The sequence below is a fragment of the Trichomycterus rosablanca genome, chromosome 6 (assembly GCF_030014385.1).
Source record: "Trichomycterus rosablanca isolate fTriRos1 chromosome 6, fTriRos1.hap1, whole genome shotgun sequence".
In the NCBI taxonomy this organism is placed as follows: domain Eukaryota; kingdom Metazoa; phylum Chordata; class Actinopteri; order Siluriformes; family Trichomycteridae; genus Trichomycterus; species Trichomycterus rosablanca.
Genome location: NC_085993.1, coordinates 19,179,199 through 19,251,287, shown reverse-complemented (window position 1 = coordinate 19,251,287; position 72,089 = coordinate 19,179,199). Strand labels below are relative to the sequence as shown.

The 72,089-nt window shown below is 39.8% G+C and overlaps 1 protein-coding gene across 1 annotated transcript; it reads left to right on the top strand.

The window, feature by feature from the left end:
- Nucleotides 1-13,993: 13,993 nt before the first annotated feature.
- mst1ra (macrophage stimulating 1 receptor a) lies at nt 13,994-58,397 on the top strand. Its single transcript, XM_062996702.1, has 21 exons — nt 13,994-15,196; nt 17,285-17,287; nt 23,313-23,477; nt 23,585-23,710; nt 25,273-25,443; nt 35,652-35,812; nt 38,347-38,482; nt 39,338-39,474; nt 39,555-39,731; nt 41,511-41,604; nt 41,698-41,907; nt 44,750-44,896; nt 47,555-47,708; nt 49,229-49,315; nt 50,569-50,775; nt 50,963-51,043; nt 54,443-54,624; nt 54,933-55,042; nt 55,713-55,878; nt 55,989-56,125; nt 58,027-58,397. The coding sequence occupies exons 1-21, from the start codon at nt 13,994-13,996 to the stop codon at nt 58,271-58,273; spliced, it is 4,101 nt and encodes a 1,366-aa protein (XP_062852772.1). The 3' UTR covers nt 58,274-58,397.
- The last annotated feature ends 13,692 nt before the right edge of the window (nt 58,398-72,089 follow it).

The following is a 72,089-nucleotide window of genomic DNA, read 5'->3' as shown; positions in this document are numbered from 1 at the left end:
TTCATGACAGAAATGGGTCATTATTAATTACACAAGATTCATCAGTTCACAAGTTTAATATCAAACACAGTCATGGACAATTTTGTATCTCCAATTCTCCTCACTTGCATGTCTTTGGACTAAGGGAGGAAAACGGAGCACCCGGAGGAAACCTATGCGGACACGGGGAGAACATGCAAACTCCGCACAGAAAGGACCCGGACTGCCCCACTTGGGAATCGAACCCAGGACCTTCTTGCTGTGAGGCGACAGTGCTACCCACTAAACCTCTGTGCAGCCCTTAAACGATATACAGTGTATCACAAAAGTGAGTACACCCCTCACATTTCTGCAGATATTTAAGTATATCTTTTCATGGGACAACACTGACAAAATGACACTTTGACACAATGAAAAGTAGTCTGTGTGCAGCTTATATAACAGTGTAAATTTATTCTTCCCTCAAAATAACTCAATATACAGCCATTAATGTCTAAACCACCGGCAACAAAAGTGAGTACACCCCTAAGAGACTACACCCCTAAATGTCCAAATTGAGCACTGCTTGTCATTTTCCCTCCAAAATGTCATGTGATTTGTTAGTGTTACTAGGTCTCAGGTGTGCATAGGGAGCAGGTGTGTTCAATTTAGTAGTACAGCTCTCACACTCTCTCATACTGGTCACTGAAAGTTCCAACATGGCACCTCATGGCAAAGAACTCTCTGAGGATCTTAAAAGACGAATTGTTGCGCTACATGAAGATGGCCAAGGCTACAAGAAGATTGCCAACACCCTGAAACTAAGCTGCAGCACAGTGGCCAAGATCATCCAGCGTTTTAAAAGAGCAGGGTCCACTCAGAACAGACCTCGCGTTGGTCGTCCAAAGAAGCTGAGTGCACGTGCTCAGCGTCACATCCAACTGCTGTCTTTGAAAGATAGGCGCAAGAGTGCTGTCAGCATTGCTGCAGAGATTGAAAAGGTGGGGGGTCAGCCTGTCAGTGCTCAGACCATACGCCGCACACTACATCAAATTGGTCTGCATGGCTGTCACCCCAGAAGGAAGCCTCTTCTGAAGTCTCTACACAAGAAAGCCCGCAAACAGTTTGCTGAAGACATGTCAACAAAGGACATGGATTACTGGAACCATGTCCTATGGTCTGATGAGACCAAGATTAATTTGTTTGGTTCAGATGATCTCAAGCATGTGTGGCGGCAGTCGGGTGAGGAGTACAAAGATAAGTGTGTCATGCCTACAGTCAAGCATGGTGGTGGGAATGCCATGGTCTGGGGCTGCATGAGTGCAGCAGGTGTTGGGGAGTTACATTTCATTGAGGGACACATGAACTCCAATATGTACTGTGAAATACTGAAGCAGAGCATGATCCCCTCCCTCCGGAAACTGGGTCGCAGGGCAGTGTTCCAGCATGATAATGACCCCAAACACACCTCTAAGACGACCACTGCTTTATTGAAGAGGCTGAGGGTAAAGGTGATGGACTGGCCAAGCATGTCTCCAGACCTAAACCCAATAGAACATCTTTGGGGCATCCTCAAGCGGAAGGTGGAGGAGCGCAAAGTCTCGAATATCCGCCAGCTCCGGGATGTCGTCATGGAGGAGTGGAAAAGCATTCCAGTGGCAACCTGTGAAGCTCTGGTAAACTCCATGCCCAGGAGAGTTAAGGCAGTTCTGGGAAATAATGGTGGCAACACAAAATATTGACAATTCAGGAACTTTCACTAAGGGGTGTACTCACTTTTGTTGCCGGTGGTTTAGACATTAATGGCTGTATATTGAGTTATTTTGAGGGAAGAATAAATTTACACTGTTATATAAGCTGCACACAGACTACTTTTCATTGTGCCAAAGTGTCATTTTGTCAGTGTTGTCCCATGAAAAGATATACTTAAATATCTGCAGAAATGTGAGGGGTGTACTCACTTTTGTGATACACTGTATATACAGCCTTGCCATTGGGAGGTGCACTTGTCAGTGTGGTCTCAAGCCTGAATAAAAAAATAAGGAGGGTCATGTCAGGAAGGGTAGGTGGCAAAAAAATGTGCCAAATGAGGTATGCGCACCAGAATGATCCGCTGTGGTGGGACCTTAATATGGAAGCAGCCAAAGAAACTTACTGAGTTTTATGTCTGTGTTCTTTTTTGAGAGTTTGGGTTGTCATCACTCACTGGTGGGTCGTGTAGTTGGCATATGTGGTAACCCAGATCTCTTGCATTCTCTTTCTGATCTAGTCCTCTCTGCCTTACTGTGTGGTCCTGCGTTTCTCTGGGGGCTTTATCGATTGTCACTTACTTTTACATCTCTACTCTGACAATGCTTTCACCTATCTTTTTATGTTCTCTCTGTTTTGGACTGCAGCTCATGATTTGCTTTCTTTTGTTTTTAGTTATTTTCTTCTGGCTACTTTTTATTTGTTATTATTTTTCTCTTTTTTTCATGGCTTACTAAATATTGTTCTACCTTGGTGAGGTACCTTCAGTTGGGTTCATTCTTAATAACATCACTGGTGCCTTCATGGCAAAGACCTTCTTCCATTTAATAATTTATTTGTATAATTATACATACATTTCCTAATGATTTGCTGTAGCCTTTTCTACAGGTGGCTGAGCCAGGTGATATGGTGGTGAAGCTGGCAAAGTTAAACATAGGTGCCCAAAATCGAATGGTCCCGGGAAACTGGGTTCAGGTATTTCTGTTTGATCACTGTCTTTGAGGAGTGATTTTGTAATGGCCTGTCCGGGGTGTATCGCTGCCGTATGCCCAGTGTTTTCAGGTGGTGCCAGACCCACTACAAACCTGACTAGGATTAAGCTATAAGTAAACATGTCTCAGCCTTTTGCAGTGTGTGTGTGTGTTAGAGTGAATATTTTAAGCATGAGATAAAGGGGGTGGTGTGTAAGTGCTAATGCAATGAAATCATTAAATCTTCCATAAGGTGCTGTGAATTGCACCAAGGACACAAATTATATCCATATGTGAATTATTTACAAAAGTTTTTTTTTAAAGAAGTCAGCAGAAATGCAGCTGATTTTTTCCTAAGCTTCCATGATTTACAGCCATTTTTACCAACTCGCTACAACTGAGGAATTGATGTTTTCAATGTCCATCTGTTGTTCTTTGTAAACCCCCCTCTATTAATTAAAAGACCCTGAGAAGACCCCCCCCACTATAAGTAAATGACGTAGGTAAAGGATGGTTGAAGTGTATCATGTGCAGCATTGTGCTTGAGATTTTAAAATACTCTTTACACATTCTGTACTTATCGGGAACACACCCTGTTTGTACATGTCGTAGATGTACAGTTAGAGACTTAAACTTAATGATTTTGTGAGTGTTAATCTTCAAATCATTTTCTTTCAGCACACACAGTCTGATCACATGACAGTGTTGGCTTTGTATTTTAGGTTGAAGTGAAGCACCTAATTTGTGTCAACTAATTTGCTCATATCAGGTGGAAAGATGCAGTCGGTAGCTGCACATGTCAGAGGAGTCATGGGCGTTGTGCATGTGGCAGGGATGGATAGGTAAGTATTTTAAATGTTTTCTATTTTAGTACTAAGATATGCACAGTCACTGAGCTGTCATTAAGTCCACACACCTCAAGTACAATTAATTTAAGCCCTTAATTAATATCCATTATTATGCACTAAGCTTTATTGTCCAAGTTGGAGGCAAACCATTATGTATTGTGCCTTGCCTTTTGCTATACAGAATTTGTTAGCCTAAACCATGTACATCAAGGAAATTTGACAGTACAGTGCTGTCCTGATATTGTTTAGGTGGTAAACAATTTCCATCACATTGACGTGACATTGATGAAATAATGGTATGTTAGTGGTTTTCTTTTTTTTTACTATCAGGCAAAGCACGGTTTCTTTGTGTTAATCACGGTTAACAAATACTGCCCACTTTTTTTTAACAAACCTGCATTATTGGTAAAGCTTGACAGAAACCGTCAGACTACAGAAGTGCTTCCATGGACAGTGTGTGGTAATTTTCTTGCAATCCGTTTTCGATGGTCATCTTATGACCACAGGATAGCTGCTGTAGTACAGGGTGTTTCACAAAGTGTTTTCACTTGTTTATTCATGTTCTGTGAATTAAAAGCACAAGAAAAGCAAGCAAACACCTCATTTCATTTGTAAAGTCTGATGAATGGTCACTCTGGGTTGTGGCTGATTTACTGCAACAATCCAGAGGGATGGCAATTACAAAGAAAACAATACATTTCACTGTGTATCATTTAAAGCATAAAGATAATAGTCAAATCTGAATATTTTTAACATTAGAAAGGGCAGTATAATGCAAATGCTTTGAGAAAGCTGTAGAATCTATCTTAAACCCATTGTAGAAAAATCCCTGACAAACCTAGATGAATTAAATAATTGTGACTGAACCTTTTCTTATACCATTCCCTGTATTTCTAATTTTTGCCACTACGGATGTCTGAATAATGGACAATTTGGAAAGGCAAGAGGGCCATTGCTGTAATCTACTGTATTCTGTTTGTGCATTTATAAGTTTTGGTGCATTTTTAGTTCTTGAACAGACATGAACCAGGGATTGTATAAGGCAGACATGTCCAAAGTCCGGCCTGAGGGCCAATCACGGCCAAAGTTTGGATTTTATATGGCCCGTGTCTTCTGTCTTAAATTGCATTACTTGTGGCCTGCCAGCACAGTCAAACAGAAAAAAGAAATTATACAAATTCAAGATGCAACTCCCCTTTTTACCAGATGGTGGCAGCAACACTAAGTAGGCATTCACATGAGATGCGGCAAAACCGGCATATGACGTGATAAAAGCGACACAGGCTGTACAAACAACGATTAACAGGAACAAAATTTAATGTGACGTATTGTACTAAAACAACAATCTAAGAATTTGAGTGATGGAGAGCACTTATGCCCAGTAATAATTTGGAGAAACTCAGAGTTCCTGTGTCGTTCTTTTAGTACATAAAGCCACGTTAAGCTTTATTTTTGTGAATGTGCCCCGTTTTTTATTTTACAGAGTTTCTGAAAGTGTTAAAGTTCAGTTAGAAATTCAAATAGGTTGTTCCGTATGTTCCAATTTGTTCGTCTGAATGCTTACATGTGTTTGTTGTTTGCTGTGTGAAAATGAAATTATTAAATAACAGTGTATTATATGCATATTTTATTGTTTAAAATAATGTCATCAGGGACTGTTGGCCCTCGGGCACTTTCACATTACCGTGTCCACTCACTGTCCACTCTATTAGACACTCCTACCTAGTTGGTCCACCTTGTAGATGTAAAGTCAGAGACGATCGCTCATCTATTGCTGCTGTTTGAGTTGGTCATCTTCTAGACCTTCATCAGTGGTCACAGGACACTGCCCACGGGGCGCTGTTGGCTGGATATTTTTGGTTGGTGGACTATTCTCAGTCCAGCAGTGACAGTGAGGTGTTTAAAAACTCCAGCAGTGCTGCTGTGTCTCTCCTTTCACATTATCAAATCTGGCCCTCCTAAAAAAAGTTTGGACACCACTGGTATATAGCTATGTACACCGATCAGCCATATAATTAAAACCACCTCCTTGTTTCTACACTCACTGTCCATTTTATCAGCTCCACTTACCATATAGAAGCACTTTGTAGTTCTACAGTGGGTGGTGGATCATTCTCAGCACTGCAGTGACACTGACATGGTGGTGGTGTGTTAGTGTGTGTTGTGCTGGTATGAGTGGATCCGACACATACTGTGTCCATTCACTGTCCACTATTAGACACTCCTACCTAGTTGGTCCACCTTGTAGATGTAAAGTCAGAGACGATCGCTCATCTATTCTGCTGTTTGAGTTGGTCATCATCTAGACTTTCATCAGTGGTCACAGGACGCTGCCCACGGGGCGCTGTTGGCTGGATATTTTTGGTTGGTGGACTATTCTCAGTCCAGCAGTGACAGAGAGGTGTTTAAAAACTCCAGCAGCACTGCTGTGTCCTATCCACTTATACCAGCACAACACACACTAACACACCACCACCATGTCAGTGTCACTGCAGTGTTGAGAATGATCCACCACCCAAATAATATGTGCTCTGTGGTGGTCCTGGGAGAGTCCTGACCATTGAAGAACAGCATGAAAGGGGGCTAACAAAGCATGAAGAGAAACAGATGGACTACAGTCAATAATTGTAGAACTACAAAGTGCTCCTATATGGTAAGTGGAGCTGATAAAATGGGCAGTGAGTGTAGAAACAAGGAGGTGGTTTTAATGTTAAGTCTGATCGGTGTATATTGTTTACTGCTTTAATATGACTACTAAACTACTGAAAACTGTGTTTTGCGTCTAATGAAAACTTTGTTTAGATTTACAAAATCCAATACCAATACAAAGTTGGTCAGCCAAAACATTTGAAGTAATTCTTTGTATTTTAGTTAAATAGGGGTTCAATAGAATGAAAAAAAAAAGAAAACTTGTGAAATATGCTAACTGATTATTAGATTATTTTGTATGATTCTAAGCGTGGCATGGATTAATGTTTGGCAGGTAGGTTTTTATGTTTGTCTAAATAATGATCTTATCCCTGCAAATTCTAAACAAATCTATCCTAATCTTATGGGCATTATATAGATTTGGCATTTGGTAACATTTACTATGATAAACACCTTCACTTGTAATCACTATTTTGATGATTACAAGTGAACAGTGATTTGCCAGCATGCTGTAATTACGCATTTTCCCTTGCTTTCTCTTTTTCCCCATGTAATTGTAAACCACATTCCATTCATGCTTTCTGGAAAAAATGCAGCACCGAAAGCTGCAGCCTTAGGAAGTCTCCTGCTATAAGAGCCTAATAAAACACTTTTTAAACCAGAATGAAAGTCCTGTAGGGAGGGACATGTTTTACAGGGACATGTCCTGCTCCAGGAGCAAAGCTGATCGAGGCTGAGGTGAAGATTGAGCAATCTGTAGTACTTCCTCATGAAGCTCGGCTCGCTTAAGGCGTGGTGGTGCAGCAGTCAATGAGTGTCTCCGAAAAAAAACAAGGAACACGTTACAAAAGTGTCGAGGGAAGTTTACAGCTCAGGTAACTTGTGAGTTTGTAAGCTTTATTTGGAGTTTATTTGACAGTTAAGCTGGTTGGTTGCTTATGACTGAATGTGGTGGAATTTGGCACCAGGGTGGAGTGCGTCCTTCTGAACAGCACCAGATTTACAGCATAGGTGTTCTTCAGGTGAGCTCGAGTTCTGTTCACATAACTGTCTTTCTTTACTCTTTCATTAGTTTTGGCTTTATAAATTAGATAACAATAGCTACACAAAACAAGCCAGCTATTTTTTATTAAAACATGTATTTATTTATTATTTATTATTTTTGTTTCTATCGTGTTTGTAATAAAAAACTGTACAGGTAGGCCAAACCCACTAGTATCCGGTTCAGTCTGGTTTACCAATGCTGTTTCTAATATCGCCAATATGTCCAACGAAGCTTTAGTAATTAAAATCGATTCCTAAAACGACATGCTTTATTTATGAACGTGTGTCATGGTTTTGAACAGTGATTACAGAAAACCACTCGAGTGTAATATAAAAGCCCACACAGCCATTAGCTGAAAATCAGTATCGGTCAGACACATTTATAATGTAATAATGTGTTTACACTTATAGCTGGATCAGTCTCTGAATATGTTGGCTCACGGAGGTCCTCCAGCTTTATTTATGGCTTTTATAAAGTATAAACTTGTCAAACAAACTCACATATCCTTCACTGAAGTATCCTAATTATCTGGATAATTTCTGACTGTTTTATGTTTACTTATTATGTTTTAAATGTTTTAAAACTGCTTGTGGCATAGTTTTATATCAAAGGTAACATGTAGCCTAATTTAACATTTTAAATATTAAAAATTTAACTAATTATTTTACCACACAGTTGAGAAGAAAGTCAAAAATATAACTTTTTTTGTACAAATTGTTGTACACAATTTTATTTGTTGAATTTGCAATATACTAAATACTACATTAATTTTGCTTATGCCATCTTTTAAATTTTTTTATGATTAATTCAGCAAATTGACTGAATTGATTGAATGTTAACTTATTTTTTACCAAAAAAAAAAATCCTGGAATTTGACCGGGGTGTCCAAAGTTTTGTATATGACTGTTTATTCAGACCACCAGTCTAAAGTTTTTAAGTATTCTTTGCATTTTGAGATACAGGTAAAACTAATAACACTATCCAGAATTATGCAGTGATTCCAAAAATATGAATCAAAGCAAACTTTTTATCTTTTGTATAATGATGTACAACCCCCATTTCTTAATTTTCAACAATGCAATAAAAACAGGACTCTATGATTTAATTATCTCAAAGCTTTATTTAACTGACCATTTCAAAGAAATAATGTTGTTACTGAGCAACTTAATTGTATTTTGTTAATTAAACAAACTTAAAATCAAATAAAAATATGAAAGTAATCTTATAATCTACTTTCTTTGATATAGCCATGCTTTGTCATGATAACAGTTTTGCAAACTTTAGGTATTTCCTAAATGAGCTTTATAAGTTAGTTACCTGCAATGCTGTTCCAAGAGTCTTAAAGGTGTTACAGAATTTGCTGATCAAATGTTTTTTTATTTTACTTAGTAAGGTGAAATTGTATTTGTTTCAGGTGTGCCCAAACTGAACCAACTATTAAATATTTAAAACAGCCAAGCAGTTGTTTCTTAATAATATGGCAGTCATTTTATAATAAAATTGGTGTTTAACAAAGCACCAGTTTTTAAAAGACCTCATGAAAGTCTTAGGATGATTCAATTATTTAGTTGTAAATTAGTTATACAGTAAGTAAAATGTAATTGGCAGTGATTTGGGGATTCATATGTATTTATATTTTTTAGATGTATTTTATTGTTAATAATAAGAATTGTCATTTAGATAAACTACACTACAAAAAGATATGTTTTATATACAACAATTACAATACAGTGATTTGTAATCTTTTGACAATGCATGAAAATCTAGGATATTTAAATAGGACCAATAGGTGTGGGTCATTACCAGTAATAATTTGCTATGTTAATATACAACCCCAAATAAAAAAACTTGGTTTCTTACATTTACTTTGACTTTTATTTCATTGCAGGCAGTACAAACCCAAGATATGTAGTGTGTGAATAATGTGTTTTATGCCCTATACCAGACGATTGACAAATATTAGGGATGAATAAACAATAAATAAATATAATTTAAATCAGATAATACGGACTTGAAATGGTATAACGTCTAAAGACAAAAATGTGCCTGCCTGTCAAGATTTGCCATTTCTGTTTATACTGTGAGATAAATGGGTAAATTATTACAGCTGTGCTGTAAACTAATACGTCAGTACACAAATCAGCTTAACAGAACTGCTCATACAACTGTGATTTAGTTATAAACTGCAGAAAGTGTAGATGAGGAAGGTTAGGATTTCGGTTGTTATTATTTATTTATAATCATCAGACCAAATGTGTATTTTTTTTAAACCTAAAGACAAGAAAATATCAAACAAGCATTGTGTCTAACAATCTTATATGATACTGGTACACAAAATTATATTTTTATGTAAATAATACAATAAAATGATGTACAACCCCCATTTCTGGATTTTCAACAATGCAATAAAAACCAAAATCTATGATTTAATTATCTCATAACTTTATTTAACTGACAATTTCAAAGAAATTATGTTTTCACTGAGTAACTTCATTGTATTTTGTTAATTAAACAAAACTTAGAATTTAACACTTGTGCCAGAGGTATGCTTACCACTGTGTTACATCGCATTTCCTATAAATTTCACATGGATATTATTTGTTGCAGTTTTGCAAGTGGAATTTTTACCCATTTCTGCTTGATACAAGATTTAGCTGCTCAACAGTCTGTGGTTGCTGTTGTTTCATTTTCCTCTTCATGATGTCCTATACATTTTCAATAGGACACAGATCAGTCAAGCATATGCACTCTGTGTGTAAGTCATGCAGTTGTAGTGTGTGCAGAATTAGGCCCTTGATGGCAGCATATGTCTGATAGCATATGCCCAAAATACAGCTCTGTGTTAATGGTGTCTTCACACATACAGTGCTATAAATAGTCTACACACCATTGTTAAAATGTCAGCTTTTTGTGATGTAAAAAATTAAACCACGTGCATAATTTCAGAACTTTTTCCATCCAATGTGACCTATAGTGGCAATCAAAAGGATTTTACCCACATTGCAAATAAGGTTTATTAGCAAAATGTACAAACTTTCAGCTGTTTGCATTGAACCAGTCAAGCAAGAGCAATTTAAATAGCTCAACACTACTAATATAACAAGGAGTTCTCCAGATTCAATCTTCTAATGACTACTGTGGTCTTAGAATTATGCAACCCCTTAATAACAAGCATCTTTAGTATTTAGTAAAGCACACACATCCACACACACATACACACATACAGTGTTTGTTTGTGTGTGCATTGTAGAAATGTGTCTTTTGTACTACTGTGAACAGTAACTGTGAATTGTGAGCTACTGTAACCAAAAACTAATTGCATGTATGTGTGCACATACTTGGCCAATAAAGCCTGATTTTGCTGTTATGACCTGCTGAAACATGATACATAGCCAGACATCAGCTTTTGGCAGCATTTCTAATTAATCTTAGCCCATTCCTTAAAGGTGATGGCCTCTAGTTCACTAACATTCTTGGGTTTGCATGCTGTAAAAAAAGTATTTTTGTATTTTTGCACCTTATTTACTTTTTAGGCTCCATTGCCAATTCTTACGCTGCTAATGTACAACATGTCACTACCTCATGAACCATTGTACCATCTATTCACCATCATGTACTAACACTTGTCTTTAGTCCTGTCTTCTAATTACTTGTTTATATTAGGGATAATTAGGAATATCTTTTGTAGTTATTTATTATATTATATTTATTTATTATATTTTTTGTATTTATTGTTGTACTTACACTGTTTTGTATTTACACTGTTTTGTCTTGCACTTTTTGTACCGTGTTACACCGTGATCCTAGAGGAACGCTGTTTCGTTTCAATATGTACTTGTATGTAGCTGAAATGACAATAAAACCTCTCTGACTCTGACTCTCTGACTCTGTAATCGCCTTATTTAAATCCCAACTATTTTCTATGGGGTGTAAGTTTGGTGATGGTTTCAGAAGAAGTCCTGGAAGATTCTGGAATGGCCAAGTCTTGGTGGACTCTGTGTTATGTTTGTGATGATTGTTTTGTTGGAAGGTCCAATAATGTAGTGCCAGAGGAAGTAAAGCAGCTTTCAAAGGCATATGCTTCATTCCTCCTTTAAATATACCTTCCAATATTGTTTTATTGCTCCACAAAACAGAATCTTTCAAGGAAGTTTGTGGCTTTTGGAGTCAAATTGTCAGTAGAGCTGTTTGGAGACCTTCACCGCTTAGTATGCATCTTACTGTGCAAACTGAAACCTCAGTGCCTGCTGCCACCAAATCTTGCTGCAGGTCTTTTGCCTCTTCAGGAATCTGGTGGCGGTCTGTGATAGCTTCCTTTTTTGCCATGTCCAGGTAGTGTAGCCAGTGTTCCATTAATTCCATTAATTATAACTATATTTCTAGGAACATTCAGTGTGCTTGAGAACACCTGATTTAGAAATGTGTGCTTTTACTAGGGATTAAGAGACTGCAGTAGTCATTAAAAGTGCCATTTTGTATTGAATCTGGAAAAAACACTTGTTATATCAGTTGTGTTGAGCTATTTAAATGGTTCTTGTTTGAATGTTGAGGGTCTCTCCTGTGCACAGCCACCTTTATGTTTCCCTAAAGATTTTGAATTGGGTTTTGGTCGTTGGGCCTTGGCTGGGCCATTTCAAAACTTCTTTTGTTGAACCATTCTTTTGTTGAAGTGGAGGTATGCTTTGAGTCATTATCATGCTAAAAGGTGAGATTCCACTTCACCTGCAGCTTTTTAGCATAGGCCTGAAGGCCTTTGTGCCATAATTGACTGATAGTTGAAACTTGAGTAAAGCCTCAGTTTCAGCTGAAGAAAAACAGACCCAAAGCATAATGCTGCCACCACCATGTTTCACTGTGGGTATGGAGTTCTTTTGGTGATGTGCAGTGTTGTTTTAGCACCAAATATACCTTTTGGAATTATGGCCAAAAAGTTCAACCTTGGTCTTATCACACAATAACTCATTTTACCACTATTCTCAGTTCAGCAGCAACAGTAAGGTGTTTAAAAACTCCAGCAGCGCTGCTGTGTCTTATCCACTCATACCAGCACAACACACACTAACACGCCACCACCATGTCAGTGTCACTGCAATGCTGAGAATGATCCACCACCCAAATAATACCTACTCTGTAGTGGTTCTGTGGGGGTCCTGACCATTGAAGAACAGGCTGAAATCAAGCCAAAAAAGTATGTAGAGAAACAGATGGACTACAGTCAGTAATTGTAGAACTACAAAGTGCTTCTATATGGTAAGTGGAGCTGATAAAATGGACAGTGAGTGTAGAAACAAGGAGGTGGTCTTAATGTTAGGTCTGATCGGTGTACCTTGGACATTTTTGGTACCCTTCTCCCGACTTATACCGTTTAACAACAATATCCATATGATACTTTCTAAGCTTTTTGCAGTCCTTGAAAGCTGTTTCCATTTGCATAATAATGCTTTTTATTAATAATGGGCTAAGTGGTTCTTTTCATCTTTGTCACCCATTTTTTTTCTGAAAACAAGCTGGATTAATATGATCACAGCACATATTTTCACATGTTTTATAAGATAGGACCTAGAGAACTCACCAGTGTTTTTGCATAGAATTGATGTTTGCCTTTCTCTTTGCATAAAAGCATTTCTTTGATGCAGCAGCTAATGGTGTAAGGTGACAACATGCATTTTCTCCCCATTTTCCTCCCGATTTAGCGCACTCGGTTTTGTCTTCTGCTACTGAGAGATAACTGATTGCATCCGAGGAGAGCACGTCGCTGTACACGCCTCTTCCGACATGTGTACAGCTCTTCTCTTCTCGCCCCTGCATTCTGCACAGGCGTCTCATTTGCCAATCAGGGTCCTTACACAGCGTATGAAGACCCACCCACCCACACATAGTCCGGCCCCCACCCTGCAGATACGGTGGCCAATTGGTATCTGCTGCAGGCACTGCCAATTATGCCCGCCAGATGGTGCCCAGCCGACCGATGGCAATGCCGAGTTTCGAACCGAGGAGTTCAGAATCTCGGCGCTGGTGTGCTAGCGGAATATAACGCTGCGCCACCTGGGCACCTGTCTCTGTATTTATTACATGCATATTCAACAGTGGTTTCTGGCCTTGCCCTAAATGATTTCTCTAGATTCCCTAAATTCTTTCTTAGTATTATTTATGGTAGATGGTGTGAGATGCAAATATCACATTCTTTTAAATAATTACTGAACATCATTGGTTAACAGTTAGCCGATAATCGCAAATTGTTTAACATTAATATTTGAAGTGTATATTGTAAATACTTTAGAATTTTAGAATATATATATATATATATACTGTATATACAGTATATATATATATATATATATATATATATATATATATATATATATATATATATTAATCTCTCCCTTAATAATTCAAAAATGTTCTTTTTTTAATATAGAAGTGCAATAGTGATAATAACTGTATTTCAATCACAAATTGTTTAACATTAATATATGAGGTGTATATTGTAAATGCTTTAGAATTTTAGAATATATATATATTAATCTCTCCCTTAATAATGGGTTTCAAAAATGTTCTTTTTTTAATATAGAAATGCAATAGTGATAATAACTGTATTTTATCATGTGTTCATTTTTTTAAATTGCGTTATGTTATTAAAGATTTAATTGCTTGAGCTGACATTTACTGATATACTTTTTTATTCTTTCCTAGATCCTGGAGATGATTAGCCAGCTTTAGAAGCAGTGACACTTGTTTTTTTCTAGACTGCAATAAGTCCAGTAGACACAGACATGCTATGGCTTTGGACACTGTTAGCATGTGTCTGGCTCCAGATTCATGTGACACTGACTGTTGGAACCTGTCCTACAATTCCCCGGGAGGCTATTAATTTCACATATCCATATACATCTCTTTATTTTCAAACTTTGCAACCCATCCAGAACATAGCGTTCAACCAGGAATACAATGAGATATACGTAGCATCACAGAATGTGATTGAAGCTTTAGACAGCAATCTTGAGAAATTATGGGAAATAAGGACTGGTCCTGTGGGCAGCCCGAAGTGTCAGACCTGCAACTGTGGTATTAAAAATGACCCAAATGCACCAGTAAACACAGACAACCAAGTTCTTCTTTTGGACACTAAACCTTTTCTTCAATTTCTGTATATATGTGGGAGCAATCAGTATGGAATATGTAGTTTTTATGAGCTTGAATCAGATGGAAAACCACCTTCTGAACATAAATGCCTTTTCAATAAAGAGGATAACTCGCCTTCACATTGTCCTGACTGCATTGCTAGTCCTCTGGGCACGCAAGTCAGCATTGTAGAAGACGGCCAGACGTCTTACTTCTTCGCGGCAGCCACTATCAACAGCACTATTGGGGCGGATTATGGCAGACGTTCCATCTCGATGCGGCGACTACTCGCTACAGAGAATGGATTTGATACCAACGTCAGGGGTCTGACAGTACTACCTGAGTTTCAAGATTCCTTTCCTATTGAATATGTTTATACCTTCTCAACACTGGGCTACACCTACTTCTTGTCTGTCCAGAGAGAAAACCCTCCAAAGCAAGGACAAACCTTCACGCTCCAGACTCATTTAGGGAGACTGCCAAATGGAGATAGTGAAGAATGGATGTATCGGGAGATCACACTGGAGTGCCACTTTAAGCCCAAACGAAGAAAGAGGAGCTCTGAAAATGTTGTGTACAATGTAGCTCAAGCTGCCCATTTCAGCACAGCAGAAAAGGAACTGGCGAATGAACTTGGCATAGTGGATCCAAATCAGAATGGCGTGCTGTACACGGTATTTGCTATTACTGATGATAAAGGAAATCCTACAAGAAAGTCTGCTCTTTGTGCATTTTCCGTTTATAACCTTAACACGGTCATTGAGCAAGGGGTGAATGCTTGTTGCACTGCTAGATCTGGACGGCTCTCCCGGGGCCTGTGTCACTTCCGAACCTGCGATAGCTGTCCACATGAGGTAAAACTTATTCTCTTATTCTACTACTACATGTTAAGCATGTATTATAACAAGGGGATTCAGTGCGTGCATGGCACGGAGCTTTTTCTCTGGTTGAGGTTAAAAAATGAGAAAAATAGGGAAAAAAGGAGAAAAACAAGAAAGGCTCAGCAAATGTGGTGATGTCATAGCGGGCAGCTAGTTTGTGATTGGTCGAACGATTTCGATTGAAGCACCTCCCCTGTTGACCCAGGGCCACATCCCACTCTGCAATATCAGTTCGCCTACTGTCCCCTTAGACATGGGGCCTCTTTTTATTATTTTTTTTAATTATAATTATTTTATGCGTTTTCTCCCCATTTTCCTCCCGATTTAGCACACTCAATTTTGTCTTCCGCTGCTACCAGAGATACCAGATTGCATCCGAGAAGAGCACGTCGCTGTACACGCCTCTTCCGACATGTGTACAGCCCTCCTCTTCTCACCCCTGCTTTCTGCACAGGCGTCTCTTCCGCCAATCAGGGTCCTTACACAGCGTATGAAGACCCACCCACCCACACATAGCCCGGCCCCCACTTTGCAGATACGGTGGCCAATTGGTATCTGCTGCAGGCACTGCCAATTATGCCCGCTAGATGGCCGACCGGAGGCAACATTGAGTTTCGAACTGAGGAGTTCAGAAACTCGGTGCTGGTGTGCTAGCGGAATATCTCGCTGTGCCACCTGGGTGCCCTCTGAGTGCCTCTTTAAGTGTATTTCTTTATTCATTTAAAAGTGTACATCTTGTGGAATACTTTTGTTCTGCATCTTTCTTGAACTGAATACAATGTTATTCCACTACAAATTATATAATCAGCAAAAAGTCTACCCACTCCTGTTACAGTTCCAGGTTTTTGTGATGTAAAAATAATCAGACAAAGATAAGTAATTTCAGAATGATTTCCACCCTTAATGTGACCTGAACTGAAATTGTTTAGAGGGGGAAAAATAAAAAAACTATGTGGTTGCATAAGTGTGCACACCTTCTTATAAATGGGGACGTGGCTATGTCCAGAATGAACCCATCACATGAAAACTCATGTTAAATAGTAGTCAGTACCTACCATTAATTAAAGTGACTCTGATTAAGCCCCCTTACAAAGTTTTGCTGTTCTAGTAGGATTTTCCTTACATTTACTTAGTTGCATCGTACAAGCCATGGTCTGAGAGCTTAAAAAGTATTCAAGGCATCAAAGTATTAAAGGTTTTAGTATGAAAAATTTGAAGGTATTACATATACCATGGAACACAGTGAAGATGCTCATCAACAAGTAAATGTAAAATATGGCACAAAAGTGATGATACCAAATACTGGACGTCCCTTCAGAACTGATGAAAAGACAACAGCAATGTTAAAGGAGCTACAGGAGATTCTGACAAGTACTGGTACATACTACATGTGACAAGAATCTCCTGTATTCTTCTTATGTCTGGGCTGTGGAGTAGGGTGGCGAAAAACCTCCAAGTCTCAATACCAAGTTCAACATCAAGTCTGCCAAAAGCATGTGTGTTATGGTCTGATAAGACCATGGTTGAAGTTTTTTGCCATAATAAAAAAGGCATTTATGGTGCAAAAACAACTCCACATCACCAAAAGAACACCATACCCACAGTAAAGCATGGTGGTAGCAGCAATATGCCTTTTGATCTGTTTTCTTGAGCTAGATCTGGGGCTGTAGTCAGGGTGGAGGGAATAATGAATAGTTCCAAACATCAATCAATTTGGCTTCTGTTAAAAAGCTGGAGATGAAGAGGATTTATACCTTTCAGCACGGCAACGATTTAAAGCATACTTCACATCAACAAAATAATGGCTTCACCAGAAGAAGATTAAAGCTTTGGAATGGCCCAGCCAGAGCCCATATCTAAATCCAGTTGAAAATCTGTGGAGTGACCTCAAGAGGGCTGTGCACAGGAGAAGCCCTCACAATCTGACAGATTTAAAGTGCTTTTGCAAGGAAGAGTGGGCAAAGATTGTCAAATCAAGTTTACCATGCTGATAGACTCCTACACAAAGGAGTGAATGTTGTCATAAAATCAAAAGGGGCCTTAACAGAGTATTAGTTTAAGGGTGTGCATATCTAGTCAAGCACATTATTTTAAGTTTTGTATTTAAAATAATGTGCCCCTCCTCCCCCACCCACAGGGTCACATTAATGGTGGAAACATTCATCGTGGTCTCATTTTTTAACAGTGGTGTGTAGACTTTTTATAGTCATAATAAAAATTTGAGTGAACAGTTACATCTTATGTTTAAAGAAGCCATTTTGAAATGTAAAATGTGGGCCTTCACATGGTCAGCAACGATACTTAAGACAGGTTTTGTTTATTGTTTGTTTATTAGGATTTTAACGTCATGTTTTACACTTACAGTTCATGACAGGAACTGTAGTTACTCATTACACAAGATTCATCAGTTCACAAGGTTATATCGAACACAGTCATAGACAATTTAGTGTCTCCAATTCACCTCACTTGCTTGTCTTTGGACTGTGGGAGGAAACCGGAGTAAACCCACACAGACACGGGGAGAACATGCAAACTCCACACAGAAAGGACCCAGACCATTTCACTTGGGGATCAAACCCAGGACCTTCTTGCTGTGAGGTGACAGTGCTATTCACCAAGCCATCGTGCCACCCTGTTTTGCCACCTCACATGCATGTCTTTGGACTGTGGGAGGAAACCAGAGCACCCGGAGTAAACCCACGCAGACACAGGGAGAACATGCAAACTCCACACAGAAAGGACCTGGACCATTCCACCTGGGGATCAAACCCAGGACCTTCTTGCTGTGAGGTGACAGTGCTATTCACCAAGCCACCGAAGAAGCAAAACCATTAAAATATGCTAGAACTTTACTACTAGGATATTGGTCATGTTTGGTGCTTGATTTGCTGATACTGAGAGCCAACGTGCTAGTTTACTCATTTCAAAGATTAATTTTACCAGTTGTTGGACACAAGGTTTAGGCAGATGGACCAATGAATTCATGCAGCTAGGTCAAAGATTGGTTCTGCTATTCTCATGTTGCAGCAAAAATCAAGATGAATCAGACCAAGAACCAAAAAATCTAATTAAATCAAATCACTTTATTGTCACGTCACATTAACAGAGGTGTGAAAGGTGAGTGAAAATCTTAGGTGCATAGTCCCTCACAGTTGCAATACACATTAATTACAAAAAAATATACACATTAACTTACATAAAACTTATATAAAACATACATAAATCTAGCACCATTTGTTCAATATATACAGGTATTGATTAAAGACACTGCTGAGTGTGCATGAACATCAAGCCCTCAGATGGTACTAAAAACTGTCATGCTACCTTGATGGACATAGTCACATGGGCCCGGGAGTGCTTTGGAAAACCACTGTCACTTAACACAGTCTGCATTAAGATGTGCAACCTGAAACTGTATTTGGCAACGAGGAAGCCAAGAATCAGATGACCATGGACTCCTGAGCAGCATAAAGCATACATACAAATCTTGCATCCATCAAAAATGAGCAAAAAAGTGCACAAATGTGCAAAACAGCAATGTAAGTATATTCAATTCTCAAAATGATTAAAACGTATAATTAAAAAAGGTGGTAAATATGCTTCTGTCCCTTTTTTGAGTGTTACAGGCATCATTTTTGTATTTATTTATTTATTAAATTAAACAAATAAAATTAGGTAATTGAAAGCACTGCAAATCTTTTATTTGCCCTTTTTTGTCTATTAAATAAGCACATTACAAACACGATTTATAGCATTTTTAGAAGGTTCACCAACATTTCTGGCAATGGGGTTTGTACATAGAATGGTGGAAAGTATTTAAAAAAAACCCAGCAATCATAAATTTGGATGAGTGGATTAACAAAATGGACAGAGTAATTAGAGTTGATAGAACAGGTACTTTAACTCATGTAGCAATAGTGATTAACAAGAAAATTGACTAAAACAGCAGAAGATCACATGGGGTTTACTTCTGTCAGCTAAGAACTGGGGCACAAGCTCCCTTAAATTGGGCAGTTTCAAAAAGGAAAATGGTTTCATCTTTGCCAAATACAGTTTCAGGTTGCACATCTTAATGCAGACTGTGTTAAGTGACAGTGGTTTTCCAAAGTACTCCTGGGCCCATGTGACTATGTCCATCAAGGTAGCATGACAGTTTTTAAACAGTACCATCTGAGGGCTTGATGGTCATGCACATTTAGCAGTGGTTTCTGAGATTTTCCATGACTGATTGAATTTCTTTTATGGTATTATCAGCTGTAGATGGGAAAAGACCAACATTCTTGGCAATCTTGTGCTGAGATACTGTACATTGACTGACAATTCTGTCATGAAGTGGATGCTGTCTTGATGACCTGATCTGTTACCACTTAAACTGCTAATTGGAAAACCTTCCAACAGGCATCACATTCTATTGTTTTTTATATTTTTATGTTATGTTTGTCGGTGAAAACACAAAAAATGTTTTCTTTGTACTTCTATAAGTTAAATAAAAGTAGTTTGGAAAATGGGGTTTTGCATCAGAATTAAGACATGCTCAAACCAACCAATGTGCCACCAACAACCATGATATGATCAGTCACCTCACTGTCCTCCCCCAGTCTGATGTTTGGTCTGATTATTAACTAAAGCTCTTGACCCATGTCTGCATGATTTTTTTGCATTGCGCTGCTGTATAAATTAGTAGGTGGGCGTACAGGTCTATAGTAAGAGTTTATGTCCTCCTGTTGTTGCTGACTTATTCAAGAACTGTCGAGTGTTTTTAAATTGGGAAAGACAAAAAAGATATATTGGCCTGAACGCTGGGAAATTATTCATTTTATAATGTTTGTCAAGATGATGAAGCGATGTCTGAACTACTTTATGATGCCCAACCTTTCTATTGAGCTTTATAACCAGTTACACTTATAGGTTTCATAATCATAAATGACCTTCTGCTATGTTTACGTTATTTTTGGTTAGATCAATTCATTCTGCCATTCACAAATATTTTTATTGGCTAGCAAACATGAAGGTGCAGAAGACTGACTGCTGGTTTCTCAGCTGGCAGTCTCTTCACTGAATTAAGTCTTAATTTGCTCCAGCTGGAGAAGGACCTTTAAATTCTGGCTTTGTGGGTCAGCTTGCTGCTGGCTTATTGTGTGTGTTCTCACCTGCCAACTTTATGAGGCTGGGATGCTTGGCTTGTGTTTGCCCAGTTCTTTTTTTTTTTGCTGGCTCTGTTTTGCCCTTATTGAATGAACAAAGCACATGTGAAACCCACACTTTTTGAACTCATCTCCTTTATTAAACAGTGGAAACAGCGGGCAGTGGTAGCTTAATGTTGGCAGTGGTAGCTCATTGGATTAGGTACTGGACTAGTGATCAGAAGGTTACTGGTTCAAATTTTGTCTCAATTGTAAGTCGCTTTGGATAAAAGTGTGCTAAATGTCGTAAATAAAACACCTTTGCCAATTAGTTTTAATTATTAGTTTAACAGAGAGGCCCCACGATGGCTTGACGTCCTGTCCTGGTTGTGTTGGTGCATTGTGGCCAGCGATTCCAGGAAAGCCATGACCCTGACCAGGATAAAGTGGTGGAAAAAACAGAAAAATGAAATAAAATGAAAAATGTTGAAATCAATGCCTTAAGGCAACATACCATGACCTAATACATTCTAAGGGTGTTCACTAATGCTACATCTCAATTGGCAATCCTGCAGAACCTCTTGATTTCTGTCCAAAGTAAGCCATTTCAGTGATAAAGTGTTTTTTTTTCCTTTTGGGGTGTAATCAAATACTTCCTGGCTAGAGTTAAAGCAGAACTATCTGACTGTAAAAGAGCTGGACGAATATTCATGATGCTGTAAGCACAGGGTATTGAAGCACTTGTTGAACGTCCTACGCTTACAGAAAGATTTACATTAGGACTTTTTCCAGGATGATACTAAATACCAATGTCCTTTAGTTTTATGGTAGTTATTCATTTCTGCATTTGTCATAAAACACTTAAGAGGAAAAAGGGTGACATTTTTGGAGCAAATGATCATATTTTTCACAAGCTATTTAAGCAAGTGGTGAAAACATGTCACATCGTTAATGTTACTGTATAGTTTTAGTTAAATTAAAAGATTTCACATGAGACTGACTCATGGAAAAAAACATTGCATGCTCTATAAACTATGGTCTCACTTTATTAGGTTTATGACTCTTAGAGTTTTGGGAAAGTGGCCAGCTGGCATCTGCAGACTTCCTGATCTGTAGTAGGTTTATCCTGTTTTAGTAGCTACTACTCGTCTGACTCGGTGTAAACATGTTACTAATTCACTCTTATAATCTCACAGTATATAAATTATTACTAACATAACTGCATAAAATTAGATGTAAATCTGAAAACATCAACAACAAAAATATTCATTCAGTCAGTCATTAATTCATTGTCTATTTTACCACCACTTTATCCTATTCAGGGTCGCGGTGGGTCCGATTCACTCAGTGAAGCTTAAGAAACACCCAGGACTGGTCACTAGTTCATCACATGGCAAACACATTCAGACTCAGGGTAATTTTAGTACCTCCAGTTAATCTGTCTGCATGTCTTTGGACGGTGGGAGGAAACTGGAGAACCCAAAGGAAACCCACGCAGACACAGGGAAAACCCTTCACAGAAAAAGGACACAGACTGCTCCTACTGGGAAATGAACCCAGGACCTTTTTGCTGTGAAAGACCATGCCGCCTACTGAAAATTTTAAGACCTCAAATATCATATATCATATATGCAGGATGGCACTGTCAGCTCACAGCAAGAAGGTCCTGGGTTCGATTCCCAGGTGGAACGGTAGGGGTCCTTTCTGTGTGGAGTTTAAAAGGTTTTTTCTGTGTCTGTGTGGGTTTCCTCCAGGTTTCTTGAGTCTGAATGTGTGTGTGTGTTTGCCCTGTGATGGACTAGTGACCAGTCCTGGGTGTTTCTTACATGTTACCAAGTAAATCGAACCTGTGTTCTTCCTGTATCACTGTGTCTGTGTGGGTTTCCTCCGGGAGCTCGGGTTTCCTCCCAAAGTATATAAAACATGATGTTACAATTAAAAACAAAATAAGTGTATGCAAGTGATAAAAGTATATTCAAGTAAAAAATGAATATATAGTTATTTTTTAAAAATGTAGAATGTATTTAAACTAAAAATAAATATCATACACTTATTTTGATGAATGTTGTATTTTTCAATGTTCAAGCTCATGAACTTTCAGTTTCCTTTTTTTCCCTCCACACACCCGACCTATCATCCCGGATTTGGCTCCATTCAGAAAGTTTATGAGAGCAGATTTAAATATTGTGTTCTTGTTGTTAATGATGTAGTTTAGATAAAGTAAATTTGTACTAAAGATTGGGCAAGTGGTAATTGCTGTGCTAATTATGACTGATTTACTTCTGCATTAGAGAATGAAAAGTTCCACTTCTTATTTGTATCTTTTTCACAGTTTGTGTTGCAGTTTATGTGCATAATGAGATAATAGCCAAACCCAACACCTTAAAAATAAGATTCAGTCACTTCTCTGGGGCGGCGCTGTGGCTCGGTGGGTAGCACTGGGTTCGATTCCCAGGTGGAGCAGTCCAGGTCCTTTCTGTGTGGAGTTTGCATGTTCTCCCTGTGTCTGCATGGGTTTCCTCCAGGTGCTCCGGTTTCTTACCACAGTCCAAAGACATGCAGTCAGGTTCATTGGAGATACAAAATTGTCCATGACAATTCCCATGAATCTTGTGTAATGAGTAACTACCGTTTCTGTCATTAATGTAACCAAAGTGTGTAAGACATGACGTTAAAATCCTAATAAATAAATAACTGTTTGAGTTCTGCTTGATGCTTCCTACTCAGCTCTGGGATGGTTTTGCAGCTAAATCTATTTACTGGGGTAGTTTTAAAAACAACTTGTGTTTTCATGCCACACAGGAGCAAAGACTGGCAACCTCAGAGGTTAATGACGTAGCTGACCATAAATCTATTGCTGTATCTTTTTTTACTTAGTGTAAGCTGCAGTGTAAGCCTAAAATATTCAATAATGTTATTCAGTTTGTACAATGTGTGTTTTTTTCTGTGATTTCCAGACAGCAGAGAATAAACAAGAGTGTGAAGCTGTGCCTACTATGGTGGCAAAGCCCCATTTCAGGACAGATTTCTTTAGTGGTCAGATGACTGAGCTACTCACATCCATTCTGGTCACAAACATCAGTACTGACACTGTTGCACACATTGGCACTGACCGTGGAAGACTGCTTCAGGTGATAATTCCATAATTGTCCTCGGACTATCAAACTCTTCTAGTGGAGCTAGAGTTTATGTACATTTCTGGACTTGTTATGGTCTAACCACATTCTTTTTAACACAGGTCATTTTGACTAAATCACGGCCCATAATATTTGCCAACTACTCACTTGTGGGAGAAGAGGAAAAGGTGTCCCGCATCGCTGCAGTGAGATCTGAAGAGTCTTTACTCTTTGTGGTTGGAAATAAGGTGCAGTTTCTCTGTTTTGCTGCATTTTGTCATGTCTGTTATTTTTACTTCTATTGCTTTGGTTGCTTATTTGGTCAAGGTTAGTAAATTAATTAACAGTAGGGATGTAACGATGCACTACAAGACAGTTAAAATCGGTGCACGTGTGCCACGATTCGAATCGGTTATTCATTTAAGATGAATCGATATTCACTTTAAACAGCAGAGGGCACTGGCGCTATTCACCTCGCCTGGTTGGTGGCACTTGCCAGGTAGGGGATTTTCCAGCCAATTGTATTTATGTGAGGATACTTTCTTTATTTGTATTATTCATTTGTTTATATAATGTTGGATTTGTTTTAAAATGTCATTAGTTTTTTTACACAATAAGCATTATTTAGCATAGTTTGTACCTACCTCAGAAATAAAAGGGCATTCATTATTTAGATAAATAAAAGATAAGCACAAATACAGTATTTTATTTTATTTTTTTAAAGAGAAATAATTAAAGGAAACTTTGTCATAATTAGTCTTCCATTTCATTTTGTTTAAAAAAATCGGGAAAAGACCATATCGTGAACCCAGTATCGTGAATCGTATCGCATTGTGGGTAGAGTGTATTATTACATCCCTAATTAACAGTTATTGTAATTGTCCTTATTAGGTAAAGTTCTGCAAACATAGTGACGAGTGCACATTGATATTAAAACTGCAGACTATTGTCTTTGTTTTACTGGCTGTGTTTATCACACAAACAAGAAAATGCTATTTGGGCAGCATTTCAGTGCCATTTTTTGTTCTTTCTTATGGCTTCTGCTATCTTCAAGGGTTGCCAGAGCAGATTATTCTGGTCCATATACCTGATTCGGCTCTGTTTTACGCCGGATACCCTTTCTGAGGCAACCCTCCTATATTTATCTGGGCTTGGGACCAGCACTGAGAGCGCATCCAATCCCTTCCTCAGACTATAGCTATTTATGCCTGTATAGATGCACTGGCCGAGAACACCACTGAGATTCGAACCCTGAATCTCAGCATTAGTGGGCTTACATTTTACATAGCACAACACAAATGTGAAACAAATACGGGTTATTTATGTGAAAAAGTAACTACCATCTCAATGAAATTCAAATAGTTGACTAGAAAATGATACTTTTCTACTTTTTCAAGAGATTGACTTTATGCTTTGAATTGTTGTTTTGTTGTATGACCCATTTGCCCTTGAGCTTCAAAGACTAATGACCAGAAATTGTACTTTATGATTGTCTGGTAGAAAGCATTTACTGTATATCCAATTATAATGCCCAGACCATGAAGCAGCAAAGCATCCCCACACCATCCCAATGCTACTACTATGTTTTAATGCTGTATTACCTTTGTGTCAGATGTCATGGGAAAAGCTTTCTTTTCCACACTTTACTATTACTGTTTTTATCCTGTGCACCCCATACTTGTGTTTCTTTTTTTTTTAGTTGTTTTTCTTACAACAGTTTTTTGTTGTTAAAAACAGAAACAGAAGATCTGTCTAATGTACTGTGTTCAATGTGTCTCTAAATTGCCACTCTGTCTCTTTGTGTGTATAGATGGTGTCTGTGTCTCCTAAAGGTCCTGGATGCGCTCATCTGCTGACTTGCTCAGAGTGTTTGCAGGCACCGCGCTTTATGGGCTGTGGATGGTGCGATGAGGTTTGCTCACGAATGACTGAGTGCCAGAGCCAATGGAGTAATCGCATTTGCCCCCCAGTTATCAATCAGGTGACTTGATTTCTGAAACACTGTTTTTTTTGCTGTGCTTTATATGTGTATATTTTAAAATGTTCTAGCATATAGGGGATAGACTGCCCAGGCATCTTTGTCTTAGACAGGTCACCACAAAGAACAAAGAATATGAGATTGTTTATAGGATCGAACGAAGTTCTTTAATAAAGAAAGTACTGCATTTGTTTTGGTTTGGAAAGACATGTAAGAGGCCTGTCAAAACAACTGGGTTTTGATTCATTCATGTTAGTATAACTGTAGGACAGGGTTTTTCAAACTTTTTTTAAGCAACCCACATTTTGTCCATGATTTTTTATGTGACCCATGCACACAATGCATCTTACTTTATCTATAAGAGATGTAACATAAAGCCTCCACATGGGGGTGGTCACTTACAAGTTAATTATAAAAAAAAATATATATATATATATATATACAGTGCCTTGCAAAAGTATTCAGCCCCCTTGAACTTTTCAACCTTTTGCCACATTTCAGGCTTTAAACATAAAGATATGTAATTGTAATTTTTTGTGAAGAATCAACAACAAGCGGGACACAATCGTGAAGTGGAACGAAATTTATTGGATATTTTAAACTTTTTTTAGAAATAAAAAACTGAAAAGTGGGGCGTGCAATATTATTCAGCCCCCTTGCGTTAATACTTTGTAGCGCCACCTTTTGCTGCGATTACAGCTGCAAGTCGCTTGGGGTATGTCTCTATTAGTTTTGCACATCGAGATACTGAAATTTTTGCCCATTCTTCCTTGCAAAACAGCTCGAGCTCAGTGAGGTTGGATGGAGAGCGTTTGTGAACAGCAGTTTTCAGCTCTTTCCACAGATTCTCGATGGGATTCAGGTCTGGACTTTGACTTGGCCATTCTAACACCTGGATAAGTTTATTTGTGAACCATTCCATTGTAGATTTTGCTTTATGTTTTGGATCATTGTCTTGTTGGAAGATAAATCACCGTCCCAGTCTCAGGTCTTTTGCAGACTGCAACAGGTTTTCTTCCAGAATGGTCCTGTATTTGGCTCCATCCATCTTCCCATCAATTTTAACCATCTTCCCTGTCCCTGCTGAAGAAAAGCAGGCCCAAACCATGATGCTGCCACCACCATGTTTGACAGTGGGGATGGTGTGTTCAGGGTGATGAGCTGTGTTGCTTTTATGCCAAACATAACGTTTTGCATTGTGGCCAAAAAGTTCGATTTTGGTTTCATCTGACCAGAGCACCTTCTTCCACATGCTTGGTGTGTCTCCCAGGTGACTTTTTATAGATATCTTTGAGAAATGGCTTTCTTCTTGCCACTCTTCCATAAAGGCCAGATTTGTGCAGTGTACGACTGATTGTTGTCCTATGGACAGAGTCTCCCACCTCAGCTGTAGATCTCTGCAGTTCATTCAGAGTGATCATGGGCCTCTTGGCTGCATCTCTGATCAGTCTTCTCCTTGTTTGAGCTGAAAGTTTAGAGGGACGGCCGGGTCTTGGTAGATTTGCAGTGGTCTGATACTCCCTTCATTTCAATATGATCGCTTGCACAGTGCTCCTTGAGATGTTTAAAGCTTGGGAAATCTTTTTGTATCCAAATCCGGCTTTAAACTTCTCCACAACAGTATCTCGGACCTGCCTGGTGTGTTCCTTGGTCTTCATGATGCTCTCTGCGCTTTAAACAGAACTCTGAGACTATCACAGAGCAGGTGCATTTATACGGAGACTTGATTACACACAGGTGGATTCTATTTATCACCATCAGTCATTTAGGTCAACATTGGATCATTCAGAGATCCTCACTGAACTTTTGGAGTGAGTTTGCTGCACTGAAAGTAAAGGGGCTGAATAATATTGCACGCCCCACTTTTCAGGTTTTTATTTCTAAAAAAAAGTTTAAAATATCCAATAAATTTCGTTCCACTTCACAATTGTGTCGCACTTGTTATTGATTTCACAAAGCCTGAAATGTGGCAAAAGGTTGAAAAGTTCAAGGGGGCTGAATACTTTTGCAAGGCACTGTATATACTGTATATATATATACTGTATATACAGTGTATCACAAAAGTGAGTACACCCCTCACATTTCTGCAGATATTTAAGTATATCTTTTCATGGGACAACACTGACAAAATGACACTTTGACACAATGAAAAGTACTCTGTGTGCAGCTTATATAACAGTGTAAATTTATTCTTCCCTCAAAATAACTCAATATACAGCCATTAATGTCTAAACCACCGGCAACAAAAGTGAGTACACCCCTTAGTGAAAGTTCCTGAAGTGTCAATATTTTGTGTGGCCACCATTATTTCCCAGAACTGCCTTAACTCTCCTGGGCATGGAGTTTACCAGAGCTTCACAGGTTGCCACTGGAATGCTTTTCCACTCCTCCATGACGACATCACGGAGCTGGCGGATATTCGAGACTTTGCGCTCCTCCACCTTCCGCTTGAGGATGCCCCAAAGATGTTCTATTGGGTTTAGGTCTGGAGACATGCTTGGCCAGTCCATCACCTTTACCCTCAGCCTCTTCAATAAAGCAGTGGTCGTGTTAGAGGTGTGTTTGGGGTCATTATCATGCTGGAATACTGCCCTGCGACCCAGTTTCCAGAGGGAGGGGATCATGCTCTGCTTCAGTATTTCACAGTGCATATTGGAGTTCATGTGTCCCTCAATGAAATGTAACTCCCCAACACCTGCTGCACTCATGCAGCCCCAGACCATGGCATTCCCACCACCATGCTTGACTGTAGGCATGACACACTTATCTTTGTACTCCTCACCTGATTGCCGCCACACATGCTTGAGACCATCTGAACCAAACAAATTAATCTTGGTCTCATCAGACCATAGGACATGGTTCCAGTAATCCATGTCCTTTGTTGACATGTCTTCAGCAAACTGTTTGCAGGCTTTCTTGTGTAGAGACTTCAGAAGAGGCTTCCTTCTGGGGTGACAGCCATGCAGACCAATTTGATGTAGTGTGCGGCGTATGGTCTGAGCACTGACAGGCTGACCCCCTACCTTTTCAATCTCTGCAGCAATGCTGACAGCACTCCTGCGCCTATCTTTCAAAGACAGCAGTTGGATGTGACGCTGAGCACGTGCACTCAGCTTCTTTGGACGACCAATGCGAGGTCTGTTCTGAGTGGACCCTGCTCTTTTAAAACGCTGGATGATCTTGGCCACTGTGCTGCAGTTCAGTTTTAGGGTGTTGGCAATCTTCTTGTAGCCTTGGCCATCTTCATGTAGCGCAACAATTCGTCTTTTAAGATCCTTAGAGAGTTCTTTGCCATGAGGTGCCATGTTGGAACTTTCAGTGACCAGTATGAGAGAGTGTGAGAGCTGTACTACTAAATTGAACACACCTGCTCCCTATGCACACCTGAGACCTAGTAACACTAACAAATCACATGACATTTTGGAGGGAAAATGACAAGCAGTGCTCAATTTGGACATTTAGGGGTGTAGTCTCTTAGGGGTGTACTCACTTTTGTTGCCGGTGGTTTAGACATTAATGGCTGTATATTGAGTTATTTTGAGTGAAGAATAAATTTACACTGTTATATAAGCTGCACACAGAGTACTTTTCATTGTGTCAAAGTGTCATTTTGTCAGTGTTGTCCCATGAAAAGATATACTTAAATATCTGCAGAAATGTGAGGGGTGTACTCACTTTTGTGATACACTGTATATATACAGTGGGGTCAAAAAGTATTTAGTCAGCCACTGATTGTGCAGGTTCTCCTACTTAGAAAGATGAGAGAGGTCTGTAATTTTCATCATAGGTACACTTCAACTATGAGAGACAAAATGAGAAAAAAAAATCCAGGAAATCACATTGTAGGATTTTTAAAGAATTTATTTGTAAATTATGGTGGAAAATAAGTATTTGGTCAATAACAAACAAGCAAGATTTCTGGCTCTCACAGACCTGTAACTTCTTCTTTAAGAAGCTCTTCTGTCCTCCACTCATTACCTGTATTAATGGCACCTGTTTGACCTCGTTATCTGTATAAAAGACACCTGTCCACAGCCTCAAACAGTCAGACTCCAAACTCAACCATGGCCAAGACCAAAGAGCTGTCGAAGGACACCAGGAAAAAAATTGTAGACCTGCACCAGGCTGGGAAGAGTGAATCTACAATAGGGAAGCAGGTTGGTGTGAATAAATCAACTGTAGGAGCAATTGTAAGAAAATGGAAGACATACAAGACCATTGATAATCTCCCTTGGGGTCAAGATCTCATCCCGTGGGGTCAAAATAATCATGAGAACGGTGAGCAAAAATCCCAGAACTACACAGAGGGACCTGATGAATGACCTGCAGAGAGCTGGGACCAAGTAACAAAGGCTACCATCAGTAACACACTACGCCGAGAGGGACTCAAATCCTGTAGTGCCAGGCGTGTCCCCCTGCTTAAGCCAGTACATGTCCAGGCCCGTCTGAAGTTTGTCAGAGAGCATATGGATGATCCAGAAGAGGATTGGGAGAATATCATGTGGTCAGATGAAACCAAAATGGAACTTTTTGGTAAAAACTCAACTTGTCGTGTTTGGAGGAAGAAGAAAAACCCAAGAACACCATACCTACTGTGAAGCATGGGGGTGGAAACATCATGCTTTGGGGCTGTTTTTCTGCAAAGGGGACAGGACGACTGATCCGTGTTAAGGGAAGAATGAACGGAGCCATGTATCGTGAGATTTTAAGCCAAAAACTCTTTCCATCAGTGAGAGCATTGAAGATGGAACGTGGCTGGGTCTTCCAGCATGACAATGATTCCAAACACACCGCTTGGGCAACGAAGGAGTGGCTCCGTAAAAAGCATTTCAAGGTCCTGGAGTGGCCTAGCCAGTCTCCAGACCTCAACCCCATAGAAAATTTGTGGAGTCCGTGTTGCCCAGCGACAAAACATCACTGCTCTAGAGGAGATCTGCATGGAGGAATGGGCCAAAATACCAGCTACAGTGTGTGCAAACCTGGTGAAGACTTACAGGAAATGTTTGACCTCTGTCATTGCCAACAAAGGTTATGTTACAAAATATTGAGTTGAACTTTTGTTATTGACCAAATACTTATTTTTCACCATAATTTACAAATAAATTCTTTAAAAATCCTACAATGTGATTTCCTGGATTTTTTTTTCTCATTTTGTCTCTCATAGTTGAAGTGTACCTATGATGAAAACTACAGACCTCTCTCATCTTTCTAAGTAGGAGAACTTGCACAATCAGTGGCTGACTAAATACTTTTTGGCCCCACTGTATATACAGTGTATCACAAAAGTGAGTACACCCCTCACATTTCTGCAAATATTTCATTATATCTTTTCATGGGACCACACTATAGACATGAAACTTGGATATAACTTAGAGTAGTCAGTGTACAGCTTGTATAGCAGTGTAGATTTACTGTCTTCTGAAAATAACTCAACACACAGCCATTAATGTCTAAATAGCTGGCAACATAAGTGAGTACACCCCACAGTGAACATGTCCAAATTGTGCCCAAATGTGTCGTTGTCCCTCCCTGGTGTCATGTGTCAAGGTCCCAGGTGTAACTGGGGAGCAGGGCTGTTAAATTTGGTGTTTTGGGTACAATTCTCTCATACTGGCCACTGGATATTCAACATGGCACCTCATGGCAAAGAACTCTCTGAGGATGTGAGAAATAGAATTGTTGCTCTCCACAAAGATGGCCTGGGCTATAAGAAGATTGCTAACACCCTGAAACTGAGCTACAGCATGGTGGCCAAGGTCATACAGCGGTTTTCCAGGACAGGTTCCACTCGAAACAGGCTTCGCCAGGGTCGACCAAAGAAGTTGAGTCCACGTGTTCGGTGTCATATCCAGAGGTTAGCTTTAAAAAATAGACACATGAGTGCTGCCAGCATTGCTGCAGAGGTTGAAGACGTGGGTGGTCAGCCTGTCAGTGCTCAGACCATATTCCAGAAGGAAGCTGTCGCACAAGAAAGCCCGCAAACAGTTTGCTGAAGACAAGCAGTCCAAGAACATGGATTACTGGAATGCCCTGTGGTCTGACGAGACCAAGATAAACTTGTTTGGCTCAGATGGTGTCCAGCATGTGTGGCGGCACCCTGATGAGAAGTACCAAGACAACTGTATCTTGCCTACAGTCAAGCATGGTGGTGGTAGCATCATGGTCTTGGGCTGCATGAGTGTTGCTGGCACTGGGGAGCTGCAGTTCATTGAGGGAAACATGAATTACAACATGTGCTGTGACATTCTGAAACAGAGCATGATCCCCTCCCTTCGAAAACTGGGCCTCATGGCAGTTTTCCAACAGGATAACGACCCCAAACACAACCTCCAAGATGACAACTGCCTTGCTGAGGAAGCTGAAGGTAAAGGTGATGGACTAAACCCAATTGAGCACCTGTGGCGCATCCTCAAGTGGAAGGTGGAGGAGTTCAAGGTGTCTAACAGCCACCAGCTCTGTGATGTCATCATGGAGGAGTGAAGAGGATTCCAGTAGCAACCTGTGCAGCTCTGGTGAATTCCATGCCCAGGAGGGTTAAGGCAGTGCTGGATAATAATGGTGGTCACACAAAATATTGACACTTTGGGCACAATTTGGACATGTTCACTGTGGGGTGTACTCACTTATGTTGCCAGCCAACAAAAAAAATATTTGCAGAAATATATATGTATATACACTGTATGTATATACAGTGTATCACAAAAGTGAGTACACCCCTCACATTTCTGCAAATATTTTATTATATCTTTTCATGGGACAACATTATAGAAATAAAACTTGGATATAACTTAGAGTAGTAAGTGTACAACTTGTATAGCAGTGTAGATTTACTGTCTTCTGAAAATAACTCAACACACAGCCATTAATGTCTAAATGGCTGGCAACATAAGTGAGTACACCCCACAGTGAACATGTCCAAATTGTGCCCAAAGTGTCAATATTTTGTGTGACCACCATTATTATCCAGCACTGCCTTAATCCTCCTGGGCATGGAATTCACCAGAGCTGCACAGGTTGCTACTGGAATCCTCTTCACTCCTCCATGATGACATCACGGAGCTGGTGGATGTTAGACACCTTGAACTCCTCCACCTTCCACTTGAGGATGCGCCACAGGTGCTCAATTGGGTTTAGTCCATCACCTTTACCTTCAGCTTCCTCAGCAAGGCAGTTGTCATCTTGGAGGTTGTGTTTGGGGTCGTTATCCTGTTGGAAAACTGCCATGAGGCCCAGTTTTCGAAGGGAGGGGATCATGCTCTGTTTCAGAATGTCACAGTACATGTTGTAATTCATGTTTCCCTCAATGAACTGCAGCTCCCCAGTGCCAGCAACACTCATGCAGCCCAAGACCATGATGCTACCACCACCATGCTTGACTGTAGGCAAGATACAGTTGTCTTGGTACTTCTCACCAGGGCGCCGCCACACATGCTGGACACCATCTGAGCCAAACAAGTTTATCTTGGTCTCGTCAGACCACAGGGCATTCCAGTAATCCATGTTCTTGGACTGCTTGTCTTCAGCAAACTGTTTGCGGGCTTTCTTGTGCGTCAGCTTCCTTCTGGGATGACGACCATGCAGACCGAGTTGATGCAGTGTGCGGCGTATGGTCTGAGCACTGACAGGCTGACCTCCCACATCTTCAACCTCTGCAGCAATGCTGGCAGCACTCATGTGTCTATTTTTTAAAGCTAACCTCTGGATATGACGCCGAACACGTGGACTCAACTTCTTTGGTCGACCCTGGCGAAGCCTGTTCCGAGTGGAACCTGTCCTGGAAAACCGCTGTATGACCTTGGCCACCATGCTGTAGCTCAGTTTCAGGGTGTTAGCAATCTTCTTATAGCCCAGGCCATCTTTGTGGAGAGCAACAATTCTATTTCTCACATCCTCAGAGAGTTCTTTGCCATGAGGTGCCATGAGGTGCCATGTTGAATATCCAGTGGCCAGTATGAGAGAATTGTACCCAAAACACCAAATTTAACAGCCCTGCTCCCCATTTACACCTGGGACCTTGACACATGACACCAGGGAGGGACAACGACACATTTGGGCACAATTTGAACATGTTCACTGTGGGGTGTACTCACTTATGTTGCCAGCTATTTAGACATTAATGGCTGTGTGTTGAGTTATTTTCAGAAGACAGTAAATCTACACTGCTATACAAGCTGTACACTGACTACTCTAAGTTATATCCAAGTTTCATGTCTATAGTGTTGTCCCATGAAAAGATATAATGAAATATTTGCAGAAATGTGAGGGGTGTACTCACTTTTGTGATACACTGTACATATATATAATATAAATATAAAAATTTTATTATTATTTTTCTTTGTGACCCATTTTTTTCTGCTCGTGACCCACCTAAGGGTCGTGACCTAGGGAACGGTGTTTCTTAACCTTTTTTTTAGTCATGTCACCCTTTAAAAGTATGCAAAATCTTTATTAACCCAAACTATTTTTAAAAGTACATTCTGCATTACTCTGATGGTCAACACATACACATATAAGATAAGATAAGATTCCTTTATTGATCCCCATGGGGGAAATTCGAGTGTTACAGCAGCTCCAGTACAGTGTAAGTACAGTAAATAGAGTAAATAAAATAAAAAAAGATAAGGAAATTATAAAAACAATTAGCTAGTAATTACTACAATCTAATAAAAAAAAACTATATATTCTATATGTAAATACTGTATATACATATGTGTGAATAATGAAACAGAGTCCAGTGCTGGGAAAAAGGGTAGGGGGGATCTTGAGTTATTGTAGGGGGGGAGCTGGCTCATCAGTGTAAGGACAGCCTGTGTATATGTACACTGTATATATACAGTGTATAGACAAAAGTATTAGGGCACTCCTTCCAGTTGTAGCATGACTGTGCCGCTGTGCACAAACTCGGTTTAAATAAACCCCAGTCACCTCAGAGCTCTGACCTCATCCTCACTGAACAGCTTTAGCATTAACTGAAACATCATTAAAGGCTTTTTGACCAACATCAGTGTCCAGCCATAAAAGTGCACTACAAGTGATCATTAAAAGAATGGCTGGAGCAAATGGGACTTTCTGTCAGTGGAAAGCCTAAGACAATGCACGAACCACCCTGTTCTGGCAGGGATAGATGAAAGGCAGACACAGAGCTCTCTCCATAGTCACTGCCTGTACTTGTTCTTGATGTCAACCTCAAAAAGCTCAATTGGCACAAAAACATGTGAAAAACCTGTCTGAAGCCAAGTCTCTAACAGTTGCTCTTGTGCCAGCTGTCTTTTGAGTTTTTCAGTGCGCATGAACTCCAAGGGTCACAAAGTTATCTGATAGTGGAGCCTTTCTTTTCAAAAATACTATATATTGGTTTGTTTGCTTTATGGAACAGTGTTTGGCTGTTGGCTATTTTTGTCAGCCTTTGCATGTTCATATGCTCACCCCAGCGCTGACATTGATATATGGAGAAAAATAAACATTGAAAAAGGGGAATTTAAGATATTGATCATGTATGAGGTGGGTAATACTGTGCATGTTCATTTAAAAAGTCTCAATATCAGTTTTTGAAATTTGAGTTTATTTTATAAAGTCAGCGTCAGAATAGTTGTTTTACGACACCCCTGACAAGGCCAGACAGAACCCTCATTGAGAAAGGCTGCTTTAGGGTCACACAGACTCACTGCTTTTTAGCAAATACATCACTATGAAAAAAATGTATGATAGTGCTATGATATTTCTATGATTTTGTATTAGCTATTAATTCTTCAATTAGGGCTTAGCTGAAGCTCTTTGTTTTCGACGATACTGAAATTAAAATTTCTTTAAGATGTCATATGCTGTGTTGAATGGTGTTAACATTTGATGTCAGGTGTAAAAACAATGTTACACTATATGTCCAAACATATGTAAACACCTCTTCTGATGATGAATTCAGGTGTTTCATCATCTAGTAATGTCCATGGTTTTGAAATAACATGTTTAATAAGCTTTGTCATGTGTCCACATACTTTTTGGCTGTATAGTGTATCTTGTTGGTACAGTAATTTCATTATTTATTTATGGTTTATATTGCATGCTAAGATCCAGATCTGACACAACATTTAACATTTTTTAAACATTTGTCAACTGTTACGACCACTCATCAAAGCATATAAAAGCTGACATGACATGTTTATGACACTTCTATGTCAGGTTAATGATTAACGGCTTTTACTGTGACTGTTCAGTTTTTCCCAGAGACAGCGCCACCTGATGGTGAGACAAAGCTAACACTGTGTGGCTGGGACCTTCAGTCTCCAACTAAACCTGCCATCACTGCATCTTCTCACCAAGTCCGGGTGGGACCGGCCAGCTGTGCCGTAATTCCTGAGAGGAGTAACAGCACCCAGTAAGTACTATATAAATAATTTACATTCAGAGCATTTACCAGACATTTCTTTATTTATGTGTCCCTCATTAATGCTACCACTGTTTGCAAGGGAGTTTTGTGTGGTGTGGGTAAAACAAAAATGATTAAACCAAAGTTTTTTGGTTATCCCACTTTTCAAGTGATTGCTGGCTTACCTTACTTGTGTTAGTCTGCGAGTATGGTGTGAAATTTATGGTAGCTTGTTCTCTTGGCAAAGATTTGTGTTTCTGTGTACATTCTGTGTACACAGAGTAGATTCAGAAAGTATTCAGACTCCTCACCTTTTGTACACTTTATTATTTTGTGGATTTTATTTCAAACATATTTAATTGCCATAATTTAATTATCCCATTAGTCTACATTTAATCATAGATTAAGATTTATTAGATGTAATAAAATCAGTGATAGCTCAGCAGTTAAGGTACTGGACTAGTAATTATAAGGTTGCCGGTTCATGCCCCACCATCGCCAAGTTGCCACTAGTGGGCCCCTAAGCGAGGCCCTTAACCTTCAATTGCTTGAATTGTATTCAGTGATAATTGTAAGTCACTTTGGATAAAAGCATCTGCTAAATGCTGCAAATGTATATGTAAAAAATGAATCAAAAATCAAACACTGAAATCTCTCATACATAATTGTAGTAAGAACCACTCCAGTTTTAGTCAGGTGCATCATGTTTGCTTTGTTTATCCTAAAGATTTATCTAGAACTCAGTTGGAGTCCACCTGTTTCAATTTGGCACATACTTGGGTCTATAAAGGCCCACATTTTATACTGCGTTGTCAGAATAAAAACAAGCCATGACAATTACACGAAACTGCCTGTAGATCTCTGTGATCAAATTGTTGTCAGACATAGATCAGAGCAAGGATATACAACAATAGCCAAAGCTTTAAGTGTTCCCAGGACCACAACAGCCTCAGTCATTTTAAATTAAAAAAGCACAACCTTGAACCATTATAAGGGGAAAGATTCTCTCATCAGATTTGAAATTTGAATAGTAAGAACAATGTCTGGTAAAAAAACAGGCACTGCTCATCATGTGGCTAATACTGCACTATGTGGCCAAAAGTATTTGTACATTTGACCATGAGCTTGTTGGACATCCCATTAAAAAAAACAAATGGTGTAAAAATATAGTGACCTCTATGTGTTCCCCTCAGCTATATCAACAGCCACTCTTCTGAGAAGGCTTCTCTCAAGGCATTTGAATGGCTGGGCACTGTTGTTGGTCAGGAAAGCCTCAGTTGATGATCCAGTTCATTCCAAGGCTGATCATTAAGTCTGAGGTCAGGGCTCTGTGCAGGCCACTGGAGCTTCTTTAAACCAAGCTTTTCTTGATATCTTTCTAGACCTTGCTTTTGGCTCAGAGGCACAGTCACAGACATCCCAAGTCTCCCGGAAGTTCCGGGAGTCTCCCGCACATACATAGCGGCTCCCTGATGCCCGCAAGTCAGATAAAATCTAGTCCAAGAGCGCACACACACACACACACACACACACACACACGCACGCAGGAGACACAGACTTTATTCCCAGATCGCGTATTAAATCCTTCATCTGATATACAATCTAGCACACTGTGTAGACATAGATCAATTGTCTAATATGCTGTCTAGTGCACTATGTAGGGAACATAAATCCATGATCTGATATACAATCTAGTGCACTATGTAGGGAACATACTTCAACAATGCCTAAACTCAGACTGTGGCGACTGTTAACCTTTCGACACCCAAAACAACACTGGAGTGGCTTTGTGGCGAGTCTCTGAATAGTATTAAGTTGCCCAGACCAAGCCTCAAAACTCACCAAACGTACGCGATCCAGTCTGATGAAGCTTAAGAGGATCTGCCATGAAGAACTGCTTAAATCCAGGTGTGCCCATGCTTGTAGCTTCAAGAAGACTTGCAGATGAAACTGCTGGCAAAAGTGCTAAATGAAGGGTTTTCTATTTTAAGTTTATTTTCACAATACTCAAAACATTTTCACTTTATTATGGGATATTAGGTGCACAGTGGTGGTTAAAACTGGCACTCATATTCATTTAAAATCAAAACTGTCCAAAAGGTCAAGGGGTCTGAATACTTTCTAAATACACTGTATTTTTAGACCAGTTCTACTAACAGAAATGTTTGCGTTTGCTCAGACTGTGTAGCTTTTTTCATTCCAGTGTTCTTGAATAATTTTGTTCTAAAGAAAAATTTGTTGTTTTTATTATTGCTACTTGCTGTGTGAAGTTATTTTTAATTTCTTGTATTTACACCATCAATTTCTAGAATTTTAACTGTGCAAGAGAAACTCAATATTATTTGTGGGCTACATAAAAGTTTTACAAAAATTAATAATTTAAATTATGGGATTTTAGACACTTTTACTGTTTGTCTGCTAAAATAAGTGTTTCAAGTGGGGTGGCTGTAGACCAAAGGTGGATTTGCAGCTTGCTAACTTGCTATCTGTACACAAACACACCCATATATTAACATTAAATTCTTACCTGTCTTTCTTTTTAGGCTGGTATGCAGGATCCTTACTCAGTCGTCAGATTTACAGCAAAGTGGAGAGATCAGCGTTAGTGTAAAGGAGGCGGCAGTGGACCGTGGTTACTTCATTTCTGGAACTGCAAACGTGCAGAACTTCAGCTTTGTGGTAATATAAAGAAGCCACTTTTTGACATCAAATGTGTAATTTCTTATTAAAAGAAAAAGAAAAAAAACAGCCACTCAGGTGGCGCAGCGGTAAAAATACGCTAGCACACCAGAGCTGGGATTTCGAATACATCATATCGAATCTCAGCTCTGCCATCCGGCTGGGCTGGGCGGCTATATGAACAACGTTTGGCTGTTGTTCATACAGGGAGGGAGCCAGATAGGGACCTCATAACTGATGCAATTACGACCTCTGCTGGCTGATCGATGGCATCTGTACAGAGTAGAGGAATAATGCTGATCAGGGTGTGGCTTTCCATGCACAAAGCTGATCCGTATATGAACTCGCCTCGTGCAGGTGAAAAGATGCAGTCAGCTACTGCACACGTGTCGGAGGGGGCAAGTGTCAGTTTGCAGAGCGATGGTAGAGTGGGGGGCACTGTTGCCTCACAGCAGGAAGGGTCAGGGTTTATTTCCCAACTGGGTGGCCAGGGTCTTTTCTGTGTGGTGTTTGCATGTTCTCCCTGTGTCTTCATTGGTTTCCCCCAGTTGCTCTGGTTTCCTTCCACAAGTCCAAAGTCATGCAGTCAGGTTATTGGAAATGCTAAGATTGCTGTGTGTGTGTGTGTGTGTGTGTGAATTTTTGTTTCTGCCCTGTAATCGACTGGCTTCCTGTCCAGGGTGTTTCCTACCTTTCACCCAATGAATCAGACCCACCGCGACCCTGAATAGGATACAGCAGTTGTAAAACAGACCATAAATGCATGAATGAACACTTCTCTGCAATTAAAGTGTTACAGTTTGCATAATGCCTCAGCTGTTATTCTTACAAATGCTTTACGAATGTCATCTTCAGGTTCCAGCAATCACAGTTATCAGCCCTAACTTTGGGCCCAAGATTGGAGGCACCAGGATCACACTGTCAGGGAAACACCTAGACGCTGGTCAAACCAGGAAAGTCTGCCTGGGGGAAAAAATGTGCTCTGTGAAAAGGTTTGTGCATATCAACTATAGATTGGAAATGTTAAGTATGCTTTATACACCGTACACTAAAGATTGTTTTATTCCCACAGCGTATCAACCAATGGAAACTTGTCATCTGTTGTTTGTGTGTCTGAGGGAGTGGAGAGTTTAACAGAAGTGAACGTGACCCTTCTGATTGACAAAACAGCTGTGCCTGCGAACAAACAGTTCAGCTACAAGGAGAACCCTAAAGTAACTGAGCTAAAGCCTAGCTGTGGCTTTAATAGGCAAGTTTCTTTATTTTAATATGTGGACATTTGACCAGTTAAAGGAAAATGCACAGGTAGATTGTAAAATGTTATAGGAAGGTGTTGGGCAACAATAAATTTTACACTAAACCATTTTTATTGCACCTTGTTAAAGATTTAGCAAGGCCCTGAAAGTGTCCTAGAGAGATCAAGCAAGGTGCTTTACCAATATCTCAGCTTTATTTAAGATTTATGAGAGATTTTTGAGACATGCCACAAAAACACAGACACATTATGGCACTTGGGTGGTGCACCGGTCTGTTATGGGATCCAGGTTCAAACCTCCGCGGTGCTTTTTAGCTGCCAAGCATCTACACATACACGATTGGTTATGCCCTGGAAAAAACATGATAAATACAACCCCAAATTAGAAGAAAGTTGGGACAATATGGAAAATGCTAATAAAAAACTGCAGTGTTTCTTACTTTTACTTTCACTTTTTTTCATTGCAGACAGTGTGAAACCCAAGGTATTTCATGTTTTGTCTGGTCAGCTTAATTTTATTGGTGTGCTTTCAGCACATTCCAAAAAAGATAGGACTTGGGGCAATTTAGGCCTAGTAATGAGGTAAAAAAAATAGCTAAATAACGATGTCATTCCAAACAAGTGATGTCAAAATGTGATTGTAATTATGATTTGGTACAAAATCAGTATCAACAAAAGGCTAAGTCTTTGAGGAATAAAGATGGGCAGATGAGATCTCAAGGTCAAACAATACATGAGGAAATTATTGAATTGTTCATAATAACATAATGTTTCTCAAAGAATGATTGGAAGAGATTTGCATATATCTCCCTCTACAGTGAATAATATTATTGAATGATTCAAAGAATCTGGAGGAATTTCAGTGTGTAAAGGCCAAGGATTCAAGCCTAAGCTGAACACTCTTGATCTCCGATCTCTCAGACGGCACTGCATCAAAAACCGTCATTCATCAATATCTGATATGACCACATTGGAAAGGGATTACTTTGGCAAACATTTGTGAAGCACTACAATACAGAATTACATTCACAAATGTCACTTTACTGTGCAAAATACCTTATGTTAACTATATCTTGAAGTGGCTTCAAGTTCTCTGGGCTCGAAGGCATCTGGGATGGACCATCACACAGCGGAAATGTGTACTGTAGTCAGAAGAATCAGCATTCCAGGTCTTTTTTTGGAAAAAATTGACGCTGTGTGCTCCTGTCAAGACTGGCCTGCCTGCAGTCCTGACCAGTCCCAATAGAGAGTGTGTGGAGAATTTTGAAACAAAAAATTTAACAATGACAACCCTGCGCTGTTGCACATCTTTAGCCGTGTTTGCATTAAAAATGGGACAAAATAACACTAATACACTTAATCGCTTAGTTTCCTCAGTGTCCAAGCGTCTTTTAGATGTTGTGAGAAGGAATGGCAACATTGCAAAGTGGTACATGCTTTACCTTCCCAGCCTGAAATGCAGGAATGGATGTTTATTAATAAATGAAATGAACCACTTGACCAGATAAAACATGAAATATATTGGGTTGATACTGTCTACAACTAAATACAAGTCTTAGGGTTGTAGAAACACTTTCATCTGATACAAATTATTGCTCTGTTAAGAGAAACCTACTTGTCAGTCATCTTCTTTTCCATGGTCTCTCTGCCAGCTTTAAGTGTTAAGGCAGGAAAACGTGCATTCTGTGTAAAATGGCACGGAAACAAAGCATCTTGAATTTTCTTTGAAAGTGTTATTGGATTGTAAAATTTTCTTTTTTCTTTTTTACATAGAGGCTCCAGAATCATAATACTTGGAGAGAATCTGGACACTGCAGCCCAGACTACAGTCTACTATAAACCCAAGAACTTGAATCCTGTCAGGACTGTAAGAAATTTGGCGCTTTTCTGTTTTTGGTATGTTGCCCTATTTTTATGATGTAAATTTAATTTGCCTATATGCTTTTTTAAAATCATCCAGGTGTGTTTGGGTCCTGTGAACTCAACACAGATAGAGTGTTTCAGCCCGGCATGTGAGGATTCAGATGGTGTCCTCTCAGTGGACATGGATGGAGCTAAAGATCTTATTTCCCAACCTTTTATTTGCTACCCCAATGGTGAGCCATTCGCATTTGAATATGATGACCACATATTTCGACTCGAGCCTGGGCAGGACAAAGTCTCTCTGCATGTAAGTCAAATTTTGCGCCTTATTTATTTGTGATTATTTAATTACATTTAGGCAGTGCTCCCAGCAGATGAAATATTACAATAGTATTATATTGTGTAATGCAGCCATGTGACATGCAGTGCTGTGAAAAAATATTTGCCCCTACCCGATTTCTTCTTTTTTTTGTTAATGCACATTTGAATGTTTCATATCCCCCAGGTATTTAATATAAAATGATAAAGACAACTTGAGTAAACACATAATGCAGCTTTCAAATGATCACTTCATTTACTGAATATAAAGATCGCAGACTGAAGAAAAATATCTAGCATGTTAAATGTCTGGACCAGTCGGCGACTCAATATCATGTAGTATGAAAAGCATTGCGAGCAGGTTGTGAGTGGTAGCGAGTGCTATGTTGAGCTGCAGCCAGTGAGAACGCAATATACAGAGTGAGGGAAACCCGGGGGAGGAGTGTTAAAATGTGGGACAGGGGCATAATATGGTTTCTATCAGAATACATCAGCACACAGTGTCACGGGGGAGAAGCAAGGACCCAAGGATGCAGAGAGAGGTGTTAAATAATAGTTTTTTTTATTAAATAATAATAATAATAAGCAAATAACGGCACAAAAGGGAAACAGCACAGGAACGGGGACGAGCTGCTGGCGCCACTAGCAACTGTAAGGGAAAAACAAAGACACACACAAGGGAAAAAGCGCAGTCCAACACGAGGCACGAACCCAGGTCGCTCAGGTGCGAGGAGTTCACAAACCTCGTGCGCCACCGCTAGGGGGATAAAAAGAAAGCCCTTGCACTAACTAAGGCTGCAACGGGAACTAACAGAACAAACAGAAAACCCGGGTAAAGTAATCAAAAGAAAGGGGGAAAAATCAATTAAAAGAAAAACCACTCGAGTGTATCTCCAGCACTACAAGGCTGGGAAGGAGCCGGAATTGACACGGCTTAGAGAGCGAACCACTCGTGCGTTAGCACCAGTATTTAGAGACTGGGAATAACCGGAGCATAACGGCTTCTACGTGAGCCACTCGGGGCATTACGACCAGCATATTGCGACCGGGAATGGCCGGAGCGATAACGGCTATACGCAAGCCACTCGGGCATTACTGCCAGCTCGTTGAGACTGGGAATAACCGGAGTGCAAACGGCTTCAGCGTAAGCCACTCGGGGCATTAAGACCAGCATATTGCAACTGGGAATGGCCGGAGCAATAACGGCTACACGCAAGCCACTCGGGCATTGACCCCAGCTCGCAGGTGTACTGGGGTTGGCCGGAGCGAGACTCGGCTTAAAGAAAAGCCACTCGGGCACTTCCGCTAGCACGTAGTGGCTACCAAAGTAAAAGCGTTGGCTAAGGAGGCAAAAGGGCGGATTCAAACCGGGGCTGTCAGACACGGAAAAGCGGTAACTTCACCGATCAGCCATTCCGGCTGTAATGAATCCATGGCAGCTTTTGGCTTACAAGGGTGCTACCAAATGTCGGTCCGTTTGGTCCTAGCTTCATGCTAGCGCTGTTTGAGCTAACTGAAGCCAGGAACCACAAACAAACAACAGCGCGCGGGCTGTAAAAACCGCACCAGCTATCCCTAACCAATAGAACCAAAACCCCTAACTTACCTCGGCCTTGCGACCTACACACCCCAATGCCATAAGGGCACCGGGGGCTACCACTGGCCCTGCAAAGCCGGCAGGTATTGTGCCACCATGCCAGGAAAAAAAAACAAAGGAAAACAACCAGAAGGTGCGACGCCTGCAGCCTAGCGACGCCCCCCTTAAGTAGGTATGTCACAGCTGCAGGTCGTTCGCCCTAACGAGCTGGCCGTCTACATGAGGCCATGCTCGTTGGTGATCTGTAAAGCCTGCAACGTCAGGAACCGATGGTAGGCTCTACTGACGCCGCAGACACCTTACACACAGACAAGCTTTACAGTATATCTCATCTAATTGTCCACGTCAAACCATAATACCAACGCTGCATTGCGAAATATATTTATTTGCCTCCAACTCACTATAGAACAGACAATCCCTTCTGGTCACATAGCCCAATTCACTCGCATTCATTTATTTTTCCTACTTGCTTTTACGCTGCACATCAGCGCACAAACAACTTTGATCACTCGCTTATTACCAGACAGATTGTGTTGACCAGTAGTTTGTGTAGTGTGTGACCCCCTATCGCCGACCAGTCGTGTAGTGTGAAATCCACAACGACTCCCGATTGCAAGAGATCCAGTTGTGTAGTGTGAACTGTAAAGCGATCTGACAGCTCCGAAAGTCATGTAGTTGTGAACTTGACATGGGATTCAAGTCAGGACTGTGACTCTTTCACTCCAAAATCTTAATTTTGTTTCTTTCAGAGGTGGGCTTGGTCATGAACGTCCTTGTTGTCCTACATATCCCGACAGCTCATCTTATGCTGCCTCTGGGTTTCCTCTCCTTTTTACTTAGAAGCATGTAGTGGTAGATGGCTGAAGCAGCTTACCATATTGTGACAACTAGTTTTCATTTCTTTTCTTTCTTCTCTGTCTTTCTACTTTCTCTGTTGTGGGTTCAACCTGCTCCATTAGTGTTTTTTACAAATTAGGACTACTTGCCTATAATATGTCACTTTAAAATAGGAAAATCATGTATTCAGTTGACATGACACCTCAAGAGTTTTGACATACAGTATGTGTTTTATAAATGCTCTAGACTTGCTATATAAGATTTACATAATGATTGAGTGCATTATGCAGCATTTAGTATATTACATTTAGATTACAGTCAATCAGCAGGACGTCTGTTTGCTTGAGTGGACATAAATAAAAACATGACTGATTAAGATTTTTCTTATTAACGCTAGCACACAAGACTGAGCCAGGTGAAAAACTGCATGGATATCATCATGACAATAGGTGATGTGGACTGCAATGCTAAAGTTCTGGATAGTGAAATATTCTGCAGAATCCCCAAAAATGTGCTCATATCCAAAGAGGGGACGCCAGTCAGGGTAAGAGATTCCCATTTGCCTTTAAATATTACTTACGATCTTTTCCATATTTAGTCCTACTAAAGTTTGTTTTTGGATATTAGTTTTAATGTACATATAATGTTAACATGTTAATGTTTTTAAGCATTTAAACTACTTATTTTATAATTAGTTTTAGTAGTTGTACATCTGATAAGCTTTGCATTTATAGGTGGATTGATTTTTATTTTTTATGCAGAAATTAGTCAAATTTTGTTAGACCGGTCATATGAACGATATATACACCGATCAGCCATAACATTAAAACCACCTCCTTGTTTCTACACTCACTGTTCATTTTATCAGCTCCACTTACCATATAGAAGCACTTTGTAGTTCTACTATTACTGACTGTAGTCAATCTGTTTCTCTACATACTTTTTTAGCCTGCTTTCACCCTGTTCTTTAATGGTTAGGACCACCACAGAGCAGGTATTATTTGGGTGGTGGATCATTCTCAGCACTGCAGTGACACTGACATGGTGGTGGTGTGTTAGGGTGTGTTGTGCTGGTATGAGTGGATCGGACACAGCAGCGCTGATGGAGTTTTTAAATACCGTGTCCACTCACTGTCCACTCTATTAGACACTCTTACTCAGACGATCGCTCATCTATTGCTGCTGTTGGAGTTCGTCATCTTCTAGACCTTCATCAGTTGTCACAGGATGCTGCCCACGGGGTGCTGTTGGCTGGATATTTTTGGTTGGTGGACTATTCGCAGTCCAGCAGTGACAGTGAGGTGTTTAAAAACTCCATCAGCACAACACACACTAACACACCACCACCATGTCAGTGTCATTGCAGTGCTGAAGAATCATCCACCACCCAAATAATACCTACTCCGTAGTGGTCCTAGGAGAGTCCTGAGCATTGAAGAACAGCATGAAAGGGGGCTAACGAAGCATGCAGAGAAACAGATGGACTACAGTCAGTAATTGTTATGTGGCAGCAGCACAGTAAATTAAACCATACAAAATTTTACGGATCAAGAGCTTTGGTAAATAGTTACATCAGATGTTAAAATAAGTGAAAAAAGTGAGTCATTTTTGTCAGCTTGCTTTGTGTGAGCACATTTAAGACTGCTGATGGTGCAATGGAGCAGTAAATGGTTTTAGGCGACCTAGTGTGTGCATGAAACAATCAAGCTGCATTTTACAGCAACAGCCTGTCTGAATATTGATGCTGACCATGTGCAACCCTCATGTGCGACCACAATTTAATCAATCCATCATGTCTACTTGCAGCTTGAAAAATATGACATTACAAATCACTAGTCATTACGAACTGGTTCCATTAGGATAACGATGAGTTTGATGTATCACACATGCCCCTCCAGTCATTAGATTTAAGTTCAATAAGGTTGCTTTGTAATATGGTAGAATGGGAGGCACTCATTAAGGCACAGCTGACAAATCTGCACCAATTATGTCGGGCAATTACATGGACTGAAATCTCAGAGGAATGTTTCCAACACCTTGTAAAATTCATGGCACAAAGAATTGAAGCTGCTTCGATAGCAAAGAAAAGTACCATTCAGTCCAAGTATGGGATTCGTAATGAAGTATCTATAAGGTGTACCGTTTTTATATGTGTATAAAAAGGTTTTTAAGACCTTTTCATCCAGAAGTGAATGAAAGTAGTTAAGGTTATTTTATTAATAATATACACTGATTAGCCATAACATTAAAACCACCTCCTTGTTTCTACACTCACTGTCCATTTTATCAGCTCCACTTACCATATATAAGCACTTTGTAGTTCTACAATTACTGACTGTAGTCCATCTGTTTTTCTGCCTGCTTTTTTAGCCCCCTTTCAGAGCAGGTATTATTTGGGTGGTGGATCATTCTTAGCACTGCAGTGACACTGACATGGGGGTGGTGTGTTAGTGGGTGTTGTGCTGGTATGAGTGGATAAGACACAGCAGCACTGCTGGAGTTTTTAAACACCTCACTGTCTCTGATGAACTGAGAATAGTCGACCAACCAAAAATATATCCAGCCAAGCATCATGTGACCACTGATGAAGGTCTAGAAGATGACCAACTCAAACAGCAGCAATAGGTGAGCGATCGTCTCTGACTTTACATCTACAAGGTGGACCGACTAGGTAAGAGTGTCTAATAGAGTGGACAGTGAGTGGACACGGTATTTAAAAACTCCAGCAGCACTGCTGTGTCTGATCCACTCATACCAGCACAACACACACTAACTAGTGTCATTGTCACTGCAGTGCTGAAAATGATCCAACACTCAAGTAATACCTGCCCTGTGGTGGTCCTGTAGGGGTAAAAGCAGGTAATATACAGTATATATATATATATATATATATATATATATATATATATATATATATATATATATATATATAAAGTAAGCTGAATTAATTAGGGCTATAATTAAAAAGAAATTGTTTAAACATTTTCAAGGTCCATAAGACTTATTTTTGTTACATTTGTGTCAGATTTAAAGTATTACTGTACTGGATTATTCATTTTTTCCACACTAGACCTGGTCTCAAACTACATGACTATTAAGGTTAAGATCGTTAAGGAAGTTTTGGAACAAAGAAATAAGTCATGTATATCAGTAAATAATATACACCTCAATTTATTTTAAATAACTGTCTCCATTATTCCAGCTCTCAGTAAACGGGGAAGTGTATGAGATTGGCAGGGTGGCATACAGAAGTAACAATTTCATAATAGGAATTGTGCTTGGGATACTGGCAGCTCTGGCCCTGGGAGCTGCTTTAGCATATGCAGTAATGACTCATCTACGCAAAAGAAATAAAGGTAAGCCCATACTTAGGTACTTACAACACAGTAATAATATGTTTTTTGCTATTATATATATATATATATTTTTTTTTTTATATAACATACAATACAGAACAATCCTGTATTATTCTTTAGTTGTTGGCACAGCATACTTGATTTGGCACAGTTTTACGCCGAATGCCCTTCCTAACACAACCCTTCTTATTTTTATTCGGGCTTGGGACAAGTTTATGACCAAATGGCTAGGCTGTTCAGCCATCCCTCTTCTCAGGTGCCTGACCGTTTAATTACACTGCTGAGATTTGAACCAGAAAGTGTCCACTGATAACAAATACTACAGGAAGATTAACACATACACCGATCAGCCATAACATTAAAACCACCTCCTTGTTTCTACACTCACTGTCCATTTTATCAGCTCCACTTACAATATAGAAGCACTTTGTAGTTCTACAATTACTGCCTGTAGTCCATCTATTTCCCTACATACTTTCTTAGCCTGCTTTCACCCCCACAGGACCACCACAGAGCAGGTATTATTTACTCGCTGCTGGAGTTTTTAAATACCATGTCCACTTATTGTCCACTCTATTAGACACTCCTACCTAGTTGGTCCACCTTATAGATGTAAAGTCAGAGACGATCGCTCGTCTATTGCTGCTGTTTGAGTTGGACATCTTCTAGACCTTTATCAGTGGTCACAGGATGCTGCCCACAGGGTGCTGTTGGCTGGATATTTTTGGTTGGTGGACTGTGTCTGATCCATTTATACCAGCACAACACACACTAACACACCACCACCATGTCAGTGTCACTGCAGTGCTGAGAATGACCCACCACCCAAATAATACCTGCTCTGTAGTGGTCCTGGGAGAGTCCTGAGCATTGAAGAACAGCATGAAATGGGGCTAACAAAGCTTGCAGAGAAACAGATGGACTACAGTCAGTAATTGTAGAACTGCAAAGTGCTTCTAAATGGTAAGTGGAGCTGATAAAATGGACAGTGAAGGTAAAAACAAGGAGGTAGTTTTAATGTTATGACTGATAAGAAAATAGCTCTAGTCTCTAACTGTAGTCTAGTCTCTAACCACACGTGCAACGGTAATGGCTTTCTAATAAAGAGGGCAGTGAGTTTAAGCAGTATTAAAAATCTTAACAACACGTCTGCACCTGATACAACACACTTCATTATCAAGTCATTACCATTTTAGTGTCATTGCAATGCAGTGAACCAACCAAACAGCATCTCGTTTCTGTAAGAGTCTTTTTCCATTGTTAAATAGGGTGACAAAGTGTACAGAGCAAAAGTGTGCAGTAATTGTATACCCACAAAGTTTTAATTGGTAGGTGTAGCTTAAAAAATAATCAATGAATGTACGAACCAGATAAGTGTACATAATAAAGTGCTCAGTGGTAAATAAATATACGTTTATTAATTTATTATTTTTGTCAAATTCCAACCTCTGGTTTGTTTGATTTGCCTGATAACAATATTATGAAATATTTGTGTTAAAATATTACTGTCCTTCTCATAGCTATGCAGGCAGAGGCTCGTCTATCACATTTTTCCTCCAGGAATGGCATAGGCACAGATACTTCACCTGTTGGAGACTACAGACGGGGTAAATCTTACTTTATAAATGATCAAATTTACCAATTTTACAAATTTTATTAAAATATCACTTACAGAATGTAGATACGTGTAGAAAATGCTTAAATGCATTGGTGATTTGATTGAACTACAACTTTTTCCGATGCTCACATGCCCATTGTTGGTGCTTTCAGCAGTAGACAGGGGTCAGCATGGGAACCCTGACTGGTCTGCTGCTATGCAGCCCCATACACAACAAACCTGCGATGCACTGTGTATTCTGACATCTTTCTATCAGAACCAGCATTAACTTCTTTAGCAATTTGAGCTACAGTAGCTACTGTTGGATCGGACCACACGGGCCGCCCATGACCCTGTTATTGGTTTACCACTGTTCCTTCCTTGGACCACTTTTGATAGTGGAACACCCCACAAGAGCTGCAGTTTTGGAGATGCCATTTGGAGATGTCGTCTAGCCATCACAATTTGGCCCTTGTCTAACTTGCTCAAATCCTAACACATCAACTTTGAGAATAAAATGTTCACTTGCTGCCTAATATATCCCACCCACTAACAGGTACCATAATAAAGAGTTAATCAGTGTTATTCACTTCACCGATGAGTGGTCATAATGCTATTACATAAAGAGAACGTCGTACATCAATTCTATGCACAAATGCTGTTGAATAGGAAAGGTTATGTAACAAAGTGGTAAACATGCTCTGTTCTTTTTGGTGACTGTGTTCTAAATTTTGAAAATACAAGTGAAAACATTAGAAATCTTTTCTTTGTACTTTTGTCAGTTAAATTAAGTTTCAAGAGACATTAACAAATTGCAGAAATTGCATTTTGCAAGCTTCCCCAACATTTCTGGGAATAGGGTTTGTACCAAAAATGAATTAATTCAATAATATTATTCATTAAATAAAAATATGGTAATCAGAGTCCTAATTTTAAACGGTCGGGCATCTAGATTTAGAATTTAGACAGGATTATCTATATCTTATTTAGACAGGATTAGCTATATATCTTGGGGGGGGGGGGGGGGGGGGGTACTAGGGTAGGCAGGGTGTGCTACTGCAATGCGCCAAGTGATTCTGGGGAATTCAGACCCACAGTGACCCTGACCAGCGGTGGAAAAACATGAAAATTAAATGAAAAAAAAAGGTTGAAGTTAAACAAAGCCAGGTTGTAACAATCGTTCACATGTAAAAATATTCCTAATGTCTGAAGTACAGCTTTTGGTATTTACATGTAACCCCTATTTCTTTTTCTATTTTGCAGATATGTCCCTTCAGACATCATATGATTCGGGTATGGCATTTTCTGGGTTAGCTTATGCCAGTCATGTAGATCCGGCTTCTATTCCTCTGGTGTCACCTCAAAGAATCTCTCTGTCAGCCCTGCGACCAGAGTTGCTGGAGGAGGTAAAGGATGTGCTCATTCCTCCTGAGAAACTTAACATCCAGTATGATAAGGTGATTGGAAAAGGTACGCTTCAGCAACATGAATGTACTTTTCAACTGCACAGATTTATTTCACTGTTTAATTGATTATGATGATCTCTGGGATCAATATTCAAATAAATGTGACTTCACCTGATTTTGGTCCTACAGCTCTTTTATTGTTTTTATTTTATTTTACATTCTCTCTCTCATTTCTGTTTGTTTATTTGCAGGTCATTTTGGAACAGTGTACCATGGCAACCTTACTGATAGCAACAACCATGAAATCCACTGTGCAGTGAAGTCATTAAACAGTGAGTGTGTTAATAACAGGGCGTGTCATGCTTTATCACTAAGGCACCAGGTGTAGCCTTGCACATTATAAAAACAAATAAAAAGCACAAAAACAAGACGCTGTGTGGCACCCACACCACCTTAAAATAGGCCCAAGCTACGGCTCTGTTGATGAACAGGCAGTGCTTAAACTGCTTCATCCTGGTCAGGTTCACGGTGGGTTCTGTTCAAGGCAGGAATACCCTGGACAGGGTGCCTGTCCATTGAGAGGCTTTGGCCATCCACCCCTCGAATGCACATTGTAAAAATTTGGCTTTGGTGGTTACAGAATTGACTATTGCAGCAGATTCTGTTAGTATTAAACAATAGCATTGTACCAATAGAGTTTGCTGAGTTTATATTTGAAAGGAGTAAATGTTGTGTAGGGGCATGTCTATTACAATTAGATGGAGACATAAAAACAAGCCACCCTGGCTTTGTGCTTGCTTAGTACTACAGGGTGGGCCATTTATATGGATACACCTAAATAAAAGGGGAATGGTTGGTGATATTAACTTCCTCCTTCCTTGTGGCACATTAGTATATGGGAGGGGGGAAACTTTTCAAGATGGGTGGTGACCATGGCGGCCATTTTGAAGTCGGCCATTTTGGATCCAACTTTAGTTTTTTCAATGGGAAGAGGGTCATGTGACACATCAAACTTATTGAGAATTTCACAAGAAAAACAATGGTGTGCTTGGTTAACGTAACTTTATTCTTTCATGAGTTATTTACAAGTTTCTGACCACTTATAAAATGTGTTCAAAGTGCTGCCCATTGTGTTGGATTGTCAATGCAACCCTCTTCTCCCACTCTTCACACACTGATAGCAACACCGCAGAAGAAATGCTAGCACAGGCTTCCAGTATCCGTAGTTTCAGGTGCTGCACATCTCGTATCTTCACAGCATAGACAATTGCCTTCAGATGACCCCAAAGATAAAAGTCTAAGGGGGTCAGATCGGGAGACCTTGGGGGCCATTCAACTGGCCCACGACGACCAATCCACTTTCCAGGAAACTGTTCATCTAGGAATGCTCGGACCTGACACCCATAATGTGGTGGTGCACCATCTTGCTGGAAAAACTCAGGGAACGTGCCAGCTTCAGTGCATAAAGAGGGAAACACATCATCATGTAGCAATTTCAAATATCCAGTGGCCTTGAGGTTTCCATTGATGAAGAATGGCCCCACTATCTTTGTACCCCATATACCACACCATACCATCAACTTTTGTGTTCCAACAGTCTTGGAGGGATCTATCCAATGTGGGTTAGTGTCAGACCAATAGCGGTGGTTTTGTTTGTTAACTTCACCATTCACATAAAAGTTTGCCTCATCACTGAACAAAATGTTCTGTGTAAACTGAGGGTCCTGTTCCAATTTTTGTTTTGCCCATTCTGCAAATTCAGTGCGCCGATCTGGGTCATCCTCGTTGAGATGCTGCAGCAGCTGGAGTTTGTAAGGGTGCCATTTGTGAGTAGCTAATATCCGCCGAAGGGATGTTCGACTGATGCCACTCTTCAGTGACATGCGGCGAGTTCTACGCTGTGGGCTCTTGCTGAATGAAGCTAGGACAGCCACTGATGTTTCTTCATTAGTGACAGTTTTCATGCGTCCACATTTTGGCAAATCCAACACTGAACCAGTTTCACGAAACTTGGCAAGCAGTTTGCTAACTGTAGCATGGGAGATGGGTGGTCTCGTAGGGTGTCTTGCATTGAAATCTGCTGCAATGACCCGGGTACTGCGTTCACCAGACATCAACACAATTTCTATCCGCTCCTCACATGTTAACCTCTGCGACATGTCAATGGCTGTAAACAAAGAGAAGCTTGTAAATAACTCATGAAAGAATAAAGTTATGTTCAAACCAAGCACACCATTGTTTTTCTTGTGAAATTCTCAATAAGTTTGATGTGTCACATGACCCTCTTCCCATTGAAAAAACTAAAGTTGGATCCAAAATGGCCGACTTCAAAATGGCCGCCATGGTCACCACCCATCTTGAAAAGTTTCCCCCCTCCCATAGATAGATAGATAGGGTAGCAGCAGATACTCTGGAGGAATTTTCTTATCACCAAGGTCATTGATGATAACATAGTGTGCCAAAAGCAAGAATAACATGTTAGTCTGAGCCCTACAATTTTTAACAGGAACTCACAAATAGAATTAATTAATTAATGCGTCTCTGATCCATCTCATTTCGCAAAGCCGCTAGTTTCTCCAGGATGGAATCCATGTTGCGATTAATAACCACAGTCTGAGATCCAACAGCTCTGCGCACCATATCAATCAAATTGGGCAGTTTCTGGGGACCTTTGACAACTGACCCAACTTTTTTAATTTCCCGATACAGCAGGGGTAAATCCAAGTCCAATCAGCAAAAACCCCACGATCAAAGTTCCGAATAGGTAAACATCCTCAACGTCCTCCAACGAAAGAGGTGCCAAGCACACGACTCTCCACTTCCCCCACGAGTCCGTCGTGTATCCTGCCATCTGCGTTCCGTCGGGGCATGTGGGTTCCCCCGAACCCGAACTTCTCGATGAGAAGATTGTGTCAATAGCATTCAGAGACATTTAACCAATTCCATAATTTGTTCTTTGAGGAGCTGTGCTGAGAAAATCTCCGTAGAGTAGAGTAGACGAGACAGGACGATACGAGAAGCCAGCAGGAGGGGAGGAGGAAGGAAAAGTGCGTCTGTCTTCCACGAGAGCAAGCAGAGTTGCCATATACTAATGTGCCACAAACAGGAAGTTAATATCACCAACCATTCCCATTTTATTTAGGTGTATCCATATAAATGGCCCACCCTGTATAATGCAGCACATATTTAAATCCCTGCTACAGACTCATCATTTATTTGCTAATTTTTTAAAAATCTGATCTTTCTGTGCTCAAATGGCTTGTCTGTCCAATTCGAGTTTGAATCTCAGCTGTGCTATCTACTGCCTGGCCACCTACACAGAAACAATTGGTTGTGTGTCTGTAAAGGAGATAAATGGTCAGTTGCTGGGTAGAGGGGTTATGTGACAGTTTGCAGTCCTTATTGATTTGGGATGAGGGGCTGCACCAGCAGTAGAATGGTTGCATTCGGAAGAAAATTGATGTGACCAGTTTGGGGATAAAATGGTGGAAATACGAGTAAAATAATAAAAAGTTTTCGAAATTTTAGATTTTGGCTGCCTACCATAGAGGGTAGAAATCTGAAAACTCAGCAGAATTACTTTCTGATGATGTTTAGACATATTTAAATGCTAAACACTTCTTTCTCCTGATATTTATTATAAGCTTTATCTGGATCAGGTATGCGTTTTACTTAACGATTGACATATGTAGGGTTAATAAGATTAATGACATTTTGCTGTGTATTGACAGGAATTACAGATGTGGAGGAGGTGGAGCTCTTCTTGAAAGAGGGCATCCTGATGAAAGCATTTCACCATCCTCATGTGCTCTCGCTGCTGGGCATTCTGCTGCCGGCTGACAATCTTCCTTTGGTGGTCCTGCCGTACATGAAGCATGGAGACCTTCGGCATTTCATTCGCTCTAAAGAAAGGGTGTGTGTTACTCATGGTTTATTGCATTATTCAGTCCAGCTGCCGTACAGAAAACACAGCTACTTTTTGGTTGAAAGAATTGTAGAGGCCAAACATCATAAAGATCTACAAAAAGGGTTTAGTGTTACTGTGCTCAGTTTGTTTTGGACCTGGGAGCAACGCTGTGCTATAAAAGAATTTTATAATGACTATTACCAGTGAATTACACAAATGAATAAATAACAAATAATACAAAAAATTCAAAAATATTTTGCCCAAAGAGTTGACGTTTTGTGTAACCCCATGCTTTTTTTATTCTGTGTGACTAGAATCCCACAATAAAGGACCTAATAGGGTTTGGGCTTCAGGTGGCTAAAGGGATGGAGTATTTGGCACGGAAGAAGTTTGTTCATAGAGACCTGGCAGCTCGAAACTGCATGTAAGTAGCTACTCTACATCCTCAAAATGAGTTAGTTCAGGAGTTGAACTGTTATTTGTGGTGCAGTTCAGGTTTCTTATTTAAATATTACATCATTTTTGTTAAATGCAATTACAACAAGAATTTTATTGTTTTATCCGAGTAACGTAATTATAGTTTTTTTAATACACACATTTTAAATTTGATGCCTGCAACAGGGCATCTGGACAAAATAGGAGTGGAATGTTTATAGAATATTAAAATTACACCATTAAAACATTCCACAATAAGCAGGTGAATTGGTAATATATTCATAAAATTGTCATTTAATTGGTATTCCCAAATGCTTAGTGTTGCAAGCAATCATAAAACCCTCTATCATACCCTCCAATTATATCCAAAGATAAATCTTTGTCACTTTGTACCAAACTTTATAAGAGAATTGTCAATGAGTTCAAAACATACGTCTTTCACCATATACTGTACATAATCTTGTAAAAAGATTCAGATAACTGGAGAAGCCTCAGTCAATGTAGGGCTAGACCTGCTCGGCCCACAGCAATGTCAAGCTCACCTGAGTAAAGGAACTGAAAGTACTCATTTGTAATCAAAATCCATTTTTGGACCTGTAAGCATGTGTTCCAAATATAACTTAACATTTTAACTGTGAGGCTTATTGTCTTTGTGCCAGGCTGGATGAGACATTTACTGTGAAGGTGGCTGACTTTGGAATGGCACGGGATATCTTGGATAAGGAATATTACAGCATTCAAGACCACAAAAGAGCCAAACTGCCGATCAAATGGATGGCCATCGAGAGTTTACAGACGCAAAAATTTACCACCAAGTCTGATGTGGTAAGTAATTGTGTGGGTGAGAATCACACACTATATGAAATAAATATTCTTTGGCCAGGTAGGGCATTCATTTCAGATATCTGACACATTGTCTTTGTTGTGTTCTTTAGTGGTCATTTGGTGTGTTAATGTGGGAGATGCTGACCAGAGGAGCAAGTCCGTATCCTGACGTCGACCCTTACGACATGACGCCATATTTATTACAGGGACGGCGACTGGCACAGCCTCAGTACTGTCTGGACTCCCTGTAAGAGAGCTTGTTTGTTTACGTCATGTTTTACACTTTTGGTTACATTCATGACAGAAACGGTAGCTACTCATTACACAAGGTTCTTCAGTTCACAAGGTTATATCAAACACAGTCATGGACAATTTAGTATCTCCAGTTCACCTCACTTGCATGTCTTTGGACTGTGGGAGGAAACCGGAGCACCCGGAGGAAACCCACACGCACACGGGGAGAACATGCAAACTCCACACAGAAAGGACCTGGACCGCCCCACCTGGGGATCGAACCCAGGACCTTCTTGCTGTGAGGCGACAGTGCTACCCACTTGAGAGATCTTGTAAGAGAGCTTGTAAAAATTGCATTAAACTTTAAATTATAAAGGGTTTTTAATAATTAGTGACGAATGTCAGACATGTGGGTTGCATAGTTTGATATCTTTAATGAGGTGTGTTGCACCTGCAAAAATTAACAATGAACCCATTTTGCAGGATGCTACATAACTACTGAAGTAGAACAATGTTGTTGCTGAAAGAAACAAAAGGATGAAGGGAAAATAAAAGCAGTGGCCAAAATAACAAAAACAAAGCAACAAATTATAGACACACAAAACATGCATACGGTACCAGAAAAAAAGGCCCGTACCAAGCTCAGCATAAAAGTTTTAAGAAAAAGCAAGTTGCCAAAAGTAGCTTGCAAATCTGAAACTGTGGTAAATAGAAACTTTTCTACCTGAAGTGAATTAACATGCTGGCGACTTTCATTTGAGAGGAACTAACATGTCAATCATCTGTGCCTCCATGCCCCATCTGCTGGCCATATTTGGAATGGCAGAAGGACATGGTTTTGTATTAGTGTTTTAATAAGTTGGTTGAACTCATCCAATAGAAGTCCAAGTTGAGTGGCAAGAATAATGTTTATCTTTTACCAAAATAAAGTTAGCTACTAAAAACTAAAGTACCTGGTCATTTAGAAGCATTAAAATCAATGTATAATAAAAGAGGAAATTGGTGAATACTCATATTAAAATTGAATGAAATTTTAAAAAAGGGCCAGGAATTATTACTAGTATGTTTTTCAAAAATACTAAGATATATAAATATATATTTTAAATATATAAACCATACATAAAAAACACTCATTAACACCCCTATTTCCTTCTGCGGTTTATTTTGGCAATTACAGCTACAACTATTTTTTTTACCCCACTTTATCCTGGACAAGACATCAATCACAGGGCTTTAGTCTTCTTCTCTCCAGCTAATCATGTTTGTCTAGATGCTCGACTTTGCCAGTAGCACCGCTGAGATTAGAACCCGGATCCCGTGAACCCGGAGCAGTGGTGGCCAAGCGAAATAGACTGCTGCGTCACCCGAGTGCCCCACAATAATGAATAAATAGTTTGATTTAGCTTCTCAAAAGATTGGATTAAATTGGATTCAACAATTCTTCATTATTCTGATTTGTTAAAACGTTTGTTCACATTTTAGTTAGGACATCTGCTTCTTTACTAGCAGAGGAGTTTTGCATGGGGTGTGCTCCTTGTGTAACCTTTCCTGCTGCTTTCAGGTCATCCTGCAATGTTTTACAAGAGACTGCTGGCTTCCCTCTTACTATTCTTATTATTTGTCTAAGAAATGTAAAACTTTGCTGGGTGCACCAATTCAGGGACAATTTGTGGTTCTGTAAACCTTTCACATTGCACATTGGAACTGACAAGTTTAGTTTAGTTTTTGTTTTTCATTTGAGTAACCTGAAATATTAATAAATGAAATATTACCAACCACTGGTAAAGTTGTTGGTGTGTCTTGGTTACTTTTAAATAACACAAAAACTGAACTGTGAATTGAACTTTATGAGATCTGTTCAACACCATGCACCATCTCTGTGTGTATCTTCATGTGTTTTATTTATCACTGCAGGTGGTGCATTCTGTTGCAATGCTGGAACCCTGAGCCTGATTTCAGGCCAACCTTTTCCACACTGGTGAGGGATCTGCAGCAGATTCACTCAGCGCTGGAAGGAGAGCATTATGTTAACCTGCAAGTGACTTATGTGAACCTGGAGCAAGGCCGTCCCTACCCCTCCATAGCCTCAGCCTCTCCAGCACTGCCTGAGGGCCACAGCACTGAAACACTGGATCAGCTGGAGGACAGTGGAGAGATGTAGACTCCTTCTAATGAAAATATGATGGAATGTATGAAACGAAATGCTGTCTGGTCTGCCTATGTGTCTTGTCCTGTCCTAATATGACTGTGAGTTTGCAGTATAGAGTAATGCTGTGTTTGAGTACTAGTAATAATTATTGATACTATTCCCAGTCACGTACAACAGCCCTGCTCACTTTTTGTGGTCACCTGATTCAATCAAATAGCTAATAAATGATTTTAAAAATGGTGAAAGTAGGTTTGAATGACATTGTGCAGAAAAGGGGTACTAAATGACCACAATTAAGAAATACTGGCCTAAAATTAAGATTTTACAAATAACATTTTGCTTACAGTACAAAGTAAAAATAAGTATACAAGATTTGATGTTTCAGAAATACTTATTTGGGTGTTTTGCTCCATTTTTTTTTTTTTTGCATTTTCCCCAATTGTCCTCCCAATTATGCGTTCTCTCTACCAATGCTGATCTCCAATCCAGATTGAGGAGAGCGAGACTGTCACACACCCCCTTTGACACGTGTGCAGTAGCCGACTGCATCTTTCTACCTGCACGAGGCGAGTTAATATGTGGATCAGCTTTGTGTACAGAAAGCCACACCCTGATCAACGCATTATTCCTCATAGGTCATAATTGCATCAGTTATGTGGTCCCAGCTCCGTCTCTCACCCTGTATAAACAACAGCCAATCGTTGTTCGTGTGGCCGCCAGCCTGCCGGATGGCAGAGCTGAGTTTCAAACTGACGAGTTTGAATTGTCAGCTTTGGTGTGCTAGCGTTTTTTACCGCTGCACGACCTGAGTGGCATTTTACTCCGTTTTATTCTTTCTTTTTTCTTTAATTTTCAGATGTATTTTTTGCCTTCCCAAACAGAGTAAAGATTGTATGTAAAATGGTAGCTTGGTCAATATATTGGGTCAGTTGACCAGTAGACATTATTGGTGGGATGTGGCCAAAATTCTTTATCAGAAACTATAGTAAATTTTCTCAGTCTTAGAGCTAGGCGTGTTTTCAAAAGAACAATACAAATCTAGAGAAACGTGTGGGAAGTTGGCCTAATGGTGAGCAAAAACATTGGTAACTAAAAATTGTAACAGTGTTTGAAAAGGGCTCTCTTCCAGCCATGCACTGTTGTACTAAATGGTATGTTAAAGTAATGCACTGGACCAGTGGACCAATGGACCAGTTACACACGATTTGGTTAATAGGATACAGTTTTGGACGCAGTGGTATTGTAGACATTGCCTTTACTGTCATGCTGTTGGAGAGTCAAGATGTAATCCAAGAAACCAAAAATCAATCACAGTTATGTTCAAATCACAGTTATGTTCAAAAACAATCTGTGATTAATTTGGAGGCAAGCAAGGCTGACAATGCTATGGGCTAGTACAAGATAGGAGCTGTGATTTGATTTATTATTTATCTGTCTTTTATTCTTTGGAAGTCACTGTACATTTTGGTTTGATAAAAGAAAGTCTAAATTAAAAAAGGTTTAAAAAAAGAGTTTGCTGAAATTATCAAAGTGCTGGCAGATTTGAATGCATTTTTTGTCATAATTATTATTATTTATTAGGATTTTAACATCATGTTTTACACACTTTGGTTACATTAATGACAGAACATGTAGTTACTTGTTTCACAAGATTCATCAGTTCAAGTCTTTAATGTCAAACACAGACATGGACAATTTTGTATCTCCAATTCACCTCACTGCATGTGGGGAGAGTATGCAAACTCCACACAGAAAGGACCCAGACTGCCCTGGGATCAAACCCAGGACCTTCTTGCTGTGAGGCTATAGTTCTAGCCACTGTGCTGCCCCATTTTTTTTGTCTTTAACCCCTTTATCCTGTTTGTGCCAATCCATAGCAAGCTTCAGTAATTTCTTCCTCAGATGTAGTTAATGTTGTGTTCATTTTTGTATACTAATTACTGACTGATCCCTACTTCCAGTTTAGAGTATGATGAGTAATTTTTTTTGTGTGTTTTACTATCTGGAAATTGCACTTTTGCTTGCCGTTGAAGATAATAATTATTGTTTCTTATTGTTTGCAGGGTTGCCAGCATTATCTAGTTGTAACCCTAGTCTCTACTGATTTTTTTATGTTCTATTTATTCATTTTTCTCCATTTTCACCCAATTCAGTCATGTCCAATTGGCACCTGTCTCTCTTGTCACTGACGCCACCACCACCCCCGAACAAGGAGGGTCGTAAGAACCGCGCACTGCCATCTGTGATCAGCCATCCCTCTTGCCTTGAACAGCTTGTAGAGGTGGTAATTGTAACAGTGACAAGAAATCCTGATTTGACCAGTGTCCCTCCTCTTTACAGACACAAAGCCAACGGTGTGTCTGTGTAGACGTCCAACTGGTTGATAGCACAACTGCTATTCGAGCTTCAGAGCAAATTACAATGCTGCTTCACCCAAGGCGCCATCTCCAAAAATGTTGTTTATTTGCCAAAACAATATATACAGTGTATCACAAAAGTGAGTACACCCCTCACATTTCTGCAAATATTTTATTATATCTTTTCATGGGACAACACTATAGACATGAAACTTGGATATAACTTAGAGTAGTCAGTGTACAACTTGTATAGCAGTGTAGATTTACTGTCTTCTGAAAATAACTCAACACACAGCCATTAATGTCTAAATGGCTGGCAACATAAGTGAGTACACCCCACAGTGAACATGTCCAAATTGTGCCCAAAGTGTCAATATTTTGTGTGACCACCATTATTATCCAGCACTGCCTTAACCCTCCTGGGCATGGAATTCACCAGAGCTGCACAGGTTGCTACTGGAATCCTCTTCCACTCCTCCATGATGACATCACGGAGCTGGTGGATGTTAGACACCTTGAACTCCTCCACCTTCCACTTGAGGATGCGCCACAGGTGCTCAATTGGGTTTAGTCCATCACCTTTACCTTCAGCTTCCTCAGCTAGGCGGTTGTCATCTTGGAGGTTGTGTTTGGGGTCGTTATCCTGTTGGACAACTGCCATGAGGCCCAGTTTTCGAAGGGAGGGGATCATGCTCTGTTTCAGAATGTCACAGTACATGTTGGAATTCATGTTTCCCTCAATGAACTGCAGCTCCCCAGTGCCAGCAACACTCATGCAGCCCAAGACCATGATGCTACCACCACCATGCTTGACTGTAGGCAAGATACAGTTGTCTTGGTACTTCTCACCAGGGCGCCGCCACACATGCTGGACACCATCTGAGCCAAACAAGTTTATCTTGGTCTCGTCAGACCACAGGGCATTCCAGTAATCCATGTTCTTGGACTGCTTGTCTTCAGCAAACTGTTTGCGGGCTTTCTTGTGCGTCAGCTTCCTTCTGGGATGACGACCATGCAGACCGAGTTGATGCAGTGTGCGGCGTATGGTCTGAGCACTGACAGGCTGACCTCCCACGTCTTCAACCTCTGCAGCAATGCTGGCAGCTCTCATGTGTCTATTTTTTAAAGCCAACCTCTGGATATGACGCCGAACACGTGGACTCAACTTCTTTGGTCAACCCTGGCGAAGCCTGTTCCGAGTGGAACCTGTCCTGGAAAACCGCTGTATGACCTTGGCCACCATGCTGTAGCTCAGTTTCAGGGTGTTAGCAATCTTCTTATAGCCCAGGCCATCTTTGTGGAGAGCAACAATTCTATTTCTCACATCCTCAGAGAGTTCTTTGCCATGAGGTGCCATGTTGAATATCCAGTGGCCAGTATGAGAGAATTGTACCCAAAACACCAAATTTAACAGCCCTGCTCCCCATTTACACCTGGGACCTTGACACATGACACCAGGGAGGGACAACGACACATTTGGGCACAATTTGGACATGTTCACTGTGGGGTGTACTCACTTATGTTGCCAGCTATTTAGACATTAATGGCTGTGTGTTGAGTTATTTTCAGAAGACAGTAAATCTACACTGCTATACAAGTTGAACACTGACTACTCTAAGTTATATCCAAGTTTCATATCTATAGTGTTGTCCCATGAAAAGATATAATGAAATATTTGCAGAAATGTGAGGGGTGTACTCACTTTTGTGATACACTGTATATATATATATATATATATATATATATATGTATATATGATTTTAATTGTTTATATTTGATATTTGATTGATCTTGTAATTTTGTTTCATATTATGGGCACAAAATTAACTCCATGTTTAAACAGAAACTGCTACTGAAACTGGAATGTGATACTGCATTTACTCTCAGGTTTGCCCCAATTGTTGGATTTAGGGGAAGATGATACATGCAGTAATGTTTTGCACTATACAGTAGCTGTTTATTTTGGTTTTTTTTACTTAAAGCAATTTGTAAACTGGGGAAATGTATAAAAACTTCATAAAAATACATATCTAGATGTTAATATTATGCCATGTTAATGTGTAAATGTACTGTCATAGAGTGATTGCAACATGTTTATTCAGCAGGTTTTTACATCATGTTTTATTTTATGTACAATGTCTGAAGTTCTGTAAATGTGATAAAGACTTATGTTCACTCATAAAATTAAAATAATGAATCACCACTTTGTTTATCCTGTACCAATCATTTAGAGCAATTAAAAAATCTGATCATTTTAAACGATTTTGAGAAGCCATTTAAGAAGAAATTAGTTTCTTTAATTTCATTTTTATTAACCACTGTATCCTGGTCAAGGTCATGGTAGGTGTAGTTAATCCTGGTCAGGGTCATGGTAGGTGTAGTTAATCCTGGTCAGGGTCATGGCAGGTGTAGTTTATCCTGGTTAGGGTCATGGCAGGTGTAGTTTATCCTGGTTAGGGTCATGGCAGGTGTAGTTTATCCTGGTTAGGGTCATGGCAGGTGTAGTTCATCCTGGTCAGGGTGTGTAGTTCATCCTGGTCAGGGTCATGGTAGGTGTAGTTTATCCTGGTTAGGGTCATGGCAGGTGTAGTTTATCCTGGTTAGGGTCATGGCAGGTGTAGTTCATCCTGGTCAGGGTGTGTAGTTCATCCTGGTCAGGGTCATGGCAGGTGTAGTTCATCCTGGTCAGGGTCATGGCAGGTGTAGTTCATCCTGGTCAGGGTCATGGCAGGTGTAGTTCATCCTGGTCAGGGTCATGGCAGGTGTAGTTCATCCTGGTCAGGGTCATGGCAGGTGTAGTTCATCCTGGTCAGGGTCATGGCAGGTGTAGTTCATCCTGGTCAGGGTCATGGCAGGTGTAGTTTATCCTGGTTAGGGTCATGAGTAAGAGTAAGGATTTGAGCGAGTTTGACAAGGGCCAAATTGTGATGGCTAGACGACTGGGTCAGAATATCTTCAAAACTGCAGCTTTTGTGGGTGTTCCCAATCTGCAGTGGTCAGTATCTATCAAAAGCAGGAACAGTGCGACAGGGTCATGGGCGGCCAAGGCTCCTTGATGCACGTGGGGAGCGAAGGCGAGCTACTGTAGCTCAAATTGCTGAAGAAGTTCATGCTGGTTCTGATATAAAGATGTCAGAATACACAGTGCATCACAATGCAGCACCAACAATGGGCACATGAGCATCAGAACTGGACCACGGAGCAATGGAAGAAGGTGACCTGGTCTGATGAATCAAGTTTTCTTTTGCATTACGTGGATAGCCAGGTGCATTACTTAACCGGGCAACACATGTCCCCAGGATGCACTATGGGAAGAAGGCAAGCCGGCGGAGGCAGTGTGATGCTTTGGGCAATGTTCTGCTGGGAAACCTTGGGTCCTGCCATCCACGTGAATGTTACTTTGACACGTACCACCTACCTAAGCATTGTTGCAGACCATGTACACCCTTTCATGGAAACTGTATTCCCTGATGGCTGTGGCCTCTTTCAGCAGGATAAAGCACCCTGCCACAAAGCAAAAATGAATCAGGAATAATTTGAGGAGCACAACAACGAGTCTAAGTTGTTGACTTGGCCTCCAAATTCCCCAGATCTCAATCCAATTGAGCATCTGTGGGATGTGCTGGGCAAACAAGGATTGGAATCCATGGAGGCCCCACCTCACAACTTACAGGAGTTAAAGGATCTGCTGCTAATATCTTGGTGCCAGATACCACAGCATATCTTTAGGGGTCTAGTGGAGTCCATGCCAACACAATATTATGAATGTTATGCCTGATCAGTGTATGTTATGAATGTGTTTATGTGATCTAACAGATTGAGAGTGTGTTCATATTAAATGAAATCAAGATTTTACGTTTACAAAATAAATAACTTTTTCAGACATTGATGTACAGTAGTTTACATAGTAATTTATTCGGTCTTGATATTACTTCTGTTCATTTTCTACACACCAGCAGAGGTCAGTAAAGCCTGTTAAGAGAGCTCCTTCATTCCCAGACCAGCCTTTAAAAACTATCGTGGTCTGGCTGTATTGCACGAACTGATTTTATTATCTTTGTAATTTTCTTTCTTTCTTTCTAATTTTATTCATTTGTAAAGAAGTTATGAACTCTTTCACCCTGGGCTCACGGGCGTACACCTGAAACAAGACGCCAGGAAGGCATCAAAACACACAATTAACGGTAGTCAACCTCCAGGGTAAGTTTGTTTGTTTGTTTATTAGGATTTTAACGTCATGTTTTACACTTTTGGTTACATTCATGACAGGAAACGGTAGTTTATCTTCACACAAGGTTCATCAGTTCACAAGGTTATATCGAACACAGTCATAGACAATTTAGTGTCTCCAATTTACCTCACTTGCATGTTTTTGGACTGTGGGAGGAAACCGGCGCATCCGGAGTAAACCCACGCAGACACGGGGAGAACATGCAAACTCCACACAGAAAGGACCCAGACCGCCCCACCTGGGGATCGAACCCAGAACCTTCTTGCTGTGAGGCGACAGTATACCCACTTAGCCACCGTGCCGCCCCCAGGGTAAGTAAACTGGAAACCCCAGCAGAAAAACATGATAAGGGATCAAACCCCAGTTCCGAGGACTCACGTTGATATGCAGCACACACTCCAAATAAAATTTATATGTACATACATTTATATTGTTTCAATTTTCATTGTTGGCACTCAGAACATCAAACTTTTGTTATAAACATGTATCTTGCTCTCCTTTTAACGCCCAATAGTGTTAGTCAAGGGTCAAATGTGAAGTTTTATTGCAATTAAAGCCTGGTGAAAAAAAAGCATACTTAAGTATACTAATCTTCAATATGCTAAAGTGCACTAAAGTGTATTATTGTCACACTAATGATCAATACACTTAAAGAGTGCTAAAATGGAACAACTATTTTTGTACTTAATATACTTAAATTGTACAAAAAATACAAAAGCTCAACTTTAATTGTATTAAGTGTACTAAACTGTACTAAATTGAGACTATTTTAAGTATATTTAATTCAACTTAAGTATACTACTGCATGTGTATTTAACTCCATGTTTCACATACACTTAAAGTGAAATTGAAGCACACTTAATCAGTATTTCAAGTGCACTTAGAGTACATTAAAAATATATTAAAAATAGACTTTAAATATATTTATTTTAGAGTAAAAAATATACTTACACTTTCTTTCTTTCCAGACCTGATTATTTGTAGTTCATAGCAAAACTTCACAGCCAAGCACTGATCTCTGAATTGTAACCATCAACTAGTAGAGTAGGGGTCGTTAATTTTTCATCTTTTGAGGTGGTGTTGAGACTTTTAGCAGATGTGAGGTTCAAATCCGTGACTTTGACATGTCAGTTCTTCTGTGTTAGTGTGATTTACCGCTGCACCACCAGAGCGCTATGAACACAAGTGTAGTAATACCTACCTTATGGATTCTTTATGACTAGACATGTGAGTTCTAGTCACTTTAAAATACACTTGGAATGTAAATTTTAACTCGTTCATTCAAGTACACTGAATAAATATTTATGTAGTGAATTCCTTGCAAGTATAATCACTGCATCATGTGAAATCCATTTAAGTGCACTTTTTTTTCACTAGGGAAGCCTTGTTTAAATGTAGAAATTAAATTCAAGGACACCTAGGTTCTTATATATATATATACTGTATATACTGTGTATCACAAAAGTGAGTACACCCCTCACATTTCTGCAAATATTTTATTATATCTTTTCATGGGACAACACTATAGAAATAAAACTTGGATATAACTTAGAGTAGTCAGTGTACAACTTGTATAGCAGTGTAGATTTACTGTCTTCTGAAAATAACTCAACACACAGCCATTAATGTCTAAATAGCTGGCAACATAAGTGAGTACACCCCACAGTGAACATGTCCAAATTGTGCCCAAAGTGTCAATATTTTGTGTGACCACCATTATTATCCAGCACTGCCTTAACCCTCCTGGGCATGGAATTCACCAGAGCTGCACAGGTTGCTACTGGAATCCTCTTCCACTCCTCCATGATGACATCACGGAGCTGGTGGATGTTAGACACCTTGAACTCCTCCACCTTCCACTTGAGGATGCGCCACAGGTGCTCAATTGGGTTTAGTCCATCACCTTTACCTTCAGCTTCCTCAGCAAGGCAGTTGTCATCTTGGAGGTTGTGTTTGCGGTCATTATCCTGTTGGAAAACTGCCATGAGGCCCAGTTTTCGAAGGGAGGGGATCATGCTCTGTTTCAGAATGTCACAGTACATGTTGTAATTCATGTTTCCCTCAATGAACTGCAGCTCCCCAGTGCCAGCAACACTCATGCAGCCCAAGACCATGATGCTACCACCACCATGCTTGACTGTAGGCAAGATACAGTTGTCTTGGTACTTCTCACCAGGGCGCCGCCACACATGCTGGACACCATCTGAGCCAAACAAGTTTATCTTGGTCTCGTCAGACCACAGGGCATTCCAGTAATCCATGTTCTTGGACTGCTTGTCTTCAGCAAACTGTTTGCGGGCTTTCTTGTGCGTCAGCTTCCTTCTGGGATGACGACCATGCAGACCGAGTTGATGCAGTGTGCGGCGTATGGTCTGAGCACTGACAGGCTGACCTCCCACGTCTTCAACCTCTGCAGCAATGCTGGCAGCACTCGTGTGTCTATTTTTTAAAGCCAACCTCTGGATATGACGCCGAACACGTGGACTTAACTTCTTTGGTCGACCCTGGCGAAGCCTGTTCCGAGTGGAACCTGTCCTGGAAAACCGCTGTATGACCTTGGCCACCATGCTGTAGCTCAGTTTCAGGGTGTTAGCAATCTTCTTATAGCCCAGGCCATCTTTGTGGAGAGCAACAATTCTATTTCTCACATCCTCAGAGAGTTCTTTGCCATGAGGTGCCATGTTGAATATCCAGTGGCCAGTATGAGAGAATTGTACCCAAAACACCAAATTTAACAGCCCTGCTCCCCATTTACACCTGGGACCTTGACACATGACACCAGGGAGGGACAACGACACATTTGGGCACAATTTGGACATGTTCACTGTGGGGTGTACTCACTTATGTTGCCAGCTATTTAGACATTAATGGCTGTGTGTTGAGTTATTTTCAGAAGACAGTAAATCTACACTGCTATACAAGCTGTACACTGACTACTCTAAGTTATATCCAAGTTTCATGTCTATAGTGTTGTCCCATGAAAAGATATAATGAAATATTTGCAGAAATGTGAGGGGTGTACTCACTTTTGTGATACACTGTATATATACTGTATACATATATACTGTATATATACTGTATATATATATATATATATATATATATATATATATATATATATATATACTGTGTACAGTATCCCTGCTTTTCTGATTTTTTTCTCCAACCCAGGATTCCTCTAGGACTCGTTTTAGGCAGTAAGCAACAAATTAACATGTTGTGGATGCCATTCATGTTGTTTTAATGCAGTATTGTGAGGACGTTGTCAACCCAGGTCTCATTTAGAAATATGTATCAATTTTAATTAAAATGGGTATTACAATTTCTGAGAAACAATAACGACTCCCATCTGCTAAACGTCTTGATTCTGCTGCAACATCAAAATCCAGAATTGACTTCACTTTGTGTCTATTCGTTGACTTTGAATTGCATAAACAGTAATGAAAGTAATGAAAGTAAAGAATTATGTGATCTCAAGCATGTGATGTCAAAAGGTGATTGTAATCATAATTTGGTACAAAAGGCAGACTTTTTGAGAAGCAAAATTTATATTTTTTATATATTTATAAAAGTTATATTTATAATATTTAAAAACAATGTTCCTTAAAAAATATTGCAAGGAATGGGCATATTTATCTCTCTACAGTGCATAAAATCATTAAATGATTCAAAGAATCTGGAGGAATTTCAGTGCATAAATAGCAAGGGCACAAGCCCAAGCTGAACACCCGTAATCTCCGATCTCTCAGACAGCACTGCAACAAAACACGACATTCATCAGTACCTGATATAACCACATAAACAGTGTTAACAAAATCAGATTTAATTCTCAGGTTTGATATTATTGCTAAATTACTAATTGTGCCACAGTGCTGAACTATTTCCGGCAAAACTAACAACATAATTTTTCACATCTACTCCCATTAGATTGTAAACCTCTGACTCATGTGTGATATCCATGCCAGCTAAATAAGACTTGTGACACCAACCAGTGGCAGATACCAAGAGTTGTAACACACAGAGAAAAAGGCATTAAACATTCTATATGTTTTGTAATCTGACATCACATGTTAATAAACAGGTGACCTATAGCCCCATTGTGTAGTCTAATATGTGTCCTAGCTAAACTGTCATCAATAGTAATTTACAAAGGACCACCACTAGGACAGTGGTAGCCTAGTGCAGTGGTTTGCAAGGTGTATTTTTTTTGTACCACCTTGACATGGGGTATGATATAATTCGATGAATCCATGATGAAGGTATATTATTTTGGTATTTTCTGATTTTGGTTGATGTGGTGGATTTACTTTTGCTGAACTGGTGGTGGGAGCTTTCTTACCTGAATGTACAACTGAATCAGCATCTACTGTAGACGCCGTCCGTTGACTTTTGCACTTTTGTGGTGGGCAAATCAAATATGTGTCTATTCTTAAAGACCCAACATAGGCTATAGGTAGTTTAAAATAGATCTATATGACATCACACGAGATCTGTCATATGCCAAAGGCATATTGATTTTTCCTTCACATCACATGTAAATAGTTTTACTCTTCTCAATTAAATGCAATGGAACCCTCTCTAGGGTCACTGGTTGATAACCACTGACCTAGTGGGTAGAGCCTTGGGCCATCAATTGAAAGGTTGTGGATTTGCAGCCACTGTTGGGCCCTTAGCCTATTTCTGCTTCAGAGGCACCATACAATGGCAGACCTTACACTCTGATCCTAGTTTCCAACAAGCTGTTATAATAAAAAGAATTTTATTATACTGTACACCGGCAAGCAGGAGCCTAGTGGTAAGGTACTGGACTAGTAACCAGAAGGTCGCTGGTTCAAGCCCCACCACTGCCAGTTTGCTGCTGTTGGGCCCTTGAGCAAGGCCCTTAACCCTTAATTGCTCAGACTGTATACTGTAAATGTAATGTAAGTCACTTTGGATAAAGGCCTCTGCTAAATGCCGTAAATGTGTATTTGCATAAATGACAAAGGTGTTCTTCTTTTTGTCTGTTCTTACTTTGCTGTCAATCACAGTGATGCATGGTTCAAAATGTCAGCTTTTGTAAAATGTTTTTAGTTGTAAATGCAAATATGAATTTAAGTGTTATCATAATATGATATAGTTAAATGACATGCTAACAATGTTTTTGGTCTAAACAACATATATTTGTTTAAATATCATATATTAGTATCAGATTAAGAACTCTAAATGTGCAGTGTTCTTTGAAAAGCAATATTATATAAAACATCTTTAATTAATAGAATACAAACTTTGAGTGTACTTTGTGTACTTTGCAGACATCCCAAGTTGCAAAAACAAATTTCAGGGAGGTACCCCCGGACCCGGACCTCGACCCCAACCCCCCAAGCCCAAAAAAAAAAAAGCTAAAAAACCTCTCGCACACACCAAAGGATATGGGTGATAACAGAACTTTTAGGAGCTGCTAACTGAGCTACTAAGCTAACTGTTCGCGTCACAAACACATTAATGTGTACTACATAGTGCACTAGATAGTGTGAAAGATAATAGATTTATGTTCCCTACATAGTGCACTAGATTGTATATTAGAAAAGAATTTATGTTCCTTACTTAGTGCACTAAATAGTGTACTAGATAATAGACTTTCTTTCTTACATAATGCTTTAGGTAGCGTATTAGTTAACGGATTTAGGTTCCCTACATAGTGCACTAAATTGTATATCAGATAACGGATTTATGTTCCCTACATAGTGCACTAGATAGTATTTTAGATATGAATTTATGTTCCCTACGTAGTGCACTAGATAGTATTTTAGATATGAATTATGTTCCCTACATAGTGCACTAGATAGTGAATAGACAATTGGTTTATGTTCCCTACACAGTGCACTAGATTGTATATCAGATAATGGATTTATGTTCCCTACATAGTGCACTAGATAGTATTTTAGATATGAATTTATGTTCCCTACGTAGTGCACTAGATAGTATTTTAGATATGAATTTATGTTCCCTACCTAGTGCACTAGATAGTGAATTAGACAATTGGTTTATGTTCCCTACACTGCACTAGATTGTATATCAGATCACGGATTTATGTTCCCTACATAGTGCACTAGATAGTGTATTAGATAACGCATTCATGTTCACTACATAGTGTTCACTACATCAGGGAGCCGCTATGTATATGCGGGAGACTTCCGGGACACTTGGGACGTCTGACTTTAAGACTCCCAACACATAGTACTGATGTGCTAGTGTGTGAAGATTGTAAAGCACATATTAAATAAAACATTGCACAACTTTTTTCCAAAAAGAAATCCTTACAGAAAAACTTCTTTAGATCATATTGAGAATATACTTGCACACTGATTAGAACTGCTACTGTTTCACCTTTTTTAAAACTTTTTGGATGACAGAATGAGGAAAGTTTTCTGCTGACATGCCAATTTTTTAGATTTTCTTTACTACCTTTGCTTTCACATGAGTAATTTTGTGCCTGTTTTGTATTTTAAGAGAAAATTTTGTTGACAGCAAAATGACTTAAATAAAGGAAACTGCTGACAACAGTTCTCCCAGGAAAGCTTTTGTTTGATTTATAATTAATGATTAATGCAGTTCTATTTCTAGCCTACAGATACTGAAGAATCGCAGGGGTGAATAGAAAGGTTTTTCAACCACTTATTTGAGTCTAACTAACCACAGTAAGGAAGTACTGCATGATATACAGTGTATCACAAAAGTGAGTACACCCCTCACATTTCTGCAAATATTTTATTATATCTTTTCATGGGACAACACTATAGAAATAAAACTTGGATATAACTTAGAGTAGTCAGTGTACAGCTTGTATAGCAGTGTAGAGTTACTGTCTTCTGAAAATAACTCAACACACAGCCATTAATGTCTAAATAGCTGGCAACATAAGTGAGTACACCCCACAGTGAACATGTCCAAATTGTGCCCAAAGTGTCAATATTTTGTGTGACCACCATTATTATCCAGCACTGCCTTAACCCTCCTGGGCATGGAATTCACCAGAGCTGCACAGGTTGCTACTGGAATCCTCTTCCACTCCTCCATGATGACATCACGGAGCTGGTGGATGTTAGACACCTTGAACTCCTCCACCTTCCACTTGAGGATGCGCCACAGGTGCTCAATTGGGTTTAGTCCATCACCTTTACCTTCAGCTTCCTCAGCAAGGCAGTTGTCATCTTGGAGGTTGTGTTTGGGGTCGTTATCCTGTTGGAAAACTGCCATG

Coding starts and splice junctions, on each gene's coding strand:
- mst1ra (XM_062996702.1), top strand. CDS start 13,994: ATGCTATGGCTTTGGACACTGTTAGCATGTGTCTGGCTCCAGATTCAT. Junction 35,813..38,346: donor GAGAGGAGTAACAGCACCCA/GTAAGTACTATA, acceptor CTTTCTTTTTAG/GCTGGTATGCAGGATCCTTA. Junction 38,483..39,337: donor TGCAGAACTTCAGCTTTGTG/GTAATATAAAGA, acceptor TGTCATCTTCAG/GTTCCAGCAATCACAGTTAT.